The sequence below is a fragment of the Hippopotamus amphibius genome, chromosome 6, assembly GCF_030028045.1.
Source record: "Hippopotamus amphibius kiboko isolate mHipAmp2 chromosome 6, mHipAmp2.hap2, whole genome shotgun sequence".
NCBI lineage: Eukaryota > Metazoa > Chordata > Mammalia > Artiodactyla > Hippopotamidae > Hippopotamus > Hippopotamus amphibius.
The window spans coordinates 125,840,518-125,912,606 of NC_080191.1; the positions used below are offsets into that span (position 1 = coordinate 125,840,518).

General features: G+C 36.7%; 1 protein-coding gene across 1 annotated transcript; it reads right to left on the reverse strand.

The window, feature by feature from the left end:
* Positions 1–17,522: 17,522 nt before the first annotated feature.
* Positions 17,523–54,383, reverse strand: LOC130854961 (phospholipid scramblase 2-like). Its single transcript, XM_057737792.1, has 7 exons — positions 54,371–54,383; positions 44,284–44,591; positions 42,908–42,950; positions 27,589–27,809; positions 24,815–24,976; positions 19,980–20,141; positions 17,523–17,582 (listed from the first exon to the last, which is right to left on the reverse strand). The coding sequence occupies exons 1-7, from the start codon at positions 54,381–54,383 to the stop codon at positions 17,523–17,525; spliced, it is 969 nt and encodes a 322-aa protein (XP_057593775.1).
* Positions 54,384–72,089: the final 17,706 nt, after the last annotated feature.

A 72,089-nucleotide genomic window follows, 5' to 3' on the forward strand; every position in this document is an offset into this window, starting at 1 on the left:
CAGGAAAGGCAGTCCAGTCAAGAGGAACAGCATGGATAAGATAGGAATAAGAATGAACACAATGCATTTATAAAGAGAGGAAAGCAAGATTGCTTGAGTAATCATTTTGGAGAGAAATGCTGAATGAATGATTATAGTATCAGGTTATAGTGAACACTGCAGTTTACTTAAAGGCCTATGAATTGTGATAAAGGAGGTTTTTTGTTTTGTTTTGTTTTTAAGAACTTTTGTTGAGATACAGTTAACATACAATAAATTGCATATATTTAGAGTGTACAGTTTGGTATCCCAATCTTCCAATTCATTTCCCCCCCAATCCTCCCCATTTTCCCCACTTGGTGTCCATATATTTGTTCTCTACATCTGTGTCTCTATTTCTGCCTTGCAAACAGGTTGATTTGTATCATTTTTCTATAGTCCGCATATATATGGTAATATACGATATTTGTTTTTCTCTTTCTGACTCACTTCACTCTGTATGACAGTCTCTAGGTCCATCCATATCTCTAAAAATGGCCCAGTTTCCTTGCTTTTCACAACTGAGTAATATTCCATTGTATATATGTACCACATCTTTTTTTATCCATTCATCTGTTGATGGACATTTAGGTTGCTTCCATGTCCTGGTTATTGTAAATAGTGCTACGATTAATATTGGAGTGCATGTGTCTTTTTGAATTATGGTGTTCTCTGGGTATATGCCCAGTAGTGGGATTGCTGGGTCATATGGTAACTCTATTTTTAGTTTTGCAAGGAACCTCCATACTGTTCTCCATAGTGGCTGTATCAATTTACATTCCCACCAACAGTGCAAGAGGGTTCCCTTTTCTCCACACCCTCTCCAGCATTTACTGTTTGTAGATTTTCTGATGATGCCCATTCTAACTGGTATGAGGTGATACCTCATTGTAGTTTTGATTTGCATTTCTCTGATAATTAGTGATGTTGAGCAGCTTTTCATGTGCCTCTTCGCCATCCGTATGTCTTCTTTGGAGAAATGCCTATTTAGGTCTTCTGCCCATTTGTCGATTGGGTTGTTTGTTTTTTTGATATTGAGCTGCATGAACTGTTTATATATTTTGGAGATCAATCCTTTGTCTGTTGATTCATTTGCAAATATTTTCTCCCATTCTGAGGGTTGTCTTTTCGTCTTGCTTATAGTTTCCCTTGCTGTGCAGAAGCTTTTAAGTTTCATCAGGTCCCACTTATTTATTTTTGTTTTTATTTCCACTACTCTAGGGAGGTGGGTCAAAAAAGATCTTGCTGTTATCTACGTCGAAGAGTGTTCTTCTTATGTTTTCCTCTAGGAGTTTTATAGTGGCTGGCCTTACATTTATGTCTTTAATCCATCTGGAGTTTATTTTTGTGTATGGTGTTAAGGAGTGCTCTAATTTCATTCTTTTATATGTAGCTGTCCAGTTTGCCCAGCACCACTTATTGAAGAGACTGCCTTTTCTCCATTGTATATCCTTGCCTCCTTTGTCATAGATTAGTTGACCATAGTCTATCTCTGGTCTTTCTATTCTGTTCCATTGATCTATATTTCTGTTTTTGTGGCAGTACCATACTGTCTTAATCACTGTAGCCTTGTGGTATAGCCTGAAGTCAGGAAGCCTGATTCCACCAACTCCGTCTTTCCTTCTCAAGATTGCTTTGGCTATTCGGGGCCTTTTGCGTTTCCATACAAATTGTAAGATTTCTTGTTCTAGTTCTGTGAAAAATGCCATTGGTAATTTGATGGGGATTGCATTGAATCTGTAAATTGCTTTGGGTAATACAGTCATTTTCACAGTGTTGATTCTTCCAATCCAAGAATATGGTATGTCCCTCCATCTGTTTGTGTCTTCTTTGATTTCTTTCATTAGTGTTTTATAGTTTTCTGAGTACAGGTTTTTTACCACCTTGGTTAGGTTTATTCCTAGGTATTTTATTCTTTTGGTTGCAATGGTGAATGGGATTGTTTCCTTAATTTCTCTTTCTGATGTTTCATTGTTAGTGTATAGAAATGCAAGAGATTTCTGTGTGTTAATTTTGTATCCTGCAAAGTTACCAAATTCATTGATTAGCTCAAGTAGTTTTCTGGTGGCATCTTAGGATTTTCTATGTATGATATCATGTCATCTGCGAACAGTGACAATTTTACTTCTTCTTTTCCAATTTGGATTCCTTTATTTCTTTTTCTTCTCTGATTGTATGGCAAGGACTTTCAAAATTATGTTGAATAGTAGTGGCAAGAGTGGGCATCCTTGTCTTATTCCTGATCTTAGAGGGAATGCTTTCAGTTTTTCACCATTGAGAATGATGTTTGCTGTGGGTTTGTTGTACATGGCCTTTATTATGTTGAGGTAGGTTCCCTCTATGCCCACCTTCTGGAGAGTTATCATAAATGGGTATTTAATTTTCTTAAAAGCGTTTTCTGCATCTCTTGAGATGATCATATGGTTTCACATTGATTGATTTGTGTATATTGAAGAATCCTTGCATTTCAGGGATAAACTCTACTTGATCATGGTGTATGATTCTTTTAATGTGTTGCTGGATTCTGTTGCCTAGTATTTTGTTGAGGATTTTTGCATCTAAATTCATCAGTGATATTGGTCTGTAATTTTCTTTTCTTGTAGTATCTTTTTCTGGTTTTGGTATCAGGGTGATGGTGGCCTCATAAAATGAGTTTGGGAGTGTTCCTTCCTCTGCAATTTTTTGGAAAAGCTTGAGAAGGATGGGTGTTAGCTCATCTCTAAATGTTTGATAAAATTCACCTGTGAATCCATCTGGTCCTGGACTTTTGTTTGTTGGGAGATTTTTAATCATAGTTTCAATTTCATTGCTTATGATTGGTCTGTTCATATTTTCTATTTCTTGATGATTCAGTTTTGGAAGGTTCTATCTTTCTAAGAATCTGTCCATTTCATCCAGCTTGTCCACTTTATTGGCATATAGTTGCTTGTAGTAGTCTCTTATGGTGCTTTTTATTTTTGTGGTGTCTGTTGTAACTTCTCCTGTTTCATTTCTAATTTTATTGATTTGAGTCCTCTCCCTCTTTTTCTTGATGAGTCTTGCTAGAGGTTTATCAATTTTATTTATCTTCTCAAAGAACCAGATTTTAATTTTATTGAGTTTTGCTATTGTTTTCTTTGTTTCTATTTCATTTATTTCTGCTCTGATCTTTATGATTTCTCTCCTTCTACTAACTTTGGGTTTTGTTTGCAATTCTTTCTCTAGTTTCTACAGGTGTACAATTAGATTATTTATTTGGGATTTTTTTTGTTTCTTGAGGTAGGATTGTATTGCTATAAACTTCCCTCTTAGAACTGCCTTTGCTGCATCCCATAGGTTTTGGATCATTGTGTTTTCATTGTCATTTGTCTCTAGGTACTTTTTGATTTCCTCTTTGATTTCTTCAGTGATCTCTTGGCTATTTAGTAGTGTATTGTTTAGCCTCCATGTGTTTGTATTTTTTACAGTTTTTTTCCTGTAATTGATTTCTAACCTCATAGAGTTGTGGTCGGAAAAGATGCCTGATACGATTTCAATTTTCTTGAATTTACCAAGGCTTGATTTATAACCCAAAATGGGATCTATCATTGAGAATGTTCCATGTGCACTTGAGAAGAACGTGTCTAACCTGCTGTTTTTGGATGTAATGTCCTATAGATATCTATTAAATCCAGCTGATTTATTGTGTCATTTAAAGCTTGTTTTTCCTTATTAATTTTCTGTGTGGATGATCTGTCCATTGGTGTCAGTGGGGTGTTAAAGTCCCCTCTATTACTGTGCAACTGTTGATTTCCTCTTTCATAGTTGTTAGCATTTGCCTTATGTATTGAGGTGCTCCTATATTGGGTGCATATATATTTGTAATTGTTATCGCTTCTTCTTGGATGGATCCCTTGATCTTTATGTAGTGTGTTTTCTTGTCTCTTGTAACATTTTTATTTTAAAGTCTATTTTATCTGATATGAGTATTGCTACTCCAGCTTTCTTTTGACTTCCATTTGCATGGAATATCTCTTTCCATCCCCTCACTTTCAGTCTGTATGTGTCCCTAGGTTGAAGTGGGTCTCTTGTAGACAGCATATATATGGGTCTTGTGTTTGTATCCATTCAGCCAGTCTGTGTCTTTTGGTTGGTGCATTTAGTCCATTTACATTCAAGGTCATTATCGATATGTATGTTCCTATTACCATTTTCTTAATTGATTTGGGCTTGTTTTTGTAGGTGCTTTTCTTCTCTTATATTTCCCACTTAGAGAAGTTCCTTTAGCATTTGTTGTAAGGCTGCTTTGGTGGTGCTGAATTCTTTTAGCTATTGCTTGTCTGTAAAGCTTTTGATTTCTCCCTCGAATCTGAATGAGATCCTTGCTGGGTAGAGTATTCTTGGTTGTAGGTTCTTCTCTTTCATCACTTTAAAAATATCATGCTACTTCCTTCTGGCTTGCAGAGTTTCTGCTGAGAAATCGGCTGTTAACCTTATGGAAGTTCCCTTGTATGTTATTTGTTGTTTTTCCCTTGCTGCTTTTAATAACTTTTCTCTGTCTTTCATTTTTGTCAATTTGACTACTACATGTCTTGGTGTGTTTCTCCTTGGGTTTATCCTGCCTGGGACTCTCTGCACTTCCTGCACTTGGGTAGCTATTTCCTTCCCCATGTTAGGGAAGTTTTCCACTATAATCTCTTCCAATATTTTCTTGGGTCCTTTCTCTCTTTCTTCTCCTTCTGGGACCCCTATAATGTGAATGTTGGTGCATTTAAGAGTCCCAGAGATCTCTTAGGCTGTCTTCAGTTCTCCTCATTCTTTTTTCTTTATTCTTTTCTGCATCAGTGATTATCACCATTCTGTCTTCCAGGTCACTTATTCACCCTTCTGCCTCAGTTGTTCTGCTCTTGGTTCCTTCTAGTGTATTGTTCATTTCAGTTATTGTGTTGCATATCTCTGTTTGTTTGCTCTTCAATTCTTCTAGGTCTTTGCTAAACTTTTCTTGTAACTTTTCAATCTTTGCATCCAGTCTTTTTTCAAAGTCCTGGATCATCTTCACCATCATTATTCTGAATTCTTTATCTGGAAGGGTGCCTATCTCCTCTTCATTTAGTTGTTTTTCTGGAGTGTTAGCTTGTCCCTTCATCTGGTACAAAGTCTTTTGCCTTTTTATTTTTTCTATCTTTCTGTGGCTGTGGTTTTCAGTTCCACAAGATGAAATACTGCTGATACTGCTTGATACTGCTGTCTGCCCTCTTGTGGAGGAAGCTATCTAGGAGGGTCATGCATGCTTCCTCATGGGAGGGATTGATGGTGGGTAGAGCTGGGTGGGCAGCGCTCCGTAAGACTTTAATCCAATTTGGTGGGTGGAGCTCAGTAAAACTTTAATCTGCTTGTCTGCCAATGGGTGGGGCTATGTTCCCACCTTGTTGGTTGTTTGGCCTGAGGTTACCCAGCACTGGAGCTTACAGGCTCTTTGGTGGAGCTAATGGCAGACTCTGGGAGGGCTCACTCCAATGAGCACTTCCCAGAACCCCTGCTGCCAGTGCCCCTGTCTCCTCGGTGAGCCACAGCTGCCCCCCACCTCCGCAGGCAACTCTCGAACACCAGCAGGTCAGTCTGGTTCAGTCTCCTATGGGGTCACTGCTCCTTTCCCCTGGGTCCTGGTGAGCACACTTTTTTGTGTGTCCTCCAAGAGTGGAGTCTCTGTTTCCCCCAGCCCTGTGGAGGTCCTGCAATCAAATCCCGCTGACTTTCAAAGTCTGATTCTCTGGGGATTCCTCCTCCTGTTGCTGGACTCCTAGGTTGGGAAGCCTGATGTCAGGCTCAGAACCCTCACTTTAGTGGGTGGAATTCTGTGGTATAACTCTTCTCCAGCTTGTGAGTCACCCACCCAGCATTTATGGGATATGATTTTAACGTGATTGTGCCCCTCCTACCATCTCATTGCAGCTTCTCCGTTGTCCCTGGAGGTGGGGTGTCTTTTTTGGTGAGTTCCAGTGTCTTTCTGTTGATGATTGTTCAGCAGTTAGTTGTAATTCCGGTGCTCTTGCAAGAGGGAGTGAGCTCACATCCTCCTACTCTGCCATCTTGATCCTCCTCCCCAGGAGGTTTTTGATAATTCTTAAACAGGAGTCCTTATGAAGACTCTTAATAAGAGTCATTCTGTAATCTCCCCTATCCTCAAAGAGCATGAAAACCTCTATTGCAAATATCACAGCTTCGATCCTAATACAGGAGACCTTCGGCCTCTCCAGCGGGTGATATTACATTCTCTTCCTTAAAACTCTCCAGTTTTATTCCCCTTCTTAAAACCTTCCATGGTTGCTTTCAGGATACAACCTGAAATTCTTCATATGGCTAGCAAGGCACTGCATGATCTAGTCCTCCTCCTTAATACCAGGACTGGAAAGGGTAGCTGACCAGATGCTAGGAACCCAGACATGATTTTCTGGCCATTTTAACTGCCTCTGCCTGGAGCATCCCTTCTCCCCCAGCAGCTACTCTACTTTAGTTCTTCCCTCTTTCCACTCTACCCCAAAGGCTCTCTGGCCAGGTACTTGACACTTTAGCCAGACCACTCACTCAGAACTTCTCAAGACTGAAAACACAGTTCCATTCCCCTGCCTCTGCATCTTCTTCCCACACTTACCTCTTAGTCGGAGACAACAGATGACTCAAAATTCACTGTCAACCCACCCCATGGTGGCCTGGTTCCTAGATTCAAGGCATGGCCCTGAACCTTCCCATCTCCTGGGCCTCAGACACTTCCAGAGCAGGGTGAGAAACCTTTCACCCTTGTGTTCCCTCTCAGGCCAAGGGATCTTGGGGTGTGGGGCAGGAAGGATAGGAGGATGAAGAGGTAGGAATGCAGAAGTCACTTCCCTGACCTAGGATAATAGTAGACTCAATATGCAGTTTTGCCCCCACCAAGTCACATGGGGTATGTGGCCCCAGAAGGAGTGGCCTCACTTTACTTTCCTGGACTTTTCCACTCTGGCCTGTTTCTAACTGGGATCATTAGTTTGAGTCTCTTTAGACTGAAAGTTGCTATCAACCATTCTCCCTCACATGCTGTCACCCATCAGCTCCCCTCACATTTAAACACTCAGACACAGCATTCAGATTTCTAACTAGTCTTGAGCTCTGTGAACACCTTTTGAGTGATGACATGATCAAAGAGATAAATTGGTCAAATCCCCACAGTCTGACTTCAAAACTACACTGAAATGGAATGTGGCTTAAGGAGCTTCACAGTGCCTGCTTAAGACTGACACATATCAAATATCAGAAAATACTCTGTCTTCTATTCCGCAGCCCCAGGTTAACAAGCACTGAGTAAAAAGAAAAGTGATTTGGGACTTCCCTGGTGGTGCAGTGTTTAAGAATCTGCCTGCCAATGCAGGGGACATGGGTTTGATCCCTGGTCTTGGAAGATCCTGCATGCTGTGGAGCAATGAAGCCTGTGCAACACAACTACCAAGCCCACAAGCCCAGAGCCCGTGCTCCACAACAAGGGAAGCAACCACAGTGAGAAGCCCGTGCGCCACAACAAAGAGTAGCCTCCATTTGCCACAACTAGAGAGAAAGCCCACCTGCAGTAACAAGGACCCAATGCAGCCAAAAAATAAAAAAAATAAAAAAGACAAAAGAAAAGTGAGTTGTAGGTGGGAAGGCTGCAAGAGAGATTCTCTCTGAGGAGACATTCAGTAAAACTCTCCAGTAAACTAGCTCACATCCTGAACACAATTTATCATTAGACTTTGAAGTCTAGAGTGCATCAAGGGTAATTATAACAACCCACTGCAAACTAAGCCCAACTCCTCACTAGATAAACCCAAGTTACTAGACAAAAGGCAGGCCACAAGGGAGGGCAAGCTTATCGAACATTAAAAAAAAATTAATTCGAGGACATCCAGGTCCAAGATGGTGACATAGGAGGCTCCAGAACTCACTCCTCCCAAGGTCACACAGAACCTCCACCATACATGGAACAACTCCCTTTAAAAGAAATCCAGAACCTAGCTGAGCAACTTCTTTACATTGGGTAAATGAGAAAAAAAACCAAAAAACAAAAATCCAAAAAACCTTTACATTTAAAAAGGTAGGAATGGCTGTGATAAACAATCCCTATAAACCCTACCCCTGTCACATTGCCATACAGTTGGGAGGGAACTCACAACTCCTCAAATCTCTCTGAGGAGCAAAGTGTTTGGACCCAACATCAAGCATCCCAGTTTCTAAGACTTTCACCAGAAGTATGAGCCCCCAAAATACCTATTTCTAAAAGTGATCAGGGCTTGAATCCATGAGACCCACAGGACTATAGTAAATAAGATCTTTCCAAAGACTTTCTGTGGCTATCCCCACAGAGCTCCATATAGAGGCAGCAGACAGAAACACCCATCTGTAAGTCATTACCTGAAAGATTCCTATTTGTATAATTTAAAAGTTGCAGCCTAAGAGTCATGCTTCAATTCAACACAATCTAGGGCCAGCTGTGCTCCTCTCTAGAAACTGAAAAGGCCATTGGGTGCCATTATCACATTCTCTGTTAGCTCTGCCCCAGGTCGCTGGTGTAGTCCTAGAAAGAACTTATATATATGTTTGGTGTCCCAGCTTTTGTGGCTACCACCCAGGGAATGCTCTCATTGCTCTTTAAGCTGAAATGAAAGAACTCTAATTAATAACAGGAAAATGTATGACACTGGATATATAACTAGAAAAGTAAATATATAGTTAAATTCAGAATAACCTAAAGTTGTAAAGGTGGTGGATTAATCACTTACAAGTGAAGGGTAAAAGACAAAAGTAATAAAAAGCACAAAGGAAATGATAAGAAGAAGGGAAGAAAGGAATTACAAAACACTCAGAAAACAATTAACAAGATGGCACTAGTAAGTACATACCTATCAATAATTACTTTAAATGTAAATGTACTAAATTCTCCAATTAAAAGACAGAATGGCTGAATGAATTGAAAAAACCAAGACCCAACTATATGCTGTCTCTAAGGGACTCACTTCAGCTTTAAGAATACACACTGATGGAAAGTGAAGGGATATAAAAGATATTCCATGAAAACAGAAATTGAAAGAAAACAAGGGGGTACTATACTTGTATCAGACAAAATAGACTATAAAACAGAGTGTAACAAGAGACAAAGAATGTCATTATGTAATGTTAAAGTGGTCAGTTCAACAAGAGGATATAACATTTGTAAATATTTGTGCACCCAACACAGGAGCACCAAATATATAAAGCAAATATTAATACCTAAAGGGAGAAATAGACAGCAATACAATAATAGTATGGGATTTCAATACCCTACTTTCATCAATGAATAGACAATCCAGGTACAGAATCAATATTAAGACATTGAACTCAACACATTATACCAGATGAGCTTAACAGATATTTACAGAACATTTCATTCAAAAGCAGCAGAATACAATTCTTTTCAAACGTATATGCAGTATTCTCCAGGATGGATCAAATATTATGCCCAAAACAAGTCTTAATGAATTTAAGAAGACTGAAATCATATCAAGCATCTTTTCTGAACACAATGCTATGAAAATAGAAATCAATTACAAGAGGAAAATTAGAAAGTTCACAAATATGTGGAAATTAAACATGCCACAAAACAACTAACTGGTCAATCAACAAATCAAAGGAGAAATTAAAAAATATACTGAGGCAAGTTAAAATGGAAATATAATGACCAAAACTTATGGGATGCAGCAAAAGCAATTCTATGAGGGAATTTCATATGGATAAATGCCACATAAAATAATAAAGATTTCTGTTACTGACCCAGGTTCATTTGCCCAATGCACAGCAAAGCAAAGTGCTGAGATGCTGAGGCTTCCAACAAAGAAAGAGTTTATTCACAAGGCAGCCAAGTGAGGAGACAGGGGAAGAAGTGCCTCTAAAAGAAAGGGTCTCTGGGTATTTATGAGATAAAGAACAAAAAATCAGGGTGGTCTGAGGCATGGAGAGTGTGGGAAAAGGTGTTTGGAAAAAGAAGCAGTATAGTTGTTGTTATGTGCAAGTGTAACTAGGCTACAGGCCTCTGAAAGTTTAAAAAAATATGGAAGTGCTCAGCATGAGATGAGGGTGGAGTTCTTGGCCCTCTGACATGAGATCACTGAGTGGACATTCATACATGCCCAGTTGGAGGGCTGGTGGTACTATCCAGTCTTAACTAGCTCAGCTCAAACTAGTCATAGCTGACTCTTGTCTCACCTTGAACTAAAGAGAGCTGATTCCACATTCCTGGAAAACAACTTGAACAAATACCTTATTGTTTAGGCTGTGTGCCTCTCAGAGGACATGCAAGTCTTTCATAGCAACAATTAAAATGACCTTGATTAGTGAAGGCACTTTACAGGTGAAATGGATTTAACCTGGGACTACCTGGTGGCATAGTGGTTAAGAATCTGCCTGCCAATGCAGGGGACATGGGTTTGATCCCTAGATCGGGAAGATCCCACATGCCACAGAGCAACAAAGCCTATGTGCCACAACTACTGAGCCCTTGTGCTGCAACTACTGAAGCCCACCCACCTAGAGCCTGTGATCCACAACAAAAGAAGCCACCACACTGAGATGCCTGCACACCACAACAAAGAGTAGCTCCCACTTGCCGCAATTAGAGGAAAAGCCCATGTGCAGCAATGAAGACACAACACAGCCGAAAATTAAAACAAAACAAAACAAAACCCTAATGATTACCCATGGTTTGCTCTCTAATAAACTTACCAACTTTATACCTGAAGATACTAGAAAGATGAACAAACTAAGTACAAAGTTAGTAGAATAGAGGATAAGAAAAATCAGAGCAGAAATAAAATATAGAATAAAAACAACAGAAAAGATGAATGGAGCTAAGAGCCTTTTTTTTTTTTTTTTTAAGATAAACAAAATAGAAAAACCTTATCTAGACTCACCAAAGAAAAAGAGAGAGGAATCAAATAAATAAATTAAAAAATGAATGTGAAGTTACAAGTGATACCACAGAGATACCAAGAATTATAAAAGACTACAATGAACAACTATACATCAACAAATTGGACAACCTAAAAGAAAGAAATTCCTAGAAACAAATAAGTATCCAAGACTGAGTCATCAGCAAATAGAAAATATGAGCAGGCCAAACTCCTAGTAGTAAGGGGATTGAATCAGTAATCAAAAACCTCACAACAAGCAAAATCTAGGACCGGATGGCTTCACTGGTGAATTTTACCATGCATTTAAAGAAGGACAAATACCCATCCTTCTCAAATTCTTTAAAAAAAAGAAGAAAGGGGAACACTTCTCATCTCATTTTAAGAGGCCAACCTTTCCTTGATATAAAAATCAGACAAGTATGCTACAGGAAAAACAAAATTACAGGCCAATATCCTTGATGAGTATAGATGCAAAAATTCTCAACAGAACATTAGAAAAACAAATTCAACAATGTATTCAAAGAATCATACACCACAATCAAGTGGGATGTATTCCAGGGATGCAAAGATGATCCAATATGCACAAATCAATTCATGTGACACACCACTTAATACAATGAAGAATACAAGTTATATCATCATCTCAATATATGCAGAAAAGCATTTGACAAAATTCAAAAACCATTCATGATAATAACTCCCAACAAACTGGGTATAGAGGGAACAAACTTCAACATAATAAAAGCCATTTATGACAAGTCCACAGCTAACATGATACTCAATGGTGAATAGCAGAACAGGAACAGGAAAAGAATGCCCACTCTTGTCAATTTTATTCAACAGCAGTACTTGGAAGTTAGCCAGAACAATAAGGTGAGAAAAAGAAACAAAATGCATACAAATCAGACAGAAAGAAGTAAAACTGTCTCTTTTCACAAATGACATGATATTTTATATAGAAAAACCTAAACTCCATCAGTAAACTATTATGACTAATCAATGCATTGTTAAAGATGCAGAATACAGAAACAATATGCAAAAATTAGTTGCATTTCTATACATTAATTATGAACTATCCAAAAAAGAACTGTGGAAACAATCCCATTTACAATTGCATCAAAGAGAATAAAATATCTAGGAATAAATTTAACCAAGGAGTTCAAAACTATGTACACTGGAAAGCTATGACACTGATGAAAGAAACTGAAGAGACAAATCAATGGATAGATAGTCTATGATCATTGATTGGAAGAATTAATGTTCAAATATCCATACTAACCAAATAAATCTATAAATTCAATGCAATCCCTATCAAAATTTCAATGGCAGTTTTCACTGAAAGAGAAAAAAATTCCTAAAATGTGCATGGAACCACAAAAACCATGAATAGCCAAAGCAATCTTGAGAAAGAAAAACAAAGCTGGAGGCATCACTCATTTCAAACTATATTACTAATCTATAGTTATCAAAACAGTATGGATTTTTTAAATGTCAATAAAAAACCCATAGATCAGTGGAATAATACAGAGACCAGAAATAAACCCACACATATGCTGTCATTTCATTTATGACAAATGATCTACAGGTATAATGGGAAAAGAATAGTCTCTGTAATAAGTGGTGCTAGCAACACTGGATATCCACATGCAAAATATTGTACTGGAGCATTATCTTACACCACACACAAAAATCAATTCAAAATGAATTAAAGACTTCAATGTAAGACCTGAAAACATAAAACTCCTAGAAAAAGAGATAACGGGTAATATCCCTGATGTTGGTCTTGGCAATGATTTTTTTAAATTTGATACCAAAAGCACAAAGGCAACAAAGGCAAAAATCAACAAGTGGGACTACATGAAACTAAAACGCTTTTGCACAGCAAAAGAAACTCTCAATAAAATGAAAAAAGAGCCTTCAGAAAGAGAGAAAATGTTTGCCAATCATATATTTTGTGAATATACAAAAAATTATGTATAATATACAAAACATTAAATAAATCATAAAGTTAAAAAGAAGAATATGATTAAAAAATGGGCAGAGGATATGAATAAATGTTTTTCCAAAGAAGACATACAAATGGCCAATAGGTACACTAAAAGGTACTCAACATTACTTATCAGAGAAATGCAAATCAAAACCACAATGAGGTATTACTTCACACTGATTAGAATGACTATTTTCAGAAAGACAAGAAATAACAAGTATTGTCAAGGATGTGGAGAAAAGGGAACTTTTATGCACTTTTGGTGGAAATGTAAATTGACGCAGCTACTAAGGAAAACAGTATGGAGATTCCTGGAAAAACTAGAACCATCACATGATTCAGCAATGCCACCTCTGGGTATTTAGCCAAAGAAAACAAAATCATTGTCTCAAAAAGGTATCTGCACTCATATGTTCCTTGCAGCATTATTTACATTAGCCAGGACATGAAAACAGCCTAAGCATCCAACCACAGAAGAATGGATAACAAAACTGTGGTATATGTATACAATGGAATATTATTCAGCCATGAAAGAAGGAATTCCTGCTCTTTGCAACAATGTGGATAGACCTTGAGGGCATTATGCTAAAATGATATGTAGCAGATAGAGAAAGACAAATACTGTGTGATTTCACCTATATGTGGAATATATTAAAAACTGAACTTGTGGGACTTCCCTGGTGGTCCAGTGGTAAAGAATCCACCTTCCAATGCAGGGGACGTGGGTTCAATCCCTGGTCAGGGAACTAGGATCCCACATGCTGCAGGGCAACTAGGCCCACATGCCACAACTAATGAGCTTGCGTCCCTCAACTAGAGAGCCTATGTGTTGCAAACTACAGAGCCCATGTGCTCTGGAATCCACGTGCCACAACTACAGAGCCTATGTGCCCTGGAGCCTGCGTGCCACAACTAGAGAAGAGAATACCTGCATGCCACAAGTAGAGAGAAGCTTGCACCCTGCAACAAAAGATCCCGCATGCCTCAAAGGAGATCCTGTGTGCTGCAACTAACACCCAACATGGCCAAAAATAAATACATTTTAAAAAAATTACACACACACACACAAAAAACTGAACTCTTAGACACAGTGTACAGAGGGTGGTTGTCAGTGGTGGGGGGTTGGGGGGCTGGCAAAATGAGTAAAGGTTGTGAAAAGGTACAAACTTTAGGTTATAAGATAAATTAGTCCTGGAGATGTAATGGGCAGCATTGTGATTATATTTGACAATACTGTGTTACATATTTGAAAGCTGCTAAGACAGGAAATCTTAAAATTCTCATCACAAGGAAAAAAATGTAACTATGTGAGGGGATAAATGTTAACTAAACTCACTGTGGTAATCATTTTTCAATATAAACATAAATGATCATGTTGTACCTCTAAAACTAATACAATGTTATATGTCAATTATATTTCAATAAAACTTGGAAATATTTCACTATGTGCTGTCCTAAACTGCATCATAACTCCTGAATCCTATCAGGTGATACTCAATTTACTTTGTCCCATTAGTGACAATGATCTCTTTGATTACATGATCATGGTGGGGGCTGCTAGACTCTGCTGTAAAAATTACTCTTTCCCACTTAAAAATTAAAAGTGTCTCATGAGAAAGTAATTCAAAACTATATCTGTGTCCTCATCAAAATTTTAGTTTTCACATTTATTATATCTGTAAAGACACACGGTGTCCTACTTTATTTAATGGTAATAATCTCATAAAAATATTTTGATGCTCAAATCATCCTTAATTTTGCTGGTTGGAGCCCTTTCAGGTTCATTCTTTGAAAACACCACCATCATTCCTTGAGCACCTCCTTGCCATTCCATAAGTTGTTCAAGGCTTATCTTATACTTTTCCCAGCTTCAACTCTGGGATCAACCATTTCTCAAAGAGCCCAGTTCAGGTAGAGAAAGACACTTAGAAGCCAAGAACTAGGACTTGGTGGGCAGAATGATGACATGAGATGTGATGATTTTCTTTTGTTCTTTTCAGGGTGAGAAGGACAGGCAAAGGGAGCTCCTCTTCTGAATGGGTCCATGACCCTACATCTCTAAGTCACATCATCCTGAGGGACAGACCCTCTGAAATGGTAAGGTCTCTACTCAAAGGCAGGCATAGAAAATGAGGGGGAGGGGGAAGGACACAGTATCTTTATAGGATTTCTTTTTGTTCCACATACTTTGACCCTTTAAATGTCTGTGATTAAACAGAGCTGAATTGATTGAACCTTATTGATGAGGTAAGAAAAAATTAACTAGACTGTGGAAATATCATGGATTTTAAGCCACAGAAACCATTCTACTAAGGCCTAACAATGTCTTCCCTAGTGCAGACACATAATAATTGTTTTAGGAATAAATAATCATAAATAGGTATTTTCATGTATTTTTCTGATATATGCGAAATTCATTCAACTAGAAGAGTACAATCTATCCTGATTGGAAATGTTTTCTTATTTATAAAAATTATTTTTTGTTCCATCTGATTTCTTCTTCTGGAATTCCGGTTGTACATAAACTGAAGTTGATATATCTATTCCACAAAAATCATCTTTTTTCTCTATACTTTGTTAGACTTCCTGGAGAATTTCTAAAATTTGTCTTTTTATTGTGTTATCTTTCTTCCATCATATGGGAGATATGATGTGGCCATCATATTTTTCAACCTTACTAACATTTTTCCACGTCAGAATGTTCCCATTTTTCTATTGCCTGTTCCAGGAACAAATACATATGCAACATTCCCTGAAATTTCACTGAGATTAGAAATTAAGATATTTATTGTAATTCCTGGTATTTTTCTCATTTAAATTTCTAATCTTTCATGTTTGATCATTTTTCTCTTTATAAATATTTAATGAGAAGACATTTGTCTAATATTTGAACTTAAATGGGTCCTACAGATAGTGTGTGGATTTCTGGTTAAATCCTCCTCGCACAGTGAAGATAGAAGGAATTGTTCAGATTAACTGCAGTTTTACTTTGCATAATCAGGGACCCTGGGTCCTTCCTATGCAGAGAAAGGGGAAGAGGAAAACGGGGAGGAAAGGGAGGGGGTAAATGAAAGCAAGATGTAGCTGTCATAGAGATAATGTCAGTGTCTTTAACTTCTTTTTGAGTTGGTTGTGGTACCTGACAGCTGGCTTGGAAAGCCCTACCCTTCTCTAACTGGCATAACTAATGCTCCTAGATCCAGCTATGCAAGTACCTCACTTTACCTGGCACGCTGTATGGTCCAACTATAAACTAAACGTGACTACCTCTGTTAAATCTTATCATTGTAATCCAGCATCTGGTCAATTATTTAGGCTAACGAAAAGTGGTCTGGACATCACTTTTCCAGCAGCTCCCCTGATATCCCAATGTTCTCAACATTAGGAGCTAGCGATATCGCAATTCTGCTGCAGATGAAAGGAAGTCTCTCCCATAAGCTCTTATTTCTTAAACACACTTCCTTTGCATGAAGTAAATTATGGGTTGGACAACTCACTCAATTCAATTTTCTCTACAGAACAGTATAAAAATTCCTTGAACTTTCTGACAGATAGAAATCCTAGTTTCTAGTACTGGTACTGATTTTTCTTATGGTATTATATGCTTTTGCTCCTTTTAAGGAGATATGAAAGAGAATGAGAGGTACAGGGTTCGGAATACTACCTGAATTGATTGTTCACTGATTGTTAAAATAATCAAATATGCAAGGAAGTATACCAACAATTTAAAAACTTCAGTTATTTGATTATTAGTACATTTAACACTAGGTCTATATTGAAGTTTATACCCTGCAAAGGAATATGTATGTTTTATTAACACCTAGAGTAATATAGAGGTTACTGTGTTCTATAAACAATAGGATATAGGAACTAACTATTCCATGCGTAAATGGTTACTTCAAAAATTATAATAATACTCCAGTTTTAGAGTGAGTTTTTAAAATGTGTCCTTCTTTGGGACAGAATCATGTTTTTCTTTGTTCACTGAAAACCATCAAAAATGATAATTTATTGTCTTGTCAATATGAAGATTTTATTTACAATAGCAGATTAGTTTATTAAAAAGTTAAATACACTGTGGATTCCTGAATATAAAACAAACACATTTTACTTTTATTTTTCCATATTGAGTATTATTTGAACACAATTATAAAGGAAACTGAAATTATGCTAATATTAACTCTTGAATATACAGTATTTGCAAAATGAGTTGTTGCATATGAAATAACTAGATTTAATAAAGTATAATTTTACATTATAATTTCTTTAATATGTTTTTCATTAATTTTTGCTACAAAAATGGAAAATAAATCAAAGTATAATTCAAAATGGTTTTTCATAAGAAGTTTCATGTCTAACGGTAAAAAGTCCTATGCATTTCTCCCAAATACACAGTGAACATTCAAAGAAAATGTATAAAACATTTACAAGCCAGTGAACACAAAAAGAACCACAGTTTCAAAGTGAAATCACATTCTGGGACTGACTACAGGCATCACAGAGTACTTTACCTATGGTATGACTTTCAGGAGAAAAAAAATGAGTTTTTCTTTTATACAGTCCCAATCAGCGCAGACATCAAATTTTCTGATACTATCATTAACCTGCTACCATATTCCTCCTGTCAAAAGCTGAACACAGCCATTGTTATCATAAAACATGAAATCCTAGATAAAAACAAAAAGATAGAAATGAATTTTCAACAGGAGAACAGAGATATTCTGATGCAAAAATGCTAAGGTATCTGATGAAACACAGTAAAATATCTATTAAACAAGAAAAAATACTGTAAAAAGTAAACCTGGAGCAAGTCTATAGCTATATAAGCTCTACCTGCAGCTTTCAATTTTAATAGCAATTAAATACTATAATTCTATTCATTTGTTGATAACTGCATTAATTTAATTAATCTTCTGGTAATTTCTCCATATTTCGCTTTTTTAAAAATCCCCCTTGGGATCTTTCTTGTTCAGTCTTTCTTCCTCTACTTTTTGTAGTTCTTCTCTAGCAATATAACTTGTGACTGGAGTTCCATGTACGATTTTCAGATTTGTTTTCCGTAAGAATGACAGCTATCCCAAGGGTCAGAATGCACCTTAGAAATTTTTGTGTCAGTTTCATGATTTGTCTTCCAAATTTGCTCACTGTGTTCCCCAACTTATTCCATCCTATCAGTGTGTATCCGGACACCCTCCCCTATGACTTTAGCCAAACCCTATAGAATTTCTCTCTCTCACATCTATTATTTTCCCATACCCCTTAAACAGAAATAATTTAATCCTTATTGCTAATCACTTGCAGTTTTACTATTGCAATTTTACCTCTCAAATTCATTTCTTACATAGACATCAAAATTTATCATTCTAAAACTTGAATTTATAATTTTTTATATATATCTAGTTTGATACTAACCAGTTGACAAAACAATTTTTAATGAATTACCAACAAAAAAGTTGCCTAATCATTAAAGGACTTTTAGAGGAATGCCAAAGTCATTTCCTAATAACTCCACCATCATGCCCAGTCTCATTTCCCATCTATCCAGACACCCCAAATTGTCTCTCTTCCCTAAACACACCATATCTTTCACATTACCCTGCCTTTGGGTGAACCCTTCCCTCAAGGCTAAGGTTAGATTTAGCTTTTTATTTGAAATGAAGACTTATTGAAAACACAATTTTTACACAGAACTCTGGTTACATTAAAACTTATTTAGAAAATACTATGCATATGCCAAATTAGACAGAATTGCATAACACTGTCCCAGAGACCCCTCACCCAGCTTCAATAATTATTAACATGACCAATCTCGGTTCAGCAATTACTACAGCCCCTACATCTCCCTGCCTTCACCTCCATTATTTTAGAGCAAAACCCTGGCATCATAACACATTACACTGAAATAGTTTGCAGCTAAAAAGATATGAATCACGTTTTGTTTTTACATAACTACTATTATCATCATCAGAGCTTAAAGCAACCATAATTAGGCATTATATCATCAAACAGCCAATGTTCAAATTCCCTGAATGTCTTGTTAATGTGTTTTTACACTGATTTGGTCAAATTAATATCCAAACATGGTCCACAAACTGGGTAAGGTTGATGTTTCTCTCCTTTTTTCATTTTATTTTGCTTTTAATCTTCCTTGGCATTTATCTATTGAAGGAACTGGGTTCTCCTTGCTGTATATCCTCTCACTTTTTAGTTTTTTCTGATTGCATCCCCAAATGAATGTTTAAGATAGTCATCTAATGATTCCAAAGCTTGCTTGCATATTGGAATCACCTGGGAGCCCTAATCAGCTTAAAGACTTGGTCCTACTTCCAGAGATTTTGGTTTGGGTATATAGATCTGGGTGTAGTCTTGTCATAGAGAGTGTAAAAAGCTACCTAAGTGCTTCTACTGTGCAGGTAAGGTTGAAAAATCATTGTTCTGTCCCAGATGTCTTTGACTTTGGCTGTATATGGAATCATCTGGGGAGCTACACAAACTTCTGATTCTGAGCTTATGATTTAATTGAACTGGGGTGTGATTTGGTACTTGTGCTTTTTGAAATATCCCTAGGCGATAATGTGAAGACACGTTCAGGATCATTGCTCTATTCCATGTATTTCCTCTCAACTGGCAGTTTGATCTAATGGCTTGACTGGGTATATACTCATTGCAGATTACACTCTTGTATTCGATGATTTCATTTAATAGTGACTCAAGAGGAAATCTACCTGTTTCACTGAGTTTTATCCTATGTAAGCGCATATTTAAAGTGTTCCCAAAGCAACAATTTTGATTGTGTAAATACAAGCCCTAAAGACTAGGGCCTCTCTTTAACATAAGGTCCTTCTATTGACATGTGAAACTAAGTAGACTTTCCAGACAGAACTACTGTGGATCCTATGAATCCACAGCATCAGGAAAAAACGGAATTTAAGAGCTAGGATCAAATAAACTCTTTTGAACAAAACCTGTAAATTTAAGAGGGTCATTCTAAAATTTACTGAATAATTTTTAAGCATGATACTGCAGAAACCATCTATACCCAAGATTAGTAAGAACAGACTTACAATGAGGAAACACATGCCAAGTATCACAGCTTTCATTTTCACATCAATGTCTGCAGGGAACTGGATGCCAAAGTTACTGTAATGTGTAAATATTTCTCTCATAATCCTAGTAAACTGCTTGGAAATCTTGCCGACCACATTTTTTCCATCAAGAGATTTAATCTAAATTGAAAGAAAGGAGACAGTCTTAAAGTGATTCTAGAAAATTTTAATCTACTTTCAAAGTTGGATAAAATGAAACAAATATACTCTTATGTGCCAGATGGAACAATGAATATTATATGACTCAGTAGATGCATATAGATACCTGCATCTATCTATAGATAAATGAAAAAAACATTTCTTTGCCTTAGAGGACTTATATAAAAGTAGTTTTGCTGATATATTTAACATTTTTTATTCTACATTAAGACAGACTTAATAAATGAGCTGAACTGATCCAAAATAAAAGTTAAGTAAAAAATGATACAAATATGAAATATTTCTTTGATAAAATTTCTAGAAGCCACCAGGGGGGTAGTAAATGAAACTCCCATCTGAATCCTCCTTTAAGACAAGCACAGAGAGAGTTTACATAGGTAGAGTGTGTGAAGCTGATGGGAGGCCTCATTATCACCCACTGTCAGTAGGAAAACATGAAATGCCAAGAGCCTGGAAAAGAGCACTGGGGGTTTTTAGTGAAGTAAAGCAACGGTCCCCAACCTTTTTGGCACCAGGGACAGGCTTCGTGGAAGGCAACTTTTCCACGGATGGAGGGGGATGGTTCAGGCAATAATGCAAGTGATAGGGAGCGGCAGATGAAGCTTCGCTCGCTCGCCCACCGCTCACCTCCTGCTGTTGGGCGCTGAGGACCCCTGAAGTAAAGAACCCAATACGTAACTTCATGGGATGCTCCAACTCAAGTCTTGGGCTAAGACTTAACAACAGAATGGGGCTGAACAACAAAGGAGCTCCAAAGTAAAATTTTTCTAATTTTACAATTCTGACCAAGAAAAGCTCAGGGCCATTAAAAAGAGCTGAACAGACTGTGGATGGATGAATGCACCTCACCAAGTGGTCATGTGGGGGTTGAATGTAGCCCACCCTCACCAAAGTACCTACAGGCAGGGTGTGTGAAACCAGGAAAAGAAGTGTCATTTTCAAATGTGTATAAGATACCATACGTGCTGGCAATAGCATTACGTTGACAATAACATAAATGTGACGAAACTAGAAAGAGTTGACTCATTTTGTTTGGATGCGGGTGGTTACGTTATTTAAAAACCTGAAATAAACTTCTAATATGAACACTGTAATAGCATAGGTTACTGTTCATCAAATAGTCATTTCAATCCCCTCCCTCTATAAGCCCAGTATACTTTCCTGCACATTGAAATTAGGCTTGGCCATGTGCCTTGTTTGACCAGTGGAGTGTTAGTGGATGTGACACAAACAGAGATCTTAAACATGGCTGAGTGGTTTGGCCTTGGTCTTGCTCTCCAGTGATCAGCCATTGGAAAAGCATGATCTAGGCAGCTACTGTTGCTACAGCTCTGGAATGAACACGCATGAAGCAGACCTGAGGCCAATGTACAGACTCCATCAGAGCCACCTGTCTGAGCCTAGGTATACCTCTAGACACTGCTGACCTGCAGACCCATAAGCATGAAAATCAAATGCCTGTTGTTTGAAGCTATGGAGCTTTAGGGGTTGTTATGCAACGTTATTGTTTCAAAAACATAAACAAATCTCTTGTACAGTTTAGTGTTTCATCTTCTAATAGCTGCCATTTAAGCATCTATAGCTAGTAATCTTATTTTATTTTTAAAATTTATTTTTAATTTAAAAATATTTTTAAAATAAAAAATACAGAAGATAACATCATATATACTATAACAAGTGTAAAATACTAGAAAATTGATACAATCCAAAACAAATGATCATATCAATGGTTGCTGAAAAGACCTTTTATTATTTACATTTATATAACATTTAGTATCTGGATGGCATACAAAGGCTTTACAATTGTTAGGTAACTTAATGTACATAGTAACCTTATATGTTACTATTATTATATACCTTTTCCACATAAAAAAATTGAAGCAAAGAAAGGTTAAGTAATTTGTCTACTGTTACACAGATATGAAATTGTAGAAATGGGTTTCAAACCACTCTGGCTCTGGGGTCTGTACTCTTGAGCATTATGATAGTCTTCTTTTTAAAAAGTTGATACTTAACTTTTAAAATTCCTAATAAAAATCTTAGTGAGAAGTCAGCAAATAATGGTCAGTGGGCCACATCTGCCTGTCTTGTTTTTGTAAATAAAGTTGAATGGCACACAAACATGACTATTCATTTATATACTGTGTATGACTACTTTTATGCTACAGCGGTAGGATTGAGTAGTTGTGACAAAAATTACATGGCCCACATAAACTTAAATATTTTCTATCTGGCCCTCTACAAAAAAAAAAAAGTTCATTCCTGCTTTAGGTAGATAGGAATAGAAAAAATGGTATGAAAACAATAGTAATATCTTTCTAAATTATGAAATATTTGCTACTATTTCAATTGAAATCATCAGATCGGTAGGTATTCCCACTATTGTCATCATCATCATTATTATTCTTGATGTGTAGGGAGGCTGAAAAAAAATGAACCAACTGGTATAAAACATTAGAGGAGCTACTGTAATCTCATTTGCACTATGATTTTATATCCAGAAAAACTAAGTAAAGAAAGTAAAAATACCTAAATTTAATATTAGAATGCAGCCATATGACTGAATAAAGGTAAAGAAAATCTTTTTTTCACCATTTATAATAAGCACCTCAAAATGTAAATATTCCTCCTTAATAGTGAGAATGGCTATACATTACTTAGGAATAAACAACAGAGAAGGCAGCGGTTCTGTATGAAGAAAACTATATGGTCTTATGAAGAATACAAAATAAGATATAAATTAAAAGACATAACACTACTGGGATGGGACAGCTTTGGCATCATATATATGCTAATTTTAAAAAATAATAAACAGATTTTACACAATACCGATTATATTCTAACCTCTGAAAAACTGAATGAAAAGATCATACTGTTCATATGGAAGGAAATACCAGATAATTCAAGAAGATATGATAAAGAAGAATAATGAGGGATCCTTTTGCTATGATTAGACAAAGGACATATCATTAAGGCATCATAAGCATATCATGAGGCACTGCTGTGGAAAAAGATAGTTGGGTCATTGAAACAGAGCACAGAATCTAGAATTAAATTCCATTACGTGTAGAAATTTAATGTATGGTGAGGACGGTATTTCAGTTTAGCAAAGAATGAATAATTTACCTAATAAATTCTGATGACACAAATGTTTAGCTATCTGAAATACAATAAAAGTTCACTTCTATCTAGTACTGATAAAATTGCTGGTGAGTTAAAGATTTAAATATAAAATATTAAAAAACATTAGGTAAAACTTAAGGTTTGAGGTGTACCTTCATAATTAAGACAAGAGAACCAGAAGCTATGAAAATAGATATATTTAACCACATTAAGGAAATTGATTCAGCCACTATGGAGAATAGTATGGAGGTTCCTTAAAAAACTAAAAATAGAACTACTATAGAACTACCATATGACCTAGCAATCCCACTCCTGGGCATATACCCAGAGAAAACTATAATTCAAAAAGATACATGGACCAAGGCAGGAAGGGAGGGTGGGATGAATTTGGATATTGGGATTGACATGTATACACTACTATGTATAAAATAGATAACTAATGGGAACCTATTGTATAAGCACGGGGAGCTCTACTCATTGCTCTGTGGTGACCTAAATGGGAAGGAAATCCAAAAAAGAAGGGATATATGTACATGTATAGCTGATTCACTTTGCTGTACAGCAGAAACTAACACAACATTGTAAAGCAGCTATACACCAATAAAAATTAATTAAAAAATAAAAATTAAAATAAAATTTCTGTATGGCAAGGGTAGATTTGTGGGAAATATCTGCAAATCAGAGAACAGATGCAGGATCAATGTCTCCAATACACAAATTATTTTTGTAAATTGACAATAAAAAGTAAACAAGCCAATAGATAAATGGATATTAATACACAATGCAAAAAGAGCAAATACAAGTAACCAGTAAAGGTAAATTCCTCAAAATCTTAATTGTAGGGTATTACATATTAAAGTAGAGATAACTTTCCCCCTTGTCACTTGCTGACTTTAGGTTTCCATTTTTAGTTTGAAGTTTGCTGTTTATCTAAGCTGTACCTGGGTGTCATTTCTGAATCAGAGCATCTATAGCATCAGGTCTAAAAGAATCTTAGCAATTTTTATCTTTGAATATTATTTCAGCACATTCTCTGCAAAGTACGTCTTACACCATTTTCTTAAAATTCTCTTAACATAAGTGAGCTTTTCACAGGAACTCAAAGATGTCAGAGCTTCTGAAGAGGGTGTAGAACACTGGCAGTCTGTGTTTCAGACTATGGAAAGACCATATCCTTTGGCATTCAGATTTAGTGACAAGATTAACATTCTATTTAAGATGATAACGTCCAGTGCCTCCATACAAAACCCACCATATTTAAATGTTAGATGCTTTGCTTATGTTTATTTGACTATAAGGCTCTGTTTCTCTTTTTCCCATTTAATATAATCAACATTGTCATTTAACCAGAGCAATAACTACCTCTGACCAAAGTTAAATACGTGAGTACATTATCTTCCTCTTGAGATATCAGTATACAAATATTTATTTAATGTATTTGTAACATCTTACAAAATCATATTCTCCTTATATTAGGAAAGCAAATCCTATAAATATACCACATCTCTTACCTTAAATTCAACATTTCCACAAGTGTTGCACACAAAACATGGGCCTACAATTCTTAGAACATCCTTTTTGTTCTCATTTTGAATTGTAAACTTTGGCAGATATGGGTGCCAGGTCTGAGTAACATAACCTACTGGTACACCAGGAGGAGCATAGATTTCTATCTAGAAAAGCAAAAGAGTGCAGGTAATATGGAAACATTATCATCATCATAACAGTATCTGATAATAGCTCTCATTTACTGAGTACTTTTTTCTTCAATTAGTAATACTCTTTTCTCCCACCTTTACTGAGGTATAGCTGACACACAAAATTGCTGTATGTTTAAAGTGTATGGTGTGATGATCTGGTATACATACACATTATGGAAAGATTACCACAATTAAGTTAAATGAAACAACCATCACCTCGTATAGGTAATTTTTTTTTTTTGGTAAGAACCCATGAGATCTCTTAGCAAATTTCAAGTATACAGTAGAGTATTGTTAACTGTAGTCCCTATGCTGCACATTAGACCCTCAGAACTTACTCATCTTATCACTGAAAGTTTGTAGTGTTTGACTAACACACCCCTGTTCTCCCATCCACCAGCCCCTGGCAATTACCATTATACTCTCTGTATCTATGAGCTAGACATTTTTTTTTTTCAGATTTGACACATACGTGATACCATACAGTATTTGTCTTTTTTATCTGGCTTATTTCAATTAGAAAAAATGCTTTCAGGTGCATGTATATAGTCACAAGTGGCAAGTTCTATTTTTTGGCTAAACAATATTTTGTATGTATATATACATATAAAGTTATTTATATACACACACACATGTACACACACACACATCTCACATTTTCTTTATCCATTCATCAGTCAATAGACACTAAGGATGTTTCCATATCGTGGCTACTAAATAAGGGTTCAATAAACACGAGCGCAGAAATATCTTTGAGAACCTGATTTTATTTCCTTAGGATATATACTCAAAAGTTGGATTGCTGGCTCATATAGTAGTTCTATTTTTAATTATCTGAGGAGACTTGATACTCTTTTCCATAATGGCTATACCAATTTACATTCCCACCAACACTGTACAAAAGTTCCCCTTTTTCTACATCTTTGCCAACATATATCTTGTCTTTGTGATAATAGACATTCTAACAGGTGTGATGTGATGTGTCATTGTGGTTTGGATTTGCATTTTTTTGATCATCAGTGATTTTGAGCAGCTTTTCATACATCTTTTGGTCATTTGTATGTTTTCTTTGAAAAAGACATTTCTTTAATGTCTATTTAGATTCCCTTGCTCATTTTCCAAGCGCAAAATACTGTTCTATGCATCTCTTAAATCACACTACATTCTTATCCGCTTGGTACTATTATTCCTATTTATAGAGGAAGTAACTGAGGAACAGAGAGGTAAATTAATCTGTGTAAATTTCCCCAGCTGCAAAGTAGAAGGCAAGACACAAACTGTGTGCACAGTCTCTACTCTGAAGTACTGCTCTAGTGGCCGCCTGTATTTAAAATTTTTCTTTTTTTTTTCATTCTTATGAAAAATATCTAAATTAAAAACTCTTTTCTTAAACCCCTTTTAAAACAGTGGTTTAGATGTATGGATACAACTCTGATCACTAGGGCAAGTTTCAAACAGGAATGGCAATAGTGTTAGCACAGAAAGAAAACGGGACCTGGAATCTTTGCTCTGCACCTTAGCTGTGTGACCTTGAGAGCATCTCGGCATGTTCATCTGTAAATAAAGACTTCTTATGTCTACTTTTTTAAGACCAAAAGTATAATGTATGCTAATATGCTTTATAAATTGTAGAGAATATTCCATTAAACTCTCAGGTTTTCCTCAGCTATTCTTATGGATATTATTATATCTAAAGTAAGTGACACGGAAAACAAAATTTAGTATGAATAAGTTCAGTTATCCTTTCAAAATAAGTGCAGTATTAGACATCAAATCTCTATGTGCTTATGTCTCTGTCTGCCCTGCTCTCACAGCTCCCCGCATGGATGACTGAGTGACCCAGGCAGCGCTGGTCTCAGGCCACTGGAGATGCAGGCAGAGGCTGACTTCCTGTAAACACTCTGTGCCCTGGCGTCTCCCCTGAGATCCATGTTCTCTATCAGAGGGCTGTCAAGTACTGTGAAAGAGACACCTGGTCTTTATGGAGCTGAAGGTGCTCACAACTCATGTCCCTGTTACAGGGACTCAGATATACGAGGGTGAATCAAACCTTTCTACAGCCAGAGTGCGGATAATTTTTGACCCACTCTCGTATTATCTTTTCTTTTTCGAATGAAGAACTGAAAAACACGGGAGTTGAGATTTCTCAGATTTCTCTTAAGTTTGCTCCTTGTAGGTTGGCTAAAATTATGAGGTGAACACATCTATTCTTTCCTTACTCTTTTGCCTGCTTGCCTGTGGGATGGCATTTGAGGATATTCTCTGTGGGGCCCTCCTCTGGCTTTGGCCAGGCCGTCATTTTAGGTGAGAAACTTGACCGAGGTGCCCTACCTTCTCAGCTCTCCCCAAAGATCAAGAAGTCTGGTCTCTGAGATCTTTGATCTCACCCCCAAGGGGCATACTGCTCAGGGACATGGGGCTAATTACTCACTATTTTCCACCTGTCTTCCTTCCTACAGTTTACTCTCAAGCATAAACTAATAGCTGTCAGGCTATTAAATCTCATTTGAATATATAAATTCAATGCTAGGGTAAAAATTCTTGCTGAACTACTTTACAAAGTACCCAGGTAATTGCTCACCGACCTCCTGAAGGCAGCAGGGAAAACAACGGCTGATACACCTTAGTGGTCTCTTTAGAGTTATGACTTCTTGGCCCTTAAGATCATGAATCCTCATAACAAAAGGCCTATAAGATCCATAGCAAAATCGGGTACACAAAGCAGTATCCTCTGCTGCAAAGTATATCCTCTGTCCAAGACTGTTCTTAATTTCATATTTGTTATTGGTTTCATAACTTATTATGACTAAAAACATAAAAGAGGAAACCATAATTACCACTATGTTAAAAATATTTTGAATCTACATATTTTAGACTCACATATTTTTAGACATCATTTTAGATTATATTTCTCAAGTAAATAGGAAAGGAAAGGTGTTTAGAGGTGATCTAGGCAGAGAAAAAAAGGCAAAGAAAAAAAGGAAGAAACAGTACTAAGATACTGAGAAATTAAGAGTATCTTTGTAAGACATGGAAAAGAAAACAATTCATATCTTCCTAATTCCATAGACCTGTCTCAGAAAGGGAGACTGTGCTGTGAGGGATGGTGCAGTGCTGCTGACGGTCACAGTCGTGCTGAGTGTACGCAGAAGACTTCTACTCGTTCACGTATTCAGCTGTGCAGCGGAATATAGGATGATGGCTGTGTTTATACACCTTACAATACTATATTAAATACACTGGCTCGAGATTTTGTTTTATGAGCCACAGGCATGGCTTCTCTTTCTGCACTGTGTGAGGAGGTATGAGAGGGCTTACTCTCAACGCATACATGAAAAGGGAGACAGTGAAAATGGAAGGTGAGGTAGACCATCACCCTGGGCCCAGGGCACCCTTGTTTAGCTCAGCGGTGGTTGTTCAGAAGTGGGAGATGGTATTAGGCAAGGGGTAAAGGCTCTTGGCAACCAAGGCTGCAAGTCGTAGGATATCTAGACCACTGGCATCCTAAGTGAACTCTATACCTTAGAGGTGGCTAATCTCTTCACAGGGGAAACAGAGATGTGCTAAATACTGACACCCGCGTGGTCTCCTACTAAAGGGCTTCCTGTGTATTGAGCCACACTTTGGAAACCTCCCCTCGCTTAAAGCCAGGAAGGAGCAATTAATGGTCCCACTTGTCCACAGCCCTCATTCACATGGGCCATAGGATGTCAGAAGCCACCAAAATAATGTGCAATTAGAAGAAACACATGGAGGGAAAAATCACTCTCTAATACTGGTGTGGATGTATTTAGTCAAATAGAAATATCATTCACAAATTCTATCACGATGACCTCCTATAAATGTCTTTTACTCAGACAGGCCCTAGAGTTTGCCTTAAAAGAATCATCCTTGACCTCACTATCTCCCAGTCAAATGTCTAATGAGAAAAAAATTAAACTGATTCATAAGATAGAATTTATTATCTAGCTGTTTTATTCAGTGCCTTAATCTCAAAAGTCTTTAGTTTGTTCATCTCTAAAATGAGATCATTGAGTTAATACAATCTCTGTTTCCTTCTAATTACTGAAAAAAATGAAAACAAATATAAGAATTCTGTAGTTATATCTTTATGGTGTATAAAATTTTGAACTGGGGACACCTATAAATAAGTGCCTGTCATAGTCTCAGATGCTAAAAATAAATGGAATAATCTTCATCACTTTATACTACTCATAGTATTAAAATATGATACAGACTTTCTACTTGAGAAGAAAAGAAAATTAAAGACATCAATTTTAAAAACTGAAAATTAGCTAGTAAATTTGTTACTTTGTGTTTCATTGCAAATATATGTTTTCACAACACTATGTAAACATTTTAATCTAAAAATGCTGTAAAATGTATCATATCTGGTCTTGGGTTTTATAATCTCAATGAAATATACCTTAGAATAAAATGTTAAAACATTCAGAATACAAATCATCAAACATCAAAGAGCTCCTTTCCAGAGAAAACTTAGTTTCAAAAAACTAAACAAACAATAATTTTATAAATATATAATAATGTGTATTACAAGTAATTTTTAAGATGATACTTAAAATTATTTTTTATTGAGATGTAACTAACATAGAACACTGTATTGATTTTAGGTGTACATTATGATTTGATATCTGTATATATGTGAAATGAATACCACAATAAGTTTAATTAACATCCTTACCACACACACATTCAAAATTTTTTTCTGTGTGAGAAATTTTAAGATCTACTCTCTTAGCAACTTTCAAATACACTATATAGTACTGTTAAATAGTCACCATGCTGTACATTATATTCCTAAGATTTCTACATCTTATAACTGAGAGTTTGTACCTTTTCACCACCTTCACCCATTTCTCCAACCCACTACCTCCACACCTACGGCAACCACCAATCTATTCTGTCTCTCAGTTTAGTTTCTTTCAGATTCCAAATATAAATGAGATTATACAGTATTTGCCTTCTCTGTCTAACTTATGTCACTTAGCATAATGCCCTCAAGGTCCACCCATGTTGCAAATGGTAGGATGTCCCTCTTTTTTATCGCTAAATAAAATTCCAATGTATATATACCACATTTCCTTCATTCAGTCATCTGTCAACAGACACAAGTTGTTTCCATGTCTTGATGACTGTAAATATGCTGGAGCATGGAAGTGCCTATACTTCTTTTTTTTTCAGATTGTGATTTTTGTTTCCTATGGATAAATACCCAGAATTGGAATTGTTGGATCATACAGTAGTTCAGTTTTTTTTTTTAAACTGAGGTATAATTGATATATAATATTATATTTGTTTCTTTTCTTCTTAATTTTTTTGAGGAATTTCCATACTGTTTTCCATGATGGCTGCACCAATGTACATTCCCACAAACAATGCATAAGGGTTCTCTTTTCTCCATATCCTACCAACATTTTTTATCTCTTCTCTTTTTGATAATACCATTTTAAAGCGTGAGGTGATATCTCACTGTGGTTTTGATTTGTATCTTTCTGATCACTAGTGATGTTGAGCACCTTTTCATGTACCTGTTGGCCATTTGTATGATTTTTTTTAAAAACATCTATTGAGATCCTCTGCCCATTTTAAATCATTTTTTAAATGAGTTTTATAAATTCTGTATATATTTTGGATATCTACCCCTTATCAAATTTATGACTGGCAAATATTTTCTCCTCATTCATCTGTTGCTCTTTCATTTTGCTAATGGTTTCCTTTGCTGTACAGAAGATATTTAATTTAATGTAGTCCTACTTGTTTGTTTTAGTTTTAATTGTCTGTGGTTTGTGACTTATACAAAAAATCATTACCTAGAAAAATGTCAGGGAACTTACCTCCTTTACTTTCTTCTGGAAGTCCTGTGGTTTCAGGTCTTACATTCAAAATCTTTATTCCATTCTGAGTTCTTTTTTGTTGTGGTGTAAGATCATGGTCTAGCTTTATTCTTTTTCATATGGAAATCCAATTTTTCCAACACCATTTATTGAAGACACTGTCTTATCCCTTTTGTGTATTATTGCCTCCTTTGACAAATTAATTGACTGCACATGTGTGGATTTATTTCTGGGCTCTCTATTCTTTTCCATTGGTCTATGTGTTCATTTTATGCCAATATGGTACTGTTTTGATTACTATAGCTTTGTAACATAGTTTGAGATCAGAAAGCATGATGAATACAGCTTTGTTCTTTCTCAAGATTGCTTTGCCTATTTGGGGGTTTTGTGGTTCCATACAAAATTTGGGATTTTTTTTTTCTTGCAGTGAAAAATATCATTGAAGTTTTGATAGGGATTGAATTGAATCTATAGATTGCTTTGTGTAGTGCAGACATTTAAGCAATATTTATTATTCCAATCAGTGAGGACAGAATACCTCTCCATTTATTTGTGTTTTCTTCAATGTTTTTCATCAGTGTCACATAATTTTCAGAGCATAGGTTTCTCCCCTTCTTGGTTAAACATATTCCAGATATTTTCTTTTAGATATAATTATAAATGATATTTGTTTTGTTAATTTCTTTCTGATAACTTGTTGTTAGCGTATAGAAAGGCAACCAATTTTTGTATATTGATTTTGTATCCTGTACCTTTACTGTATTTGTTTATTAGTTTCATCAGTTTATTTGTGGAGTCTTTAAGGTTTTCTATATAATATGTAATTTGAAAATAGAAACAGCTTACTTCTTCCTTTCTGATTTGGATGCCTTTTATTTCTTTTTCTTTCCTAGTTGCTCTGGCTTGGACTTCAGTTCTATGTTGAATAAATGTGGCAAGAGTGGGTATCCTTGTCTTGTTCTTTAACTTGGAGCAAAAGCTTTCAGTTTTTCATAATTGAATATTATGTTAACTATAAGCTTATCACATATGGCCTTTTATGTTGAGGTGTGTTCCCTCTATACTCAGTTTGTTGAGAGTTTAGTATTATAAGTGAATGTTGAATTTTGTTAAATGCTTTTTTTGCATCTAATAAGATGATCACAATTGTTACCATTCATTTTGTTAATGTAATTTATCACATGGATTGATTTGCAAATATTGAACCATCTTTGCATCACTGAACAAATCCCACTTATGGTAAATAATTCTTTAAATGTATTGTTGAAATCAGTTGGTTAATATTTTGTTCAGAATTTTTGCATGTATGTTAATCAGGGATATTGCATATAAATTTCTTTTCTAATAGCATCCTTTTCTGGTTTGGTATTAGAGTAATGCTGTTCTCTTAAAATGAGCTTAGAAGTCTTCCCTCCTGTTATCTTTTTGGGAAGAGTTTCAGATGTTGGGCATTCATTCTTGTTAAATATTTGGTAGAATTCACCAATGAAGCCATCTGTTCCTGAACTATTGTTTGCTGTGAGGTTTTTGATCACTAATTCAATCTCCTTACTTGTAAGTGGTCTGCTCAGATTTTCTATTTGTTCGTGATTAAGTCTTGGAAGGCTGTATGTTTGTAGGAATCTACCTATTTCTTTTAGGTTTCCCAATTTGCTGGTGTATAAATGTTTACAGCAGTATGTCATAGTCCTTTGTATTTCTGCAAGATTAGTGGTAACATCTCCATTTCTTTTTACTTTATTTATTTGACTCATCTCTCTTTTTACCTTGATGAGTCTAGCCAAAGGTTTGTCTCTTTTGTTTATCTTAAAAAAAAACAAACCCTGCTCTTAGTTTCACTGATTTTTTAAAAATTGTTTTTAGTCTCTATTTCTGTTCTGATCTTTATTTCCTTCCTTCTAATAATTTTAGGCTGTTTGTTTTTTTTTATTTCCAGTTTCTTGAAGTATAAAGTTAGCTTGTTTATTTGAGATTTTTCTTATTTTTTAATGCTGCATTTTTTTTGGTATAAAGTTCCTCTTAGAATTGCTTTTGCTGCATCCCATAAGTTTTGGTTGTTATATTTCCATTTTCATTTGTCTCAAGATATTTTTTGATTTCTCTTTTGATTTCTCCATTGAACATTTGGTTGTTCAGTACTGCATTGTTTAAGTCCCATATATTTGTGAATTTTCTAGTTTTCTTCCTTTAATTATTTCTATTTTCATACAAAGGTGTTTGATATGATTTCAATCTTCTTACATGTATCAAGACTTCTTCTGTGAAGTAACATATAATCTATCCTGGAGAATGTTGCACGTATGCTTGAAAATCACGTGTATTCTGCTGCTTTGGGATGGAATTTTATGTAAATGTTTGTTCATTTCATCATAAATGTCATTTATGTGCAATGGTTTCTTACTGATTTTCTCTCTGGATGAACTATCCATTATTGAATGTGGGTGTTAAAGACCTCTACTATTATCATATTGCTGATTACTTCTCTCCTTAGATCTGTTAATATTTGTTTTATATATTTAGGTGCTCCTATGTTGGGTGCACAAATATTTACAAATGTCATATCCTCTTGTTGGATTGACCCTTTTATCATTATATAACGACACTGTCTCTTATTACAGCCTGTCTTAAAGTCTATTTTGTCAAATATAAGTATAGCTATTCCAGCTTTATCTAATTTCCATTCACTTGGGATATCTTTCTATCACTGTATGTTCAGTGAATCTTGCTTTTTGACCCAGTCAGCCACTTTGTTATTGATTAGAGAATTTTGTCCATTTACATTTAAATAATTATTCATATCTATGCACTTGCTATTTCCATTTTCTTAATAGTTTTCTGGGTGTTTTGTAATTTTTTGTTCCTCTCTCTTCACCCTGTCTCTGCCTTTGTGCTTTGATGATTTTTTGTAGTGATATGCTTAGATTTGTTTTTCTTTATATTTTATGTATATACTATAGGTTTTTTGCTTTGGAGTTACCATGAGGCTTACATAAAATATCTTATGTTTATGACAGTCTGTTTAAAGTTTAAAACAATTTAAGTTTGAATACATTCTATATGCCCATTTTTTTACTCTCCAAACTACTACATTTTATGTTTTTGATGTCACAATTTATTTTTTATTATTATTTTATTTTATTTTTTTGGGGGGTACACCAGGTTCAATCAACTGTTTTTATACACATATCCCCATATTCCCTCCCTTCCTTGACGCCCCCCCTCGGTTCCCCCCCACCCTCCCTGCCCCAGTCCTCTAAGGCATCTTCCATCCTCGAGTTGGACTCCCTTTGTTATACAACAACTTCCCACTGACTATTTTACAGTTGGTAGTATATATATGTCTGTGCTACTCTCCCGCTTCTTCTCAGTTTCCCCTTCACCCCCCACCCCCTCCCATACCTCGAGTTCTCCAGTCCATTCTCTGTATCTGCTTCCCTGTTCTTGTCACTGAGTTCATCAGTACCATTTTTAGATTCCGTATATGTGAGTTAGCATACAATATTTGTCTTTCTCTTTCTGACTTACTTCACTCTGTATGACAGATTGTAGTTCTATCCACCTCATTACATATAGCTCCATCTCATCCCTTTTTATAGCTGAGTAATATTCCATTGTATATATATGCCACATCTTCTGTATCCATTCATTTGTTGATGGGCATTTAGGTTGCTTCCATGTCCTGGCTATTGTAAAGAGTGCTGCAATAAACATTATGGTACAAGTTTCTTTTGGGATTATGGTTTTCTTTGGGTATATGCCCAGGAGTGGGATTACTGGATCATATGGTAGTTCTATTTGTAGTTTTTTAAGGAACCTCCAAATTGTTTTCCATAGTGGCTGTACCAATTTACAGTCCCACCAACAGTGCAGAAGAGTTCCCTTTTCTCCACACCCTCTCCAACATTTGTTGTTTCCAGACTTTGTGATGATGGCCATTCTGATTGGTGTGAGGTGATACCTCATTGTGGCTTTGACTTGCATTTCTCTGATGATGAGTGATGTTGAGCATCTTTTCATGTGTTTGTTGGCCATCTGTATGTCTTCTTTGGAGAAATGTCTATTTAGGTCTTCTGCCCATTTGTGGATTGGGTTATTTGCTTTTTTGGTATGAAGCTGCATGAGCTGCTTGTATATTTTGGAGGTTAATCCTTTGTCCGTTGTTTCATAGGCAATTATTTTTTCCCATTCTGAGGGTTGCCTTTTAGTCTTGTTTATGGTTTCTTTTGCTGTGCAAAAGCTTTTAAGTTTCATGAGGTCCCATTCGTTTATTCTTGATTTTATTTCCATGATTCTAGGAGGTGGGTCAAAAAGGATGTTGCTTTGATGTATGTCAAAGAGTGTTCTGCCTATGTTTTCCTCTAGGAGTTTGATAGTGTCTGGCCTTACATGTAGGTCTTTAATCCATTTGGAGTTTATTTTTGTGTATGGTGTTAGGAAGTGTTCTAATTTCATTCTTTTACATGTTGCTGTCCAATTTTCCCAGCACCACTTATTGAAGAGGCTGTCTTTTTTCCATTGTATACTCGTGCCTCCTTTGTCAAAGATAAGGTGCCCATATGTGTTTGGGCTTACTTCTGAGTTCTCTATTCTGTTCCATTGATCTTCCTTTCTATTTTTGTGCCAGTACCATACTGTCTTGATCACTATGGCCTTGTAGTATAGTTTGAAGTCAGGAAGCCTGATTCCACCAACTCCATTTTTCCTTCTCAAGATTGCTTTGGCTATTCGGGGTCTTTTGCGTTTCCATACAAATCGTAAGATTTCTTGCTCTAGTTCTGTGAAAAATGCCATTGGCAATCTGATCGGGATTGCATTGAATCTGTAAATTGCTTTGGGTAGTACAGTCATTTTCACGAGGTTGATTCTTCCAATCCAGGAACATGGTATATCCCTCCATCTGTTTATGTCATCTTTGATTTCTTTCATCAATGTCTTAAAGTTTTCTGCATACAGATCTTTTGCCTCCTTAGGCAGGTTTATTCCTAGGTATTTTATTCTTTTGGTTGCAATGGTGAATGGGAGAGTTTCCTTAATTTCTCTTTCTGCTCTTCCGTTGTTAGTGTATAGGAATGCAAGAGATTTCTGTGCATTAATTTTGTATCCTGCTACTTTACTAAACTCATCAATGAGTGCTAGCAGTTTTCTGGTAGAGTCTTTAGGGTTTTCTATATATAGTATCATGTCATCTGCAAAGAGTGATAATTTTACTTCTTCTTTTCCAATTTGGATTCCTTTAATTTCTTTTTCTTCTCTGATTGCTGTGGCTAACACTTCCAAAACTATGTTGAATAACAGTGGTGAGAGTGGACACCCTTGTCTTGTTCCTGTTCTTAGAGGGAATTCTTCCAGTTTTTCTCCATTGAGAACAATGTTGGCTTTTGGTTTGTCATATATGGCTTTTATGATGTTGAGGTAATTTCCTTCTATGCCCATTTTCTGGAGAGCTTTTATCATAAATGGATGTTGAACTTTGTCAAAAGCTATTTCTGCATCTATTGAAATGATCATATGGTTTTTATCCTTCAATTTGTTGATATGATGTATCACGTTGATTGATTTGCGTATATTGAAGAATCCTTGCATCCCAGGGATAAACCCCACTTGATCGTGGTGTATGATTTTTTTAATGTGCTGTTGCAGTCTGTTAGCTAGTATTTTGTTGAGGATTTTTGCATCTATATTCATCAGTGATATTGGTCTGTAGTTTTCTTTTTTTGTGACATCTTTGCCTGGTTTTGGTATCAGGGTGATGGTAGCCTCATAGAATGAGTTTGGGAGTGCTCCGCCTTCTGCAATATTTTGGAAGAGTTTGAGAAGGATAGGTGTTAACTCTTCTCGAAATGTTTGATAGAATTCGCCTGTGAATCCATCTGGTCCTGGGCTTTTGTGTGTTGGGAGATTTTTAATCACTGCCTCAATTTCTGTACTTGTGATTGGTCTGTTCATGGTTTCTATTTCTTCCTGGTTCAGTCTTGGAAGATTGTATTCTTCTAAGAATGTATCCATTTCTTCCAGGTTATCCAATTGATTGGCATATAGTTGCTTGTAGTAGTCTCTCATGATGTTTTGTATTTCTGAGGTGTCCGTTGTGACTTCTCCTTTTTCATTTCTAATTCTGTTGATTTGCATCTTCTCTCTTTTTTTCTTGATGAGTCTGGCTAATGGTTTATCAATTTTGTTAATCTTCTCAAAGAACCAGCTTTTAGTTTTATTTATTTTTCTTATGGTTTCTTTCCTTTCTTTTTCATTTATTTCTGCTCTGATCTTTATGATTTCTTTCCTTCTGCTCACTTTGGGGTTTCTTTGTTCTTCTTTCTCTAGTTGTTTGAGGTGTAAGGTTAGGTTGTTTATTCGATCATTTTCTTGTTTCTTAAGGTAGGACTGTATTGCTATAAACTTCCCTCTTAGAACTGCTTTTGCTGCGTCCCATAGGTTTTGGGTTGTTGTGTTTTCGTTGTCATTTGTTTCTAGATACTTTTTGATTTCCTCTTTGATTTCTGTAGTGATTCCTTGGTTGTTTAATAGTGAATTGTTTAGCCTCCATGTGTTTGTATTTTTTGCAGTTTTTTTCCTGTAATTGATATCTAGTCTCATGGCGTTGTGGTCTGAGAAGATGCTTGATATGATTTCAATTTTCTTGAATTTGCTGAGGTTTGATTTGTGACCCAAGATGTGATCTATCCTGGAAAATGTTCCGTGTGCACTTGAGAAGAAAGTGTAGTCTGTCGTTTTTGGATGGAATGTCCTATAAATATCAATTAAGTCGAGATGGTCTAATGTGTCATTTAAAGCTTGTGTGTCTTTATTTATTTTCTGTTTGGATGATCTGTCCATTGATGTAAGTGGGGTGTTCAAGTCTCCCACTATAATTGTGTTACTGTCGATGTCCCCTTTTATAGCTGTTAGCATTTGCCTTATGTATTGAGGTGCTCCTATATTGGGGGCATAGATATTTACCATTGTGATATGTTCTTCTTGGATGGATCCCTTGATCATTATGTAGTGCCCTTCCTTGTCTCTTTTAATAGTCTTTACTTTCAAGTCTAATTTGTCTGATATGAGTATTGCTACTCCAGCTTTCTTTTGACTTCCATTTGCATGGAATATCTTTTTCCATCCCTTCACTTTCAGTCTATATGTATCCCTTGGTCTGAAGTGGGTTTCTTGTAGGCAGCATATAGAAGGGTCTTGTTTTTGTATCCATTCAGCCAGTCTGTGTCTTTTGGTTGGAGCATTTAATCCATTTACATTTAAAGTGATTATTGACATGTGTGTTCCAATTACCATTTTCTTAATTGTTTTGGGTTTGTATTTGTAGGTGTTTTCCTTTTCTTGTGTTTCCTACTTAGAGAAGTTCCTTTAGCACTTGTTGTAAGGCTGGTTTGGTGGTGCTGAATTCTCTTAACTTTTGCCTGTCTGGAAAGCTTTTGATTTCTCCCTCAAATCTGAATGAGATTCTTGCTGGGTAAAGTATTCTTGGCTGTAGGTTTCTCTCTTTCAGGACTTTCAGTATATCCTGCCATTCCCTTCTGTCCTGCAGAGTTTCTGTAGAAAGGTCAGCTGTTATCCTGATGGGTTTTCCCTTATATGTTGTTTGTTGCTTTTCTCTTGCTGCTTTTAATATTTTTTCTTTGTGTTGAATTGTCGTTAGTTTGATTAATATGTGTCTTGGTGTATTTCTCCTTGGGTTTATTCTGTATGGGACTCTCTGTGCTTCTTGGACTTGGTTCATTATTTCCTTTCCCATGTTGGGGAAGTTTTCCACTAGAACCTCTTCAAATATTTTCACAGACCCTTTCTTGTTTTCTTCTTCTTCTGGGATGCCTATAATTCGAATGTTGGTACGTTTAAGGTTATCACTGAGGTCTCTGAGGCTGTCTTCTAGTCTTTTTATTTTTTTATCTTTTTCCTGCTCTGTGGCATTTATTTCTTCCATTCTATCTTCCAACTCACTTATTCGTTCTTCTGCCTCAGTCATTCTGCTGGTTAGAGCATCTAGAGTATTTTTAATTTCAGTTATTTTGTTATCCATTGCTGTTTGTTTTTCTGAGTTCTTATGAACTGTTTCTTGTACTTTCTCTAATTTGTTATCGAGATTTTGTATCATTTTTACTATCATTACTCTAAATTCTTTTTCAGGCATTTTTCCTATTTCCTCCTCATTTATTTGGTCTTGTGGGTTTTTTTCCTGCTCCTTTGCCTGCATGGTGTTTCTTTGTTTCCTCATGGTTGTCCAAGCTTTTGGGGTTGCTTGTCCTGGTGATAGAGGTGTTTATAGAAGACTGTCCAAGCCTCAGACTAATGTCCAAGTATTGGATTAGACGAATATTCAGTCGGCTATGTCGGGCTCCCCGCAGTCCCATCCGGTGTCCGAGGCCGTCTGCTGGTGTTCAGCTGGTTCTCTGTGGGAATGACTGCGTCCTTCCATGCATTCCCAATGCATCTGTGGAGAGGGATGCACTCCACGTCTCTCTACTTCGCCGCCATCTTTTTCTCTCCGATGTCACAATTTATATTTTTTTATCTTGTGTATCCACTAACAAATTACTGTAATTATAGTTTTTTCTACTTCTGTCTTTTAACCTTCATATTAGATTTATAAGTGATTAACCCATCATCCTTGTAACTTTAGATAATTCTGAATCTAACTACACCTTTACCTTTGCTAGTTATATTTGTACTATAATATGTCTTCCTGTACTAATTAGTGTCCTTTCACTTCAGCTTAAAGAAGTCTATTCAACATTTCTTGTCAGCAAGTCTAGTGGTAATGGATTTCTTCAACTTTTGTTTGTCTGGAAAACTATCTTTCTTTCAATTAAGAAGGTCAACCTTTCCAGGTAAAATATTCTTGGTTGGCAATTATATTATCCCACTCCCTTCTGGCCTATAATATTTCTAGGCTAAAATCTACTTGTGGTCATATAGGGATACCCTTGTAAGTAATAAATTGTTTTTCTCTTGCTGCTTTTAAGAGTCTCTCCTTCTATTTTAACTTCTGACAATTTAATTATAATGTATCTTGGTGTGAGACTCTTTGGATTCATCTTACTTGGAACTCTCTGGGTCCTTTCCCCAAGTTAGGAAACTTGCTTGCCACTATTTCTTCCAACGAGTTTGTGCCTTTATCTCCCTCTTTTCCCTCTTGGATCCCTAAAATGGGATTATCAGTCTGCATGATGTTGTCCCATAAGTGTCTTAAACTATCTTCAATTTTCTTCATATTTTTTTAATTTTTGATCCTCTGATTGCATGAATTCCAATTTCCCATCTTTGAGTTTGCTGATCCATTTTTCTGCTTCATCTATTCTGCTATTGAACCCCTTTTGAATTTTTCAGTTCAGTTCTTGTATTCATCAGCTCTGTATCTATGTTTGGTACTTTCTTATATTTTGTACCCCTTGCTGAAATTCTCACATTGTTTATGCATTCTTCTTCCAATCGTGGTGGGCATCTTTATGATTGTTATTCTTACCTCTATTTCATTAATGACTTTTTCTGAGCTTTTATCTTTTTTTTGTTTGTAATATATTTCTCTGTTTCTTCATTTTCCTTGGCTCCCTGTGTTGGTTTCAATGTATTGTATGAAACAGCCACCTGTCTCAGTCTTGAATGAGTGGCCTCATATAGGAGGTGGACCTTATCATTTAACACTACCCTAGCTCTTTGTTGCCTCTCCAACTTTTGTGATTGCCCAAGCAGCCTTCTTATTCTTAGTGGCTCTCAGCAGTTGAATTGTGCCAAGAGCTATCAGTCTCCCAAAGTGTCAGGTCTTAGTCAGCACCAAGATGCAATCTGATTGGAAGCTGGACGTTCAGGCAGCAGCATTTAAAGTACGCAAATATATGTCTTTCAGGGGAAGACTGGGAGATGGGCATTTCTCTCTGCTATATAGGTATTGAACCCTGGGTGGATAGCCAGTTAAGAATTGTCTTTGTTTGCTGCCATACTGTTGAAACTGAACACAGGCAATGCTACCACCAGAGCCAGGCTATCAAGGGACATTTCCTCTATGTGGCACCCACAAAAATCCAGGTGACAGATGTGTACAAGCTCCTTTCTAGGAGATATCAGCAAAGTAGGATGGGGGAGAGGAAGAGCACAAAGAAGGTACCCACAGGTCTCTGAGGACGCTGCATTGCACTGAAGTTAGCCGTAGGTATGTGTTAAATTGAAGCCTTCCCTGAAAGTCAAAGCTTTTAAGAGAAGCAACTACACTTCTTTCATGGTAACGGTGGCTTTCTTTCATAAAAAGACTGGGCTTCTTTCAGTCTGCCCTATCTGTGCTGGGCCCTGGGGAGTTAGACACACTTAGTCAACATTTAAGATTCATCTCTGAGTTTGTTATAGCCTTGTGGGTCTTATATATGTAAACTGCATAACTTTCAAAGCTAGATATTTGGGCTGCCCACCACTCTGTGGAAATATTAAGAGTTGGGGTACCAGTTGTGGTGTCAAACCCTTCACTCCTCATGGAGAAGCTGGGAGTTGTAAGCTCCCTCTTTGTGTGTTGTGCTGAGGGTACAGTTTATAGAGAGATTGTGTCTCAGCTTCTATTATCCATTTCAGTGTACATTTTTTCCCTCAATTATCCAATATGCAAAGTCACTCAGCTGGTTTCTAAATTTCTTTAAGAGGGAATTGTTCTGTAGGTAGCTGTAAATTCACTGTGTCCATGGGAGGAGGTGAGTTCAGGAGCCTGCTCTGACGCTATCTTGAACTGGTCCGTTATAAGTAATTTAAATGTAATAGGTGATAATTGTATATATTTAAAATTTTTTTATTGAAGTATAGCTGAATTATAACATTGTATTAATTACTACTGTACAGCAGAGTGACTCAGTTATACATATATATTCATTCTTTTTCATATTCCTTTCCATTATGGTTTATCACAGGATACTGAATATAGTTTCCTGTGCTATACAGTACGACCTTGTTTATCTGTTCTATATACACCAGTTTCTATCTGCTAATCCTAAACTCCCAATCCGTCCCTCTCCCACCCCCTTGGCAATCACCAGTCTATTCTCCAGATCCCTGATTCTGTTTCTGTTTTGGTGTAGATAATTGTATGTTTTAACCAAATCCATTACTCTGCTAGTAAAATTCAGGTTCTAAATCTACTACTGGAAAGGAACTGTCCAGAGATATAAAGATGGATTTACAGATATATTCTACAACTAGCAGTTTTCACTAAACTCCTTATATCTGGAAGCAAGACACTCTGGTTCATTAATCTACCCAGATTCTCTTTCCCCTCACAGCAGTCCTGAAGCATCTAGTGCCTTCCTAAGTTTATTCTTGCACATGGAAAGCACTGAAAACACCTGGTAGAGTCAAAGGCGTCATTTAGCACAAGCAGGAGTGCTCTTCTAGGAAGCCAGGCTGCTGGGCCTGCTGGTCAGCACACTCCAACATTGCAGTGTCCCTTCATCTGACCTGGTAATTCACAGTCCATGGAACAGAGCCCGTGGAACACAGATTTTATAGGGCTCATCTGAGCTCCCAGGAGAAACCGTGAGCAGGAATATGATTTTCCAAAACATCCCCATCCAAATTAAAAAAGTTCACTCTCTTTGGAAATGCACTAAGGTAACTGTTAGTTCATTGTAATAAGTTAAAATGAACCATTGCTGGTGGCTCTGTGCCACTGTCAAGGTTCAGAAACTGGGGAGAAAATAGCTGACGTTATAGAAGTCAGGTAAAGAGACAGATTCCCTGAAGAGATGTCTGGAGAGAAGAGGGAACAAAAGTAAATTCTGATTGTCTTCCTTATAAGTTACAGTCCTTATCATGAGGATAGATACCCACAGGAATAGTATTTTACCACTTGACTCCTAATTTCAAGAAATGAGCTGCTGACAATCCTCATCAATTCATTATCACAGGGACTTTTGTAAATAACCAGGTTTAATGGTCCAACATCACTGAAAGTGTTATATTTGCAGTTGTTGATATGCCTTTATCTGCATATCACCAACCCCCTTTATCTGCCTATCAACTGTCCACTCGTGCTAGAAATATAATCAACACAATGAATACATACCTTCTGTAAGTGCAATCTGCTGATGAATCTGAATCTGATCTACCTATGATAGTAAACAAATAAGTTTTAAGCATATGTTTTTATATTTTTAAGAATTCGTATAATCATCAATATATATTGTCAATATTTGATAATAGTTTATATTACTTTTCAGTGTAAAAATAAAGGTAATTTTTTTGAAAAATATCTATTGAATGTGTTCACTATTAATGTGGGCAAATTCAAGTGAAATAAAATTGACTTACACTGAAAGCCCTATAAAGATAAGAACACACTGCTCTCTCTAGATGGGGTTTAGGAAATATTAAAACCATTTTATTCATAAGAGATTTTTTTACTACAAAGCTCAAAATTTTTCTTTTTAAGTGTATATGATATTATCATTTTTAGTAGGTGATAACTTCCCCTACATATTTTGTGAGTCCTTGATTTTTAAAAATATCTTTATTTCTTGGAGAATATATGAACTAATAAAATTCTTATAATATATGATGCTCAAATACATTTTGGGATATAAAATTAGTGCAAGCAGTGCAAGAGGCACAATTCATTTCCTGTGATGTCACAGGAATATTTATTTTTGTATAGTTTGGACACATAGAACTTCCTATTCTACTTTACCTATGACATTTCTAACATCAGACAAATGTAAAATCTCATGTTGCAGAGATAATAACTCTCATGTAGTACATTAAAATGTAGGACTTTTTTTCCCTTTACGGTTGCATTTATAAAATTGAGTCTTCAAAACAATAAAAGCAACATAATGTATAATTTTATTAATTTTAATTAAAAGTTGAGTCATATTACACACAAAACATCACTCCATTTTGGTACCATTTGTTGAAATTGAACACTAAGCTTTACTTGATGTTTGTTTCTAACTGCTAGGAAATTATTCAGTGTTGGGATTAAAGGGCACAGGATCCAGAATCAAGGTTCCAGAACTAAAAAGCCATTCCCACTTTCTGTGCATTTTGACGCTGAGCAAATTATGTAACTTTCTCTAGGCCTCAGTTTCCTCTTCGATAAGATGGTGATAAGTATAGCACATATATATCATAGAGTTTTTAACGGATTAAATATGTTAATATATGTATGCTATTTAGGAACAAAGCCTGGAAAATTGTGCTTAGTAAAGGTTTGCTATTGGTTATTATTGCAGATTCTATTCAAGATCATAGGACACACAATTTCCGAGGACATGTGTATTTGCTTTACTAGTAAACCTTGCCTAGAAGAATTAGAGTAATTTGTTAGCAAGAAATGTTGTTTTACCATTTCAGACTTTTGTGAATTAGTCATTTGTTAATGTCATTAAGTAAACTGGAAGCACAGTTTTACTTTTTAAGAGTCTTTTATGTATTTGAAATTACCTGATTTAAATATTCCAAACCTGGTGGACAGTCTGATGAAGGTGGTAGTTCTGGAATCCACAGTAGTCTTGCAGGCACATTTGACTGAAGAGATAATGGCTGTAATTGGACAGGAATGCCAACCGCTCTAACCACTGAATAGCCAGGTGGTAGGATTAGATATTCAGACTGGGTTCCAGAGGAGCCAGGCTGGGAGGCAGAACAGCCAGCCTTGGCAACAGTATTCTCAGCCTGGGTTTCAGAACAGCCAGCCTTGGGGGCAAGATAGTCATGCTTGGAGTCAGGGTAGCCAGTATTTTCTGGAGATGCTGAAATATGAACAAATGAAATTATTTGTAATGGAACAGAAAAGTGAAAACTTCAGTTCTTTTAGGATTACCCCAGTTATGTACAAACTACAATTTCCCCTCAGAAATCCTGTTTCTATTAAGCTTCAAGTTTGTGTTTTTATCATTCAGCAATTTTTAATAAAATATCTAGGGTTTCATGTCTACTTTTATGTTGAGGGTTTGGGGCTGTTATAGAGTTGGCCCACAGCCTTATTCTTACTGCTCAAAATTCAGATGAAAATATGCATGAAACCTAATAATGTGAAAAAAACATCAACAATGATCTAAAGTCATGAACATAAAGATTCTAGAATGCGTTCATGGAAATAAGAGATAGCATTGGGTAAAGGGCCCAATATAATGGCTTTAAGCCAGCATTTCTAGCATAAAACTGCCTTGTAAAAAAATGATAATTCTGGAATTCTAACAAATGGCACTTCCTATAGTAAAGAATTGGCAGTGGTTTTGCTCCATCAAGGGCTATTTGCCAAGGTCTGGAGATGTTTTTTTTGTGCCAACTGCAGAAGAGAGTGATACTGGCACCTGGTAGACAGAGGTCTGGAATGCTGTTAAATACCATAAAATGCTCAGAACAGCACCCTGTAAAAACAGAATTATCCATCCCCAAACACTATAGTGCTGCTGTTGAGAACCCTGGTATAGAGGTAAAGGCATGTCATTCTGTCTAGTACTGTCCAGATACTTGTCTGGCTTAACAATTTGCCTGGGGGTTTAATCCATGGTGTATTCTATTCCTAAGAACCTGTACATTAAAAAAACTTTAGTTATGATACTTAAGTTACAAATTTAAACTTCACAGTTTTGCACCCTCAGCTCTCCAGAAAATAGAATTTGAGAACCAAGGAAGGTTAAAAAGTATAACAGGAAAAATAGTCAAGTATTTGATAAGCACAGTATGGGAAGAAATTTAATAAGTGTAATCTCTGAATTCACAAGAATTTGTAATTACAATAAACTTCCTAAGCTTGTATTTACTGTACATAAAATTGCAATTTCATAATAATGGAATGTAATTTCAAAGGACTGTATTTTAATGTAAAGGTTATGCAAAATTTAATACTTAGGCAATTTGTAAATATATTTTAATGGAACGTAGATGACAAAATACATATACCATTAAAAAGTGAGACTTAGAAGAGACTAAACCTTACACAATAATAGATATAGCTTATAAGAAATATAGCTTTATAATTCATTACTTCTACAATGAATAGATATTTACAGATATCTATAATATGACTGAATCTGTTCTTGAATTGGCAGATACAGCTATCAAAAAGGCAACCTGCTCTCTGGAAGCTTACAGGCTACTTCTGGGAAACAAATTTTTAATTTTTAAAAAAGATTTCAGATTGAACTGATGGGGAAAATGCATGGAAGAGAGGGAAAGGTGTGAACCAGTTTCTCTGGATAGGTACAATCTACGTTGAGACCTAATATATAAGAAGGAAAAATTTTGTGTGAAGATCTGATGAGAAATATTCCAGGGGAAGGAAAACCAAATGCAAAAGTCTCTGATTTTAGGAATGAATTTGGCATGTTTTGAGGACATTAGAAGGGAGAAGAAGAAGGGAAACAGCTGTCAGTAAAGACATAAAGACATAGGATCAGTTCATCTTGGGAGCTGCTAAATCAGGAGTTTGTATTTTATTCCAAATGTGATTGACAGACAGGCCTTAGAGGATTTTAAGGAGAAAAGTGAGTTCCATGGTCTGATTTATACATTACAAAGTTTTTAGGAGTACTGAGCACTGAGAATTTTTAAAAATTATTTTATATTGGAATATAGTTGATTTATAATGTTGTGTTAGTTTCAGGTATACAGCAAAGTGATTCTGTTATACATATTTATATATCTATTCTTTTTCAGATTCTTTTCCCATATACATTACTACCGAGTACTGAGTAGAGTTCCCTGTGCTATACAGTAGGTCCTTGTTGATTATCTACTTTATAAATAGTAGTGAATATGTGTTAATTCCACTCTCCTAATTTATCCCTCCTCCTACCTTTCCTGTTTGGTAACCATAAATTTGTGTTCTAAGTCTGTGAGTCTGTTTCTGTTTTGTAAATAAGTCCATTTGTATCATTTTTTTTTAAGATTCCACATATAAGTGAAATCATGATATTTCTCTTTCTCTGTCTGACTTGCTTCACTGAGTATGATAATCTCTAGGTCCATCCATGTTGCTGCAAATGGCATTATTTCATTCTTTTTTATGGCTAAGTAATATTCTGTTGTATATATGTACTACATCTTCTTTATACAATCCTCTGTCAATGGACATTTAGTTTGCTTCATGTCTTGTCTATTGTAAATAGTGCTGCAATGAACAACAGGTGTGTGTATCTTTTCAAAGTATAGTTTTCTCTGGATATATGCTCAGGAGTGGGATTGCTGGATCATAAGGTAGCTCTATTTGTTAGTTTTTTAAGGAAACTCCATACTGTTCTCCATAGTGGCTGTACCAATTTACATACCCACCAACAGCGTAGGAGGGTTCCCTTTTCTCCACACCCTCTCCAGCATTTATTGTTTGTGGACTTTTTGATGATGGCTTTTCTGACCAGTGTGATGTGATAACCTCATTGTAGTTTTGATTTGCAATTCTCTGATAATTAGCTATGTTGAGTATCTTTTCATGTACTTTTTGGCATCCATGTATCTTCTTTGGAGTAATGTCTATTTCCATCTTCTGCCCATTTTTTGATTGGGTGTTTATTTAATATGGAGCTGCATGAGCTGTTTGTATATTTTGGAGATTAATCCTTTATTGGTCATATTGTTTGCAAATTTTTCTTCCATCCTGTGAGTTGTCTTTTCGTTTTGTTTATGGTTTCCTTTGCTGTGCAAAAGCTTATAAGTTTGATTAGGTCCCATTTGTTTGTTTTTGTTTTATTTTTATTACTGTATGAGATATTGTTGTGATTTATGTCAAAGAGTGTTCTGGCTATGTTTGCCTCCAAGAGTTTTAAGGTATTCAGTCTTATATTTGGGTTTTTAATGCATTTTGAGTTTATCTTTGTGTATGGTGTTACAGAATGTTCTAATTTCATTTTTTTTAACATATGGCCGTCCAGTTTTCCCAGCACTACTTATTGAAAATAATTTTTCTCCACTGTATATTTATTCTTGACTCCTTTGTCATAGATTAGGTGCATGGGTTTTAAGCCTCGGTAAATTTAAGAAAATTGAAATTGTATCAAGCTTCTTTTCTGACCGCAATGCTATGAGGCTGGAAGTCAACTACATGGGAAAAAACCTGCAAAATCTACAAGCATGTGGAGGCTAAACAATATGCTACTAAACAACCAATGGATCACTGAAGAGATCAAAGAGGGAATATTAAAAAGCCTAGAAATAAATGGAAACAAAATCATGATTCAAAACCTATGGGATGCAGCAAAGGCAGTTCCAAGAGGGAAGTTTAGCAAAGACGCTTACCTCAGGAAACAAGAAAAATCTCAAATAAATAACCAAACTTTATACCTAAAGCAACTAGAGAAAGAAGAACAAACAAAACCCAAAGTTAGTAGAAGGAAAGAAATCAGAGCATAAATAAATAAAACAGAGATGAAGAAAACAGTAGAAAAGATAAATAAAGCTAAAAGCTGGTTCTTTGAAAAGATAAAAAGAAATCTGATAAGCCTTTAGCCAGATTTATCAAGAAAAAAAGGGAGAGGGATCAAATCAATAAAAGTAGAAATGAAGAACGAGAAGTTACAATGGATGCCACAAAAATACAGGATCATAAGAGACTATTAAAAGCAACTATATGCCAATAAAATGGACAAGCTAGAAGAAATGTAAAACTTCTTAGGAAGGTACAATCTCCCAAGACTGAACCAGGAAGAAACAGAAAATATGAACAGACCAATCACAAGTATTGAAATTGAAACTGTGATTAAAAACTCCCAGCAACAAAAGTCCAGGACCAGATGGCTTCACAGGAAAATGCTATAAAACATTTAGAGAAGAGTTAACACTTACCCTTCTGAAATTCTTCCAAAAAACTGCAGAGGAAGGAATATTCTCAAACTGAGCAATGGATTTTTTTTTTTAATATTTATTTACTAATTTGGCTGCAGTGGGTCTTAGTTTAGGCATGTAGGATCTTCGCTGAGGCATGTAAGATCTTTTTTTTTTTTTTAATGGAATTTAACTTCTCATCCAAGTGTTTTTATTTTTAAAATTTATTTGTTTATTTATTTATTTACTTATTTTATTGGCTGTGTTGGGTTTTCATTGCTGCACACCGGCTTTCTCGAGTTGTGGTGAGCGGGAGCTACTCTTTATTGTGGTGCATGGTCTCCTCATTGCAGTGGCTTCAGCATGGGCTCTAGGCATGTGGGCTTCAGTAGTTGTGGCACATAGGCTCAGCAGTTGTGGCTCACGAGCTCTAGAGTGCAGGCTCAATAGTTGTGGCGCACAGGCTTAGTTGCTCTGTGGCATGTGGGATCTTCTTGGAGCAGGGATTGAACCTGTGTCCCCTGCATTGGCAGGCAGATTCTGAACCACTGCACCACCTACAAAGCCCTGAGGCATGTAGGATCTTTTATTGAGGTGTGTAGACTCTTTGTTGTGGCGCGCAGGCTTCTCTAGATGTGATGCGTGGGCTTCTCTCTAGCTGTGGTGCAGGGGCTTAGTTGCTCCGTGGCATGTGGGATCTTAGTTCCTCAACCAGGGATGGAACCCATGTCCCTTGCATTGGAGGCAGATTCTTAACCACCGGACCACCAGGGGAGTCCCAACACTGAGATTTAAAATGAGAAATGCAAATGCAATCTCTGCCCTCATTGTGTAATGGGAGCAAGAGTTTTATACTCACCCTTATTGTAAGGAGATAGAACACCAGTATAATTAAATGATTAACTAGAATCAGAGACAAGTGCTTTGAAGGAACGGACCAGGGTTTTATGACTACAGGTGCCAAAGAAAGGTGTTTGGATGGGGAGAGAGAAAGAGAGGGAGTTGAGACAGCCTCCCTGAGGACCATCTTCAGCTGAGATCTAGGGGATACAAAGGAATTGAACAGGTGGGTGGCAGGGAATGAACATTTCAGAAAGACACCCTGGGATAGTAACAAACATAGGGCCTTTAAAAATCTGAAAAAAGGCCAGTCTTTCTGAACAGAAGAGAAGGCAGGGAAGCCTCCTAGGACCTGGTGGCCAAATTAAGCATTTTGGCTTCTATTATAAAAGTAATGGAAAGCCAGTGAAGTAGGGGCTGAATATTCTCTGTAATATGAGCCAATTGGTATTGTTAAAGATTACTGGCTACACCACAAAACCCAGACCATAGGCAAGACATTGGAAATGTTTATATTTGAGTTAATTGCTAATAGTGTCAGTAATACTGTGATCTTCTCAAACTCTTGGAAAGTAAGGATGGTATTTTTTTTTTTCTTGAATGAATGGATTAGGCATATAAAATCACTTGAAATTTGGATAATACTTCATTTATATAAAGCCCAACTTTTAAAAAATATTATTAGTATAGTAGCAAATATTTGCCATTTATTATTTGCTAGGTATTTTACACATACCTGAATTGTACTGGTATTTAATGTATACTCTCTAAACCAACCTGAATCAGAAAATTTTATCCCTAATTTATGGATAAGAAAAATGAGGCTTAAATGACTATACTACCCAAAGTAATCTACAAATTCAGTGCAATCCCTATCAAATTACCAATGGCATTCTTCACAGAATTAGAACAAAAAACTTTACAATTTGTGTAGAAACACAAAAGACCCCAAATAGCCAAAGCAATCTTGAGAAGGAAAAACAGAACCGGAGGAATCAGGCTCCCTGATTTCAGACTATACTACAAAGCTACAGTAATCAAGACAGTATGGTACTGGCACAAAAACAGAAATATAGATCAATGGTACAGGATAGAAAGTCCAGAGATAAACCCACACACATATGGTCACATAACATATGACGAAGGAGGCCAAGAACATACTATGGAGAAAAGACAGCCTCTTCAATAAGTGGTGCTGGGAAAACTGGACAGCTACATGTAAAAGAATGAAATTAGAACACTACATAACACCATACACAAAAATAAACTCAAAATGGATTAAAGACCTAACTTTAAGACCAGATACTATAAAACTTTTAGAGGAAAATATAGGCAGAATGTTCTATGACATAAATCATAGCAAGATCCTTCTTGACCCACCTCCCAGAATAATGGAAATAAAAACAAAAATAAACAAATGGGACCTAATGAAACTTAAAAGCTTTTGCACAGCAAAGGAAACCATAAACAAGACAAAAAGACAACCCTCAGAATGGGAGAAAATATTTGTAAATGAAGCAACTGACAAAGGATTAATCTCCAAAATATACAAGCAGCTCATGCAGCTCAATATCAAAAAAACAGACAACCCAATCCAAAAATGGGTGGAAGACCTAAATAGACATTTCTCCAAGGAAGACATACAGATGGCCAACAGACATATGAAAAGATGCTCAACATCACTAATCATTAAAGAAATGTAAATCAAAATCACAATAAGGTATCACCTCACACCAGTCAGAATGGCCATCATCAAAAAACCTAGAAACAATAAATGCTGGAGAGGGTGGGGAGGAAAAGGGAATCCTCCTACACTGTTAGTGGGAATGTAAATTGATAGAGCCACTGTGGAAAACAGTATGGATGTTCCTTAAAAGACTAAAAATAGAACTACCATATGACCCAGCATCCCACTACTGGGCATATACCTGGAGAAAACCATAGTTCAAAAAGATACATGTACCACAATGTTCATGGCAGCATTATTTACAATAGCCAGGACATGGAAGCAACCTAAATGTCCATCAACAGATGAATGGATAAAGAAAATGTGGCACATATATACAATGGAATACTACTCAGCAATAAAAAGGAATGTAATTGAGCTATTTGTAGTGAGATGGGTGGACTTAGAGTTTGTCATACAGAGTGAAGTAAATCAGAAAGAGAAAAACAAATACCGTATGCTTGGTATTGATGAACCTAGTGGCAGGGTAGGAATAGAGATGCTGACGTAGAGAGCAGAATTGAGGAAACTGGGGGGGAGGGGAAGCTGGGACGTAGTGAAAGAGTAGACCTATACACACTACCAAATGTAAAACAGATGGCTAGTGGGAAGCTACTACAGAGCACAGGGAGATCAGCTTGATGCTTTGTGAAGACCTAAAGGGGTGGGATAGGGAAGTTGGCAGGCAAGCTCAAGAGGCAGGGGATATGGGGATATATGCATACATGTGGATGACTTATTTTGTTGTACAGCAGAAACTGACAATACTGTAAAGCAATTATACTCCAATAAAGATTTAAAAAAAAAGAAAACTGAGGCTTGAGGGACAATAACTTGTTTAAGACTACTACACAACTATTAGGTACAGAAATCAGAACCTGTTGCCTGATCCAATTGCTCTGTGCCTTTTTTCCACCTGAATAATGGGGATAATTAATAGTATTTACTCCGTAACATTGAGAATTAAGTGAGTTAAATCTACATTAGTCACTTAGAACAATGCCTAAGACACAGTAAATTCTCAATTTTAAGCCATAATATTGTTAGGATCACCTTCCCCCTAAGACACGAGCTATATGTGCCCTTGTACTTACAGAAATAAAACTGAGACATTTTTCTCACAAACTTTCAAGTTTGAGTATAACCATTTTTAATTATGTATCACCTGCTTTAATTCTATAGGGGTAGATTAAATCATTCTCCAAGTGCCTTGGATAGATACTATAGACTTGCTGATCATTCTTCAGACAGCAACTGTGTAAGAATTTAGAGCAGTGGTTCTCAGCCCTGGCTGCACATTATAATCATGTGAGGAATTAAAAATTACTATCCCTGGGTCCCACAGCTAGGGTTTCTGATTTAATTTTTCGGGCATAATGCCCTGGTACTGGTGTTTTTAAGAGCTTCTTCTTAATACTTAAGTGAAGGCATGGTTGTGATTTACCACCTTAAAGCCTTAAAATTTTTCTACTGCACATTCTTTTAACTGCAAACATCTGGATGAGATCCAGGCCCTACTAGCAATTTTCTGGCTAGACAAACCACTTAGCTCCCAAGCAGATTTGTTTGCTCAGAGTAGTATACAAAATGCATATAGCTTTTTGCCCATGAGATTCTTTTTTTTTTTTAATTGAAATATTGTTTTACAATATTATATTTGTTTCAGGTGTACAGCATAGTGAGTCAGTATTTTTATAGATAATATTCCATTAAAAGTTATTACAAAATATTAGCTATTGAGATGATCATGTGATTTTTACCCTTCCTTCTGCTAATTTAGTGTATCACAATGATTGACTTGTGAATACTGAACCATCTTGCATCCTTGGAATAAATCTCAATAGACACAGAAAAAACATTTGACAAAATTCACCATCCATTTATGATAAAAACTCTAATAAATTTGGTATAGAGGGAACATATCTCAACATAATAAAAGCAGTTTATGACAAACCCACAGCTAACATACTGACTGGTAAAAAGTGAAAGACTTTATCCTAAATTGAGAAACGAGGCAAGGACATTTTGTTGTTGTCATTGATCCTGAGTACTTTGTATATTTTGTATATAGTCCTTTATCAGATGTGTCTTTGCAAATTTTTTCTCCTAGTATGTGTCCTGTCTTCTAATATTCTTGATATTGTCTTTTGCAGAAGTTTTTGATTTTAATAAAGTCCAGCTTATCAATTATTTCTTTCATTGGTTGTGATTTTGGTGTTGTACAAAAAAGGCATCAGTATACCCACAATTATCTAGATTTTCTCCTATGTCACCTTCCAGGAATTTTATAGTTTCGCTTTTTACATTTAGGTCTATAATGCATTTTGAGTTAATTTTTGTGAAGGGTGTAAGGTCAGTGTCTAGATTCATTTTTTTGCACGTGGATGTCCAGTTGCTCCAGCAATATTTGTTGAAGAGACTTTGTTTCATTGTATGCCTTGTTCCTTTTTCAAAGGTCAGTTGACTATATTTATGGGTATCTAACTATAGGCTCTCTGTTCCAGTGACAAATATATTTGTCTATTCTTTTGCAACTACCATACTGTCTTGATACTGTAGCTATAGTAGGACATGATTTTGGGTAGCATCAGTCCTTTGACTTTGTTTTCCTCCGGATTTTGTTCCTAACATATTCCCCTAACATATATTGTTTCACTCTTTAGAACCTTAAAATTTTAAAACGAGATGGTCTTTTATTACAAGCTTGACCAATATCCATCTCATTTAGAATTTTCTTGAGAGACATAGAGCCCAAACATAATAATGGTCATTTATTTAAACCTGTATATTTGTGTATGTTATGAAATATATACTGAGGATGTATCTGAGGATTTTAAACAATGAACTGATATATTAAATTCATTATCTGTTAATTAGTATGATTTGAATAAACATTGTGTATATAAAATATACATGAATAGGGAAAACTTATTTGGATGGAATGTTGATAATTATATAATTTATTTCCCAATAAGATTAGAATTTATTAGGTTACTCTAAGATTTTTTTAAAGGGAAAAAAGGGACTTTTGCCCACATCTTCTCTATGGTCGAACTACTGAAGTAGCCATTAGATTCTGGAGCATAAACAACACAAAGCAAATTGTGTCCTTTCAGAAACTGAATAAAACATAATGACAAAAACTTGTTAACAACAGGATTAACATTGTAGGGAAGAAAGTAAACAAAGCAAAGTACTTACTTTCATTGTCCATGATTTAAAGAATTCTGAAAAAGAAGACCTCATATTAGTACATTGTCTACAGATTTATAAATCAAATATGACAGTTGCAACAAAGTGCTCTGAAGTTATACACTCACACACATGGCATATTCCCTTATTCATCAAGTCTAGCAATATCTGGCCAGTTAAACATAATATTACAATTAGTGCTGTAAATAAAAATAATGGCGCTATAAGAAAGAGTTATGGAGACATCCGTTTAGATGGTGGTGGTAGTGGGTTTGTCAAGAAAGTCAGATCAGAGAGCCAAAGGCAGTTTAAAATCAACCAGGCTATGGAGGAGTGTGTTTGGATGGGGTGAAGCATTAGCGGCAGGGGGAGCTATATAGGTAGCAGTCCTGAGGCTGGAGGGAGGGAGCTTGGCTCATTCAAGGGAATAAAGATCTGTGGGTCACAGAGCACAGAAGGAGAAATCATTATACTTGAGGATGAAGAGGTGGACGGGGAACAGATCGTACAGGTTTCCTGTCTCTCTAAACTCTCTAAAGGCCAGAGCATGACCTGTCTTGTCAGGACAAAACACTTAATCAGTGCTCGTGGATTCAACAATGTGCACAATATTATTTCACTCCCTTCAGTCAGAAAGAACAGTTACCTTACAGATGTGAAGGCTGGCTAATCTGTGACTTAGCCGTTTCATGTGCCACTTCCATCCAACTGCAGAAACCCACTCATTTCCTGTTTCATTTATTTTTCATTTTCTTGTGTTTGTTCAGTATCAATGCCCTACAATTATCATACTCGCCAGGGTGGTATTAAGAGAAAGTTCTACTGTTAAGAAAGTTGCAGAAAGAAAAAGAGAACCCTGAATCCTCTGACACTTCACACTAAGCAAGTGATACTGGTACTGACCAAGTATTTCAAATTGCTAAACGAGGAGAATCAGTTATTGCCTTTGGGGAAGTTGCCATGCCAGAATTTCCAGGAATAACCACACAGAACCAGACAGTGAACTTGGAGAAGCAGGGACTTGGTCAAATATTTAAAGTAATAAATCTAACGTTTACTGAATACATTCTGCAGTGCCTTAAAAAGTTATACGTCATACTCTAACTCTTGTAACTTTTGATCGTTACCCAGTTTCGGAGGTGAGCCAAGGAAGGAACATGCAGGAAGAAAGTGCCTGGGAGTCCACAGATATTAAGTAGCAGATGCAGGATTCAAGGCAGGCAGGTGGACTCCTAGGCTAATGGCTTTAGCTTCTATGCCATAACCCGCCCGTCTTCCCAATTTTGGTGTTCCAGGGTGTCTAGCATAGTTCTGGCTCCAGCCACACTCCTCATTAATACTTACTGTTCAACAACAGCTAGCAGCCTCTATTAATCGCCCCTTCTAAGACCTCCAAATGCTGGCAGATAAACAAGAGGTTCTGGCTATGATCCGGCATTGCTCTGCGCTGTGAAGAGATGGATGAAGCGAAGCCCAGCCTACAGGGCGGTTTCAGGAAAGCCTTGGAAATGTCCTGGGACTGGCCAGGATGCCGCTAGGCCAGTTGGGCCCCTTGCTGAGTCCCTGCTGTGTTCTGGGGTCACTACCGGAGGCCGCTGGGACCCCAGGCCCCACTCTGTGAAGCCAACACTAAGCCCCGCCTCGCACCCGGGCGTCACCGGCCAACCAGCTCCTGCGCGTGCGCCCTGCTTCCACTGCGGTTCTGGTTCCTGGCAGCCTGAACACAGGAGGCTGAGCCTGTGGGACCCGTGGTTCTCCTCCCCAGAGGGCCAAATCGCTGCTGGGGGGTGTGAAACCTGGAGATGAGACTGCCTCCTGGGTGAGGCTAGAGGCACAGAATGGCTGTCAGCTCCTTTTTCGTGCCTCCAGAGAGTCTCCAAAAACTTTGGTTCTGAGGTTCAGGGCCTCAAGGAACTAGGAAGTGGTCACCAGCCGGAACTTGGAAAGTCAGTAATTGGGGAGTGGCCGCCCCCGGGTGGGCTCTGGGTGCTGGCTCTGGGGAACTTCCTTGATTCTGGCTTTGAACTTCATCATTTAAAATTATGTTGCTTCAAAATGGGAAAGCAGGGGGCTGTTCAGAGTACAAATGAGGACTCATGAAGTTTGTTTTTCTTTGTGGTTTCTTTCTTGCTCATGCTCTCTCCCTCTTTCTTTTTTATTTTTTATTTTGGTGAGGTGAAACTTTTGTTTATAAGTTTATAATTTCCTTTTATTCATGTATAGTCGATTGATAATATTGTGTTCGTTTCAAGTGTACAGTATAGTGATTCAGTCATATATAGGTTGTTACCAGATACTGGGTTAATTTCCTGTGCTATACCATATAACCTTGTTGCTTACCTATTTTATGTACAGTAGTTTGTATCTGTTAACCTCATACTCCTAATTTGTCACTCTCCCCCTCCCTCTCCTGTTTGGTAACCATAAATTTATTTTCTATGTCTGTGAGTCTGTTTCTGTTCTGTGTATACATTCATTTGTATTATTTTTTAGATTCCACATATAAGTGATATCGTATAGGATTTGTTTTTCTCTGTATGACTTATTTCACTAATCGTAATATTCTCTGGGTAAATCCACATTGTTGCAAATGGCAATATTTCATTCTTTTTTTATGGGTGAATAATAGTTTGTTGTATGTATGTACCACTTCTTAATCCAGTCATATGTTGTTCGGCACTTGTGTTGCTTTCATATTTTTGCTATTGTAAATAATGCCACAGTGAACATTGGGATGCATGTATCTTTTCATATTAGTGTTTTCTTTTTTTTCCCAGATAGATACCCAGGAGTGGAATTGCTGGATCATATGGTAGTTTTATTTTTAGTTTTTTTAAGGAACCTCCATACTCTTCTCCATAGTGGCTGCACCACTTTACATTCCCACCAACAGTGCAGGAGGATTTGCTTTTCTCAATGTCCTCTCCAGCATTTGTTATAGCTGTTCTGACAGGTGTGAGGTGAAACCTCATTGTGATTTTGATTTGCATTTCTCTAATAATAGGTGATGTTGAGCATCTTATCATGTGCCTGTTGGCCATCAATGTGTCTTCTTTGGAAAAATGTCTCTTCAAGTCTTCTGCCCATTTTTTGATTTGTTTGTTTTTTGGATGTAGACCTGTATGAGCTGTTTGTATATTTTAGATATTAACCCCCTTGCGGGTCATATCATTTGCAATTATTTTCTTCTGTTCCACAAGTGGTCTTTTTCTATTGTTGATGGTTTCCTTTTCTGGGCAAAGCTTTTAAGTTTGATTAGGTTCCATTTGTTTTTTTTTTTTTTTTTTTTTTTTTTTGCTTTTTTGTTGTTTGCCTTGGGAGATGGGTCTAACAAAATATTGGTAGGGTTTATGTCAAAGAGTGTTTCACCTATGTTCTCTTTTAGGAGTTTTATGGTGTCATGTCTTAAATTTAGGTCTTTAAAACAGTTTGAGTTTATTTTTGTATATGGTATGAGGGAATGTTTGAATTTTATTGTTTTACATGTAGCTGTCATGTTTTCCCAGCACTACTTGTTGAAGAGACTTTCTTTTATTCATTGTATACTTTTGCTTCCTTTGTCATAGATTAATTGACCAGGGATGTGTGGGTTTATTTCTGGAATCTCTATTTTGTTCCACTGATCTTATGGGTCTGTTTTTGTGCTAGAACCATGCTGTTTTGATTACTGAAGCTTTTTAATATAGTCTGAGGTCTGGGAGGGTGATACCTCCAGCTTTATTCTTTTTTCTCAGGATTGCTTTGGCAATTCAGGGTCTTTTGTGGTTCCTATGAATTTTAGGATTATTTGTTCTGGTTCTGTGTCTGGTAGACTAATGATCTCTGTTTTTTGTTTTTTGTATTTCAGGGTTTTCCTCCTGCCCTTTCAATTAGGAGTAGTTCCTCTTTTCATTTTAATTTTTTCTGTCTCTATGAATTTAGGAGAAACTTACCTGCTGTGGTCCTGAAGGGGTGTTTTTATGTGGAGAATTTCTATGTAAACTGCATGTGTCCAGTATCTTTGGAACAAGGGCTGGTTTTGATGTGAACACCAGCCATGTCTTCCCTCAAGGTTTGTTTTGGCCAATATCACCTTGCTAGGGAGTGTGGTTGATGTTGGAAAGTCTAAAGCCTGTGCAGGGTGTGAGGCAGGACTTCCTCTCTGCTTCCTGGCTGTTGCCTGCCAGTTAGGGGTGAGGTCTGCTCCCCAGCTGCTGGAGCAAAAGTCCTGAGGGTCAGGCTCGAGCTGGCTCTGTTCACTTTGAGTAGTGTTCTGCCCCAAAGAAGGGGAGTGCTAAAGTAAGTGAGGCTCATGTGCTTACAGAGGTTGGACCTCTGTAGGTGTCCACAGCCAGGCCATCTCTGTGTCCCTAGATCACGTTTTCTCCCAAGACCTGTCTGTGGAGCACCAGGCTGTGGTGTGGGATGAGTGGGACTGGGGTGGTTGCTGTGTTTGGATTGGAAAGTGGGGTAAGGTTGTGGGTGCCAGTGCAGAGTTCTCTCTGCCCTGTTTGTTGGCAACCCGGCACGCACACACTCTTTGCAAGTGGAGTCTAGGATTCTCCAGCCCTTCTATCTGTCCAAGTGGGTTCTCCCATCGGCCAAGGGTGCTGGTCTCCTTCGTGTAGGGCCCAAGGATGGGACACCCAGTCTGTGGCTCAAGCCACTCACTTCCTAGGGCAAGGGTCTGCCCATGCGGACCTTCTCTTCCTTTCATAGCCCTTCCAGGGGCAGAGGTCCTGACCCTATGCCTTTTTTCTGTTCTATCAAGTTATGGGAAAATCTTTCTTATAGCTTTGGTTGTGTAGGAGTTCTCCCAGTTTCCAGTTAGTTTTCCATGAGAATTTTTCCACATGTAGATGTATTTTTGCTGTGTTTGTGGGGGAGGTGAGCTCCATATCTCCCATTCTGCCATCTTTATCTGACCCCACCTCCTCTTTCTTTATGTCAAATGATATTTTTAACTGGTTGAAGAGTCAAAGTGACTGGGTATGTAGAATGTTTAATTTCCTGCCCCAGGGCTGACACATAAGCATGCAATAAAGACATCCTTGTTAAATTGAACTGAAATGTCTTCATTGATTTTTAAAAAAATTTTTTCATTTACAAAAGTAACACATGATCTTCCAAACTATAAAGCCAAATAGGGAGAAAAAAGTGAAACCTTGACCTCTCCACTTCTTGTTTTTCTTCCCATTACACTGTCAGCTGTGGTTAACAGATATTTGAAGATTGAACTAAGAGAGGCAGGTGGGAGGAGAGAAGAAGGGTCTTGCAAGGGAGGGGAAGAGAGAGAAAAATTGAGAAAATAAGATGGAAAAAGAAGGGAAAAGCCAAGGCACTTTGGTTTGAATCCCTCCTCATCCAGTCACCATCTCTATGACACTGTGAAAGTTACCTGACACTCTCTGTGCCTCGTTTTTAATGTGTAAAATGAGGATAGTAATGGTATTTACCCCATAACATTTTTATGAGGATTAAGGAAGATAAATATGTAAAGGGATTAAATTGGCTTTTGCCACAGAATAAGCATTCAGTAAATGTTATTTACATAAAATGTATATAACAAAAAAAACAGTATATATATACATATATGCAGGTTTTTTTTATATAAATAGGATTATTTTATACAGACTGTTCTCTGATGATACATCTTAGAAATCTCCAGGCCTATAATGCAGAACTGTGTCATTGATCTAATAATATAGGTATACTTTATTTTCAATTTTTCACAATAGTAAATTATTTTTATAATTTTATAAGTGATGACTATACTGTAGTCATTATACTGGCAGCTGTCTCAGCACAAACTACAGAAGAAGGTATTGTTCTGCATACATACCTCATTTTATTGGGCTGTGGAGGTACTGTGCTTTTTATTGTACAAATTGAAAGTTTCTGGCAACCCTGTGTTGTCAGATGATGCTTAGCATTTTTTTGGAGTAAATTATTTTTAAATTGATATATACATGTTTTTTAGACATAATGTTATTGCATGCTTAAGAGACTATAGTATAGTGTAAACATAACATATGAACTAAGAAACCAAAATAATTCATGTGACACCTTTTTGTGATATTCGCTTTAATGCAGTGAACTGTAACCAAACCCACAGTATCTCTGAAGTCTGCCTCTAAAGAAGGGTGTAAGAATAAGAAGATCCAATTTATCTCCACAGAACCCCAAAGAGATGAGGACTTAGTGATAGCAAATAAAGAGGAGAATAAAGTTGAAAATTAGAAATTAAAATGACTAATGCATGAAAGTTTACATTCAGAAGGCTGTTCACCCACCCTCATACAGTACCTTCGTGGAGGAAACGTGGCAGTGGTATGCATTATACTAAACAGGAGAAGGAAGATTTCTTCTGTGTAGAACTGAACAGAGAAGTCTTGAGAGTCACTGGGGATGGAGAGGTTAAAAAAATGACATTTAAATTGGAAATTACTGGATATCTACAGTTTTCCTACCCCTTCTGCTGCAGAAGGTCAGCAGTCAGGAAGCTAAACCCCAACAGAAATTTCTGCAAACCCTGGAGACTTTGGCATCTACCTTGACTACTGCATAAAAAATGCTATGAACTGAATGTTTGTGTACCCCAAATTTTATATGTTGAAGATCTCATCCCCGCCCCTCCCCCAGGGTGGTAGTTTTTGGAGATGGGGCCTTTGGGAGATATTTAAGTTTAGATGAGGTTATGAGAATGGGCCCAATGGGCTTAGAAGAGGAACAGAGACAAGAGCTAGTTCTCTCGACCGTGTGAGGACACAGTGAGAAGGCTGTTGTCTGCAAGCCAGGAAGAGGGCCCTTACCAGGAACCAAATCTGCTGACACCGTGATCTTAGACTTCCCAGCTTCCAGAACTGTAGGTGAAAACGTTTGTGGTTAAAGCCACCCAGTCTATGAATGCTGTTACAGCAGACAAGCTGAATAAAACCAATGTTAAGACCAAGGATAATTTTCAGGATCCATCAAGAATGACAAGCTAATAGAAAATGCCCACTAAAATCTGGGCTCACAAAAGTTATCACCTTATAAAATGGAAGAGAGTAACCCCACCATGCAGAAGGAAGAGAATCTTGACCCTCTTGGCGTGTGGCTGGATAAGGGAGTATCTTATCATTATCTGTATCTATCTACAGATACTGATCTGTGTGTGTATATATATATATGAATTAAGTAAGCATTGATTTTAAACAAAATAGATGTTAATGGAAAAAAGTTACTATTATAGAAGGAAAGAGAAATACTTCATAAAGTTTCAATTCACAAGCAAGATACAGCAACTTTTAGTCTTGCATAATCACATAAACTCAAAATAAATGAAAAAATCAAAGCAAGAAATAAATCCATAATTATAGTTGAGATTTTAATGTCACTCTGAATAAATGATAGAACAAGCAAACAAAATAACTGCACAGTTAGGAAACTGAGCCTATAAGTAAAACAGAACCCTGTACCCACAATTGAAGAGGACACCATTTTTCAAGTAATTATGAAATAAGTACAAAAATTGGCTGTATAGCAAAGAGCCATAATGCAATTCTCAAAAAATTTCAAAGTATTGAAACCATACATAGCATGTTCTTGGACTACAATACAATTACAAATAATAAAAATGTAACTAGAAATTTCCAGCAATCAGGAAATAAACAGGTGTCAAGGAAGAAATCATAATGTATGTCCTGGGGTACAGGAGGCTTTTTACATAAGGTTTAAAGCCCAGAAGTCAGAGTGAAAAAAAACAGTAGAAGATGATTAAAAATGAAAAATTATGTGTCATGAAAGTAACTTTAAATGAGTTGCTCTTACAGATGAGGGATTCAACTCTGCAATATAATAAAAAGCACCAACAAATCAGCAAGATGAAAAAAATTCTAATATCACAAAAAATGAATAATAAATATCAGATGAATCACAGAATAAGTGGTAAAGTATTTAAAAGTACTCAGTGTTATTAACACTTAGAAATTACAAGCAAAACAAAACATAATACTTGCCAATCAGCATAAGAGACATTTAGAGTTGATATTACAGAATTGGAAAGATGTGGGAAAACAAGCATGGTAATGCTTTGTTGGCAGAAGAGTACTCTGTACTTTGGGTCATGATTTCTTGTTTTCCAAAATCATTTACCACATCTGCCTCTTCTTTCCAGTTTTTCCAATTCATTGAACTCTTACTTTCTACTATACATTCTTCTGTGCATGTGTGTGTGTGTGTGTGTGTCTATGTGTTTGTCCTTGGAATTATTACAGCTTTGTGGGTTTTTGTCAGTGTGTTTTAATTGTCTTTAGTTTCATGTGATTGTTTCTGAAGATAAGTACCATTTTTTAATAGAAAACACCTACGTATGCTTTAAACTATTGGTTGTCCACCCCAGACTCAGTATCTGCTTGGTTAACTGGTGAGTTAACCTCCACTTTTAGTGTGCATATGAGTCACCTGGAAATCTTGTTAAACTCAATTTGCAGAGCCCCACCTCCAGGGTTTCTGGTTCAGTGGGTTTGAGATGAGGCTGAGAATTTACTTTTGTTACACGTTCCCATGTGACGTTGATGATGCTATACTATGGACCTCACTTTGAGAACCACTTGGTAAAGGAAACTTGTTTTAGTCGGGTATTAGATAGCAGTATTTTCATGGAAAGTGGTTAGGGTCCTAACCTAAAGGGTAATTTCACTCATAGATGATCATAGTGACGCTGGCCTCCTTTGCCTGTGACTGGTGGGATATTACACAGTTTTGGCTAAGGAAGAATCTTCTTGAGGACTTCTAGGAAAGAGTTTCTTGCTTACCTTTGTATATGTATGTGTGTATATATATATGTGTACGCACATGCATATGCATACAGGTATGCATATGCCTCCCTCTTTGTATATGCAGTGAGATATATACATATTTATATTATATATATGGAATTGGGACAGCTGTCTTGATACTGTGTGACAAGAAATCTTGAGGATGGTAGAACTGAATTGTGGAAAGAGCCCAAGAACTTGATGACCCTGATGAGCTGTAGCACTGACCGTGACTTACTTAGCTCCCGATGACTTGTTATAGGAAGGCTGGCTTGTGGTTATGAATACTCAAAGGATATTTATTTTTGTTCTTCACCTGATTTTATGCTCAAAACAAGCAGCTTTCTTTGTTGTCCTCTTCTGCTTGGTGGAGTTTAAGTCTTTGAATTTTGTACCATGGTTATAGCACTCATGATTTGGGGTCTTAGTTTAAGTTATTTAAGGTAACATTTAGTCAAAAGCATTGTACCACTGAAGATCGTAAATATATTCCCTCTAAAATCCTCTTTATTGTTCTTATGCCTGCTTTCTTATCTAAGCCAACTGCTGTAGCCAGGAGCTCGGAGTCCCACAGCCCGGAGGTGGAACTGGCATGATAGGGCTGCATGAGAAGCAGCAAGAGAAGGTCCTGACATCTGGGTGCCTCAGGTTCACCTGAAGTAGACATAGTCTTCTATTTTGAGAATAGGCTTAATGGAGCATTTTAATTTTCCAGTTACATTACAACAGAAATTCTTTAGTCATCAACATTGGGCCGTATAATTCTGGGGGTAACACTGGTGGCAATAGCAAAGATAAAACTTTTATAACAGAACATGTGCTTTTTTTTTGTTATTCCATGACATAACAACCAAATGGAAATGTTCTCCTTCTGTGGGCTGGGGGATCTGCTTTCCCGCATCGTTCCAGGACCAAGGTTAATGGAAGCACTGGCATTTTTAATATATGGCTTCCTGGTTTTCTGGCCTTTGACACTGAGTCTGCAGAAAGGGAAAGGGAGAAAAGAGTTGCATATGGGAGGATTTTTATGGTTCAGGCCTGGAATTGACGCACACATCACATCACACATTCTGTTGATCAGAACTAAGCTGTGTGGTAAAACTTAACTGCAAGGGAAGTCAAGTGTTGCAGCCTGGTATCTGTCCAGAAAGAGAAGATAACGTGATTATTTTTAATTATGCAAGAATTTTCATACCATATTCTAGGGTTATCACTAAGGATTTAAAAACCAATAATCCCCTTTTAAACACAATATATATTGCAAGATGTATGATGACAGTTATTTGCAGTATCCCCTAAGCCATGTTATTTTAGCAAAGTATTTTCAGAAATTTGTAGTGGGTCACTATAAATGAACCCGATTTCATTTTCAGTGCCCATGTTTTTCAGGTCCAACTGAGAAAGAGAAATGGGGCATTTTAAGTAGTAATGTGTAGAACCAAGCCTATCAAGATTTTCCAAGCACGTGTTACAACAGAAAAATATAGAACACATAGGAAGGATATTAATCCAGAAAGAAGAGTTTCATGACGGCTCTACAGGAAAAGATTTCTCAGCTAAGTTTTCAAAAATGAGTAGAAGATAGCCATGAGCAAAAGGTAGCGACTTATGCCAAGGGAGGCCATGGTGTATTTCAAGCATACAAGTGGTTAAGTATGGCTGCAGTGCAGGAGAAGCAAGTGGGAAGCCTCCTAATCTTGAGGCAAAGACAATTAACTGTTCACCATCATTTGTGTTCCTTCTTCCATGCTGTAGAATTGTTGCTGGGAATTGGATGTCTAGTTTAGGATTATGAGTTCCTTGCATCTAGTTGAGGTAGTATGACTGAATTGCAGCCAGTAGAGGTGAGAGGAATCAAATATGTCCTCTAGGCCAAGGTTCTTAAGGAGTACATGAGCCTTCACTATGCTATTTGCCCCCATTGGCTAGAAGCAGATGATGAGACTTAAAGTATGACAGGACTACGAAACAGAAGGATCTTGTGGCCTTGAAACCATGTGGATAAAAGCTGCCCACAGATCAGAAACTCCACCTTGATAGCAATTTAATGGAGAAATACAATGCTATTGGAAAAAAACCTTTAAATATTTGTTACAATAGCTACTGTTATTCAAAGTAATCCATCTTGGAAAGGTTGGGCCGGAGCCGATTGTAAAAGACCATACACTATGCTGGAGAGATTGGATTTTATTTTGGAGAATGGATTGAGGAATGATGTAATTTTTAGTGTGAGGAAGATACTATTAGACTCTTGCTTTAGAAAAATGTATTTAATGACAGGGTGGCGAATAATTTGTAAAATAGCAGCTGGGGATCAGTTAGTGAGTAAGATATTGTTTAGTAAGATTAGAAAGTGGCGGGGTTTCAGGAATTTTAAACAAAAGAAAAAGAAAAAGTGGTGTTTGGTGAGTAAACAATTGGGAGAAAGGAAGGGAAGAGGATTATTTTAAGAAGATTTCCAGGTGAGCATTTGGATGGGTAGCAGTGCACACAGGTAGAGAGAGATCACAGGATGAGATCTGGGGTAAAGTCCAGTTAGATGAATGAATTTGAGCTGCCTATGGGACATCAAAATAGAGACAGCTGGTAGGTAAAGAGCACTGGTTCTTCATCTTTTGCCTAAAGAGGATTGCAAGGGAGGACAAGAAGAGATTTGTAAAACAGAATTGTGATGGTTCTGAAACTAAGGTGGGAGAGACTTTGAATGAGAGGTGATCAAATGAGGCACAAGATAAGGAAGTAGAAGAAGTTGTGGCTGTGGTGGCCAAGTCCTGCTACTCAGGTCACAGGATCATGTCCTTTTGTTTGTAGCTAATGACAAGGAAACAGCGCTCATATATATCTTCTGGTTAAACACAATACCTATTTTATTGTGCCCTTCAGTTCCCCAATTCCAGAATGGAAGGGAGATCGCCAATCAAAAGACATATCTTACAATCTTATCCAAAATCTGAGGCTTAGGAGGTAGATGTTGTCAGAGAAAAAAAAAAAAAAAAAAAGAAGGATCTCACTCTATAGTTTCAAGTCCCTCAAATGTAGTAGTTCATTCTTCAGGTGGAGGAGGGGGGTGGGGTGGGGGGAGAAAGAGCAACAGTGGGAGTGAGACACTGAGAGCAAAGGAGGAGAGAAGGAAAAGAGAAGAAAGAGAAGGATTGGAAAAGAAGAGAATGTGTTTCAGTGAGCAGCGTGGGAGTGGCCAGGCTGCTGCATGAGGTTGCCCTGGGAGGAAGCACAGGGCTAAATCTTTTCGTGAGGTTTACCAGTTGTTAGCTTTGGTTTTATCAATCACCATCTGAGAAAGTTATTTGTTTTTAGTTCTTCGCTTTGCACAAGTCAAATATTTTTATTTACTCAAAATCCAAACAAAACAAAACAAAATGGTTTTTGGGGGGCCCTAAAGGTTAAATTAGGGGCCTAAAACTTTCTACTTATTTAGCCAATATCAAATGACCATCTAAGCAGACAATTTTTATTTGGGTTAAAAGAAAAAATCAAGAAGTCTAAGCACAAATTACTTTTTAAATATATTTCTTCTGGCTTTCGTTTAAGATGTAATAGTTTCCATTGGGTCTTTTAATAAAAGGCCATTACCAATATAGCAAGGACAATTTTATTAGAATGCTGGGTGTGGAAACCATATTGTAGTGGTTCGCAGAATAAAAGGGATGAAATTCAGACAATGCATTTTGGATTTAAAAAAAAGTAGCTGTAATTCAAGCTTACTGAAAATTAATTATAAGCATTTATCAAGATCACTAACCATGAAGATGTAATTTAAAAAAAAGGGAATCACTTCATCATAAACCTATTAAACTAAACATTTATTAATAGAAAACATAAGCTCTCCTGGAGTTATAAGGGATAACAAAAGAAGAGACACTTTAATAACACTTTAAGAAAAATTTGAAACTGTGTTAACTGAAGAACCTAATATTCAAATTTATTTGGCAAGGTAATATGTAGACTTAGTGGCATATATAAAAATAGCAAACTAAGTTTACAGATTATAGTTGAGTGTTTTTATAAATTATCTATTGTCTAATTACAAAGTAATAATAAACAATAATTTGGTGAAATATATAAGTAAAAAATATGCAAAAATACTAATAACTCTGCTGCAAATTAATGACCACTATATCCCAATGTCTTTGTCTCCAATCTTTTCTGTATGTGCAGGTGTATTTGTATTTTTAATAAAATGAGATTCAGACTATTGATACAATTTAATATTGCTTTTAATTAATATTTGGCAATTATTTTTCTGAAAAATCTATTAAAAGTATTGTATAATATTTCATCTAATAATCAGGCTATAATATATTTAAACATTCTTATATATGTAATACTGTGAACAGCTTTGTACATCAACCATGTAACCTCTAGAATGTTTTGGGTTGGCTAGAGTCCTAGGTATGAAATTATTAGGTTATTAGTGATATTTATCATTTCCAACAAGTACTTGCAAAACACAGGTCTAGTCTACATGGATAATAAATATTCAGGCATTTAGGTTTGCATTATTTGATTGTAGATAAAATGTAGGAGGAAATATGCAGCAAGCAAACTCTTTCTGTATTTCAACAGTTAGTTGGGCAGCTTTACCTTTAGCTTCAGGTAAAGCATTGCATGGCATAGAGAGCTGGTAGTTAGCAGTTACATGCCTTCATGAAAGCTGTAATGATAGGTTGGACATTTATATTAGATTTTTACTGCTGATGTAACAAATTGCTACAAATTTAGCAGCTTAAAATTATACAAGTTTGTCATCTCACAATTCTGTGTTAGCTTGACTGCCTTCTCTGGTCTGGGTCTCACAAGGCTGAATCAAAGTCTTGCCTATTGGGGCACTTATCTGGAATCTCTGGAAAGAACCCATCTCCAGACTCATTCAGGTTGTTGGCAGAATCCATTTCATTGTGGTTGAGGGGTGAGGTCCTAGTTTTCTTGTGACTGTCAGTGGGGGCCTGCACTTAATTCCATCTGGGACCCTATTATCTCAGAGCCAGGAAATGTGTGTTAAATCCTCCTCTCACTTGAAATCTTTCTGACCTTCATCTCTGCTGCATCTTTCTTACTGCCTCTTCTGTCTTCCTTTTCTGCTTTTCAAGCCTCATGTGATTGCATTGGGCCCACCTGGATAACCCAGGAGACTATCCCTAGCTTAAGGTCAGCTGGTTAGTAACATTAATAACTTTCAGAGCAGTACTTAGACAAATGTTTGAGTAACTAACCAGGAGATGGAAAACTGGGGGAGAAATCTTTAAAATTCTATCTACCCCAGCATCTATTGTGATTGCATTGGTCCTATGCCATCCTAGTTATACTTTTGATTGTCATTCCTGAGTATAATCTAATGCTAGCAGCAATGAGATGTGTCAGATCTTTGGTTGTCAGCCCTATTACTCTATTCACTATTCCTCATTGAGGTAGCACCATGTTATTCCCCTGGCATGAGTGGTGAGGTGCATCCTTGCATTTACAGCTGTTTTATCATGTGAACCAGCACTGATTCTCTCCCAGTCCTCTACCAGAAGTTCTGTGAAGGCTCACTCCCTCTCTGGGAGGCCAGCCTCTCAGGGATCATTCAAGTTAAATTTTACCATTTGTTGTGCCTGTAAAAAGTGTTTTCTATAAGTTTTGAGATTTGGAAAAATGCTGCTCCTTTTTTCAGGGCTTAACTTTGGCATCATAGATAACAAATAGATACAAATCAGCTGTAACTCCAAGTGACGCCAGAAGCTCTCAGTATGGTGTGTTATAGAGAATCCTATTTTGAATTAGAATTTATGAAAATTTGGAATCCATTCTTTGGAGAAGAATTGAGACCTTTGAATAATCATAGTATTGGTATTTGGCTCAGTGAATTGGAATACGGAGCGATCTCTCAAAATAAGAGCACCTAATATAATGAGTTGAGCCTTTCTTTGCAAAATGATATTTTGAGGACTCTCCCACAAATTATCTTCTTTGAAGAAAGAAGAGATGGACCATTTTATTTAAAAAAGAGTATTCATGAGCTGTGACACAGAGAACATAGATTCAGGAGACATGCTTCATTTATACCCTTCCCTCTACCCTCCCCTGCTTCTTGGGAACACACACACACACACACACACACACACACACACACACATATACACACACACAAACACACCCCCAAACCATCCAGGTTAGTTTCCTCTGGACCAGAGCACCCTGCTCTTTCAGTGAGTCAGATGCTGGTAGCAAATGTTCCTTCTCTCTTGCATGCCAAAGGTAAACCTGAGCTCCTCTCCTAACAGGGTGTTCAGATTCACATTTCTCTTTTATTCCCATTCTGTCCATGCACCCCTCCCCCTCTCATTCTCTTTCTTCTCTTGTTTCCACCTCTGAAATTTTTGTTTGTTTAAAATTCTGAGAGAATATCTCATTTGATGTTTTATATCTTAGTTTAAAATTTAAAATTTTACCATCCTGTTTTTAGCTCCTGTCCTCCCCAAATGTCCTTTCTTATGCATACTTTCCTATTCTTGTTTTGTAGATTGTGTTTTTAGTCTGAGGTATTTTATGGGATGGGTGCGGTTGTTCAGTTTTCTCTGCTACCAGTGATTTCTCTGTTCTTCGCATGTTTAGCATTTCTTTTGTTCATTTTTGTCTCTTTGCCTGAGGCCTCGCTTAAGTTTCTGGTGATTCCTAGATAGCTGATTTGTATATATACGAGAGGCAGTAAAATAGCAGATTTCAGCAGCAGGCGTTGTTGATTGGTTTACTCACTGTATGGTTAATGGGTAGAAAGCTGCATTATTTTTTTTCTTCTAGGTACTCCAAAATCTGGAGGTTTTGTTTTTTTTTTTCTCTCTGACTATCCAGTTTCTCCAGAGAACGATTTTCTGACCATCTGTATGGAAGTCGTTGTGAAAATATTGTCACTTTGTGCATCTCTGATGAGAGAAAGTAATTAGAAAGCTCAGTGTATTTATGAGACAGAGAGAGGAAGGGAGAGAGAGAGGCTGAGAGAGGGAAGAAAGAAAGAGAATGAAATAGAAAAGTGAACTTGAACAACCTATTAGGAGAAGTACACAGGTTTGCCTTGTTCATTAAAAAAGGAGGTAATAGTTGCAACCAAGGTTAGACTTATGGATAGACTAGTTTACCTAGTCCAGAGGGAATGGAATTGTGCATCTCAGGGTACTAACCTCTTTCTTCAGGCAGCAGTTAAAAGTGGCTAATAACTAACTTCCATGTACTGTTTAATCATTGAAATCACAGCCAATAGAGCTGCCCAGAAACACACCCTCAGTCACACAGTGCTTTGTCCTGTGTTAGCACTACTGATTGAAATCCTCTCTTTTCCTAGGATAGGTATCTCCAGTGCAAGCCTTTGTCAGCCATTTACCTGGTCTAGGATTATTTAAAAATGAAGACAGCCATAGAATCTCTCTCCAACATCTGGCTAGTGTAACAGGATTTTTAGAGACCTGTCACTCTACAAATACCCTCAACTTGTATTGCATACTCCTGCAGATACTTTCCTCTGAGTGTAAGGAAAACACGCACTTCTCCTTCAATTTAAAAGGATTTCACAGATTCTGTTTCAGGGTTTAAACTTTACTTCAGGACTAACTTGAAAGCTAATAACAGATAGCAACAGAAATAATAGGACACTATATTTTTATACTAATGTCATACTTTTATTATAAGTCTCTAGACATAGCAAATTCTTGGATCCAGCTGAGTGAACAGAGTCTTTACGAAGATTAAGAGATTAAACATGCTATTAAGAAACAAGTCTGCATATTTTTATAGATAAAACAGCAGTTCAACAATTCTTGTATGCCAGGCCTTGAGTGCTATATTGAATATAAAAGTACTTATTTAATTCCCCATGCTTTAGATTAAAATTTATCCCAACTCTGTGATGGATGTTTGCACAGAGTTAGGGGATGTGACCACAGCTGATAGAATTGAAGCCAGGCAGTCTACCTCCAGGGTTAGTATTTTTAGGCATTATGATATTTTGCTTCTTAGCTTGGATGATATCAGATTTATTCATTTAGAAACTTAGCACCTCAACTTTCCCCTTGTTTTACTAAGGAAAGTGACTGATTCCAACACATAAAATTCTTGATTTAATTGGGTTTTTGTTTGTGTTCACCTGAAAGGCTCATTCTCCAACAAAATACTAGAACTCTTCTTTATGATACCACAGTATGAGAGATAAATTTCTTTATGAGATAAATGTAATCCACCCTCTTGGCATAGCTGGTTTGTCTGTTCCTTAGCCACATGGGGTATGTCATGGAGAAAAGGAAAGGAAAGGCTGAGGGCAGATCCGTCAGTGGATCCCTTAATCTCTGTAATGGCCCCAGGAACGAGATGGCATCATTAGAGCTTCTCCACCCTCATTCTCAACAACAACAAAAAACTCCCCAAAACCTAAATACCTTTCCAATATGAAAACCCCATGCATGCATGAGTATATTCTCATGCACATATATGTTTTGATGTATGTATATTTATGGCTACATTCACTGAACTAATTGGTCTGTGGGCCATGACAACATTTTAGACTTCTTAGCATTCACTGGTTGTTCATGTACGATTAGTATGAGGTGTGAGCATTGCTGTCTCAGTGTTGACTCAATTGTAAACTCTACAACGGTGCTGTGTGCTAGCTCCACCACTCTGCACATTTTTCTTACCTGCTGTCTCATCTCTAAAGTGGAGATAATGTTATAAAAATATTATAGTCAAATTAGTTAATGTATAGTCTTGGTACATGTCTAATATGTACTAGATACTCAGCATCTGTTATGTATGGTAATTGTTATTGTCTACAGGGTATAGATAATGTGCTTTGATTTATTGCTACTTTATTTTTTTTTCACCTTAAAAAAAATTTTTTAAGCCATACTTTAGAATAAGGTTTGACAGATTAAATGAGTTTATATCAGTGGGAGGAATTATAG

Bases quoted from the DNA above. Each gene is read 5' to 3' on its own strand.
- LOC130854961 (XM_057737792.1), bottom strand. The intron at 42,951-44,283 runs GTAATTTCAAAT...TTACTATCATAG, and splicing joins GTTTGGAATATTTAAATCAG to GTAGATCAGATTCAGATTCA. The intron at 27,810-42,907 runs GTATGTATTCAT...TTATGTTTTTAG, and splicing joins GCAGATTGCACTTACAGAAG to TCATAATAAGTTATGAAACC.